Raw genomic sequence first — 72,089 nt, 5'->3', positions numbered from 1 at the left:
AGGTGAAGGAGTTAAAGAATCTGGCTAAGGAGTTGAGGACTGATATCGTGGATAAGGACACTCTTCTAGACCACTTACAAAAGTAGAATGACGAGCTCAGGTCCTCTTTGAGCAAATCCAGAGACGAAGTGATTAAGTAATTCAAGACATCTAAGGAGTTCACTGATCTCCTGGACGAAAATTATGTTGCAGGCTTCGAGGATTTCCGTATGGATGCCATTGAATCATTTCCTGGGGTGGACTTTGATTCTATCAAGCTCCGTACTGTAGCTGAGAGTTCCTTACTCCAGACGAGCTCAGAGGACATGAATATTGAGGACAATGCTTCTACCCCTCATCCAGCGAAGGACGGCTCAAAGTCTGGAGGAGATGCCCCAAGTGGTTTATCCCAGTAAATTAAGTTTTAAGCAAATATTTACTTTCCCTTATTTGCTTTCTTTTCTCTTCTCTTTTTAAGAGAGAGGGGGGGGGGGGGGTCTGTTGTTTAGGACCATTAAATTTTTTTTTCAAGTACATTATCTCGTTTATGTTTAAGGATGGGGTCTCATACAATTGCCTTTTTTAGGCTTGTTACTTTAAAGGGTTTTTGGACGATGGTCATCTACCCTTAGATCATCTATAAATATATTGCCGTCCATGTTTGAAAGCTTGTTTTTGTTTCTATTGCCAATTTTAATATCCAAGTATTTTCTCGTCCATAGTTAGGTCTTTACTTTAGGGTGACTAAATATTTCCTGCTCCTTATCTGGCTGAGTATTTTCTGGAATTCTTAATTGGCTGAGTATTTTCTCATCCATAGTTTGGACTACTCAATTGCTTGGACATTTGTCATCCTTAGAAATTTCCTATTTATTGCATGCACACTTTTTCTCATCTTTCATTATTGGACGAGTGTACTAAGAGGTGTCTTTTCCTTCCCTTTGCACTTATGTTTTTACCTTAAGGTTTTATATATGATAATTTGCCTTTTTCTTTTGTCTAAGGATGGCTCATGACGATACATCTCTGCGTCCAGAGATTTTAGATGTCTTTAACTTTTTATGGACTTTAGTTTCATAGAGAATTGTCAACACTTAAGTTAGAAAATTCAAACTGCTTTATATACAATAGAGAACTTTGTACATAACATTGTCCATAGACATCATTCATGTTAGTACCTAGTTCTTTTTTAGGGAATTTAAATTGCTTTATATACAAAAGGACTTTGCTCATGACATCGTCCTTAAACATAGCACATGCTAGTAGCTAGTGCTTTTTAGGGAATTCAAATGCTAAAAACATTAAATACCACTAGAAAACATAAAGTGCTGAAAGCTAACATAAATAGACTGCTACAAAGAACCAGTAGTCTCTAGACTTGTCCATGTTGACCTTCTCGATAGATCTTTACTGCTAGTACTTCTTCAAGTGCTCCACATTCCACAGATGCTCTAGCCATCGTCCATCCAAGGCTTCTAGATAGTACAACCCTCATCTCTTGTAATTGATTACTCTGTATGGTCCTTTCTAATTAGGTCCTAACTTTCCATGAGTGGGGTCCTTAGTAGCCAGGGACACCATTTTCAGGATGAGATCCCTAATTTTGAACTGCCTTGGTTCAACCAATGCATCATGGTGCTTAGTCATTAGGTTCTTGTAACACGCCACCCTTTGTTCCGCGTCCATCCTTACCTCATCAATGAGATCAAGGCTTAGATGGAGTTGTTTATCATTTTCCTCATCCTTATAGTGGGCCAAATTGTAGCTAGCCAGACTAACCTCCGTGGGTATCACTACATCACTTCCATATGCTAGCTTAAAAGGAGTCTTTCTAGTAGGAGTCCTTACTGTCATCCTGTATGCACAAAGGATGTTGGGCAATTCATCTTACCATATCCCTTTTGCCCCCTCAAGCCGAGTCTTGATGATCTTTAGCAAGGATCGGTTCGCAACTTTTGCTTGTCCATTAGCCTGTGGGTAGGAGGGTGAGGAGTAGTGATTCCTGATTCCCAACTACTCGCAAAACTCTCCGAAGGGTGTCTGAGACGAGCACCTTAGGGATTCCAAAACGGCAGATAATGTTCTTCCAAATGAAGCTTCTGATGTTCTACTCAGTGATCTTTTCCAATGGCTCTGCTTCTACCCATTTAGTAAAATAATCAATCTCTACCACCAAGAATTTCATTTGCCTCGTCCCCATGGGAAAAGGATTGAGGATGTCAAGTCCCCACTAGGTAAATGGTTAAGGGGCCACCATTGGAGTGAGGTATTCTAATGGTCATCTAGGTATATTGTTGTAGTGTTGACACTTATCACACACTTTAACATAAGCTTTGGCATTTGCCTACATGGACGGACAGTAATATCCTGCGCGAACTATCTTGTAGACGAGGGATCTAGCCCTTGAATGGTTTCCACAAGCTCCTTCGTGGACGTCTCTTAGGATGTAGTGGTATTCATCTGGAGTCAAACACCTTAGGTAGGGTTGAGAGAAACCCCTTTTATACATTACTTCGTCCATGGGGAGTAATTTTGCCGCTTTTACTCTTAGCTTCCTTGCCTCTTATCTATCTTCGGCGAGGAGTCCGTCCTTGAGATAAAACATGATGGGAGTGGTCTAGTTAGCTAATCCATCTATCTTATGTATTTATGGAACGTTTATACATGGGATGTACTAGACTTTAATCTGATCATTGACCAACTCGTTCGTAGATGCTGCTTTGGCTAAGACATCAGCTTTCATGTTTTCCTCCCTTGGGATTTGCAGAAACTAGGCCATTGTGAAGCCCTTGATGCATTGCTTTACTTTGCCCAAATACTTCTTCATTCGTTATTCTTTGGCTTCACACGTTCCATTCACTTGGCCTATCACCAGCTGCGAGTCTCCCTGGATGAGAATTGAATCTGCTCCAAGTGATTTACCTAACTCCAATCCCTAAAGTAAGGTTTCATATTTAGCTTCATTGTTGGTTGTTTGAAACTATATGATATGCCAAGAATGTATTGACCCCTTTTGGTAAATTAATCAATTAATTAGCCAAGTGAATTAATTAGATTCAATTACATGCAATAAGTGTGGTAGCACAAAAAAATTACCAACTAAGTTAAATGCAGCGGAAAATAATTTTAACACAGGTGATTAGTTTACAAATGGGGAAAACCACCGAGGCAAAACCCCATTTGGTGAATTTAAGGTCATCACTCCCTAGAATCCACTATTATCAAAATAAGCGGTTACAAGTAAAAGGAATCCTAGTACCTAATACCAACCTACAGTTGAACCCTTACCCTAATACCCAATTGGACTTGTAATGTAGTGATAATCTCTCATTTCAATGCACGACTTCCCGTACGTGACTAACCAATTGATGCGCGGATCAAAGTACGTGACTAACACACCAGCTTAAGGAAGATGTTTGCTACAAAGTTCTTCAATTCATCTAATGATGAAGATCAATAAGCTCTTTGGTTACAAAAGCCTTGTTGCAAAGACGTAGCAGCTTCTACAAGGAATATGATAAACTAGGGCAAATTCTGTCTCTGGCCACAATTTGCATGCCCAATCAATTTGCATTGAGTTGCATCACTTTGCATCACCTTTGACAACCCTTAAAATAATCCTTATATATGTCTAGGGTTGTGAGAAAAGAAACACTACACAAATATACATGGATATGTGTAAAATCAGATTTGGAAATCTGAATTTCGTAATTCTCGACAGATACAGCTTCTGTTGAGCTGCTGTCGAGCATCAGCATAAAACCTCGATGGATATGGATCTGTCAGGCTATCTGTCGAGCTTTAATGAACAACACTTCTTCACTTGTTTCTTGGATAGATTTGCATGGCTTCAATTCTAAACTTGAACTCTTGTTCCTTGAAGTACTAAAATCATCCTAGATCTACCCAATTACAAGTAAAGTGTGTTTTGTCAAAGGATTAGCCAATTTACATAACAAATGTCTCTAACAATATCCACATATGTCCTAACACTGTAGATGGACAGCATACTCCAAATGATCCCCCTCTGGTGATTGCAATACTATTTCAATTCCTCTTGCATGTTGTGTGGACAAACTATCCACACGGACAACCCATAGTTATGTCCCCTCGTCTTCACTCTGCTGATCGTGGGCAGGAGTAAATTCGGCAATGAAGTCTGCAAGGGCTTGGGCTTTTATTTCTTCCCTTGGTCGATATCTCACGTCAAATTCACTAAGTTCCACTGCCCACTGGATCAATCGTCCAGCGGCTTCCAGCTTATTCATAGCCTTCTTCAGCGGGTGATCTGTCAGGACGTTAATGACATGAGCCTGGAAATAAGGCTTGAGCTTTCTTACTGTTGTTACCAAGGAGAAGGCTAAATTTTCCATTGGCGGGTACCATCCTTTAGCTCGTCTTAAAGCTTTGCTGGTATAATAGACAAGCTTCTGTACCTTTTCTTCTTCCCTAATTAAGGCTGAACTCACTGCATGAAAGGACATCGCTAGGTAGAGATATAACTCCCCACTTGGTTTGGACGGGCTCACCAACGGAGTTGAAGTAAGATAAGCCTTAAAGTCTTCAAATGCTTGTTGGCACTCGTTCGTCCATTCAAATGCCCTCCTTAACACTCTGAAAAATGGTAAACACTTGTCAGTAGCCTTTGAGACGAACCTGTTAAAGGCTACTACTTGTCTAGTGAGGCTCTGGACGTCTTTAACATTTTTTAGGGGCTCCATGTTCAAAATCGCTTGGATTTTATCAAGATTTGCTTTAATTCCACTTTGTGAAACCATAAAACCAAGGAACTTCCCTGATGCAACTCCAAAGGCACATTTGCTTGGATTCAACTTCATCTTGTATCGTCTAAGCGTGTTGAAAGTCTCCTGGAGGTCCTCTAGATGTTGCGTCTCCTACACGCTTTTGACCAACATGTCGTCCATGTATACTTTAACATTTCGCCCAATTTGTGAACGAAACATGTAGTTGACTAGACTTTAATAGGTAGCTTCTGCATTTTTCAGTCCAAACGGTATTACTTTGTAACAAAACAAACATTGGCTTGTGATAAAGGATGTTTTCTCCTAATCTACTTAGTCCATCTTAATCCGGTTGTACCCTAAGAATGCGTCCATGAAACTCAGTAGTTGGTGTCTAGTTGTTGAGTCCACCAGCTGGTCAATGCGTGGAAGCGGATAACTATCCTTGGGATACGCCTTGTTCAAATCTGTAAAGTCTACACACATCCTCCATTTGCCATTAGCTTTTTTGACCATCACTACGTTAGCTAGCCAATCAGGGTAGTAGACTTTGTAGATGAACTCCGTTGTTACCAACTTCTAGACTTCTTCTTTGATGGCATTGTCTAGTTCTGGGGAGAAAACTCTCCTTTTCTGATGTATGGACTTATAAGATGGGGGCACATTTAAACGATGAGTAATCACACTTGGGTCAATCCTAGGCATGTCTTCGTGGCTCCAAGCAAAAACATTCGTGCTCTTCTTGAGAAATTGGACGAGGTCTTGCTTCATCTTCTCTTCCTTGCTTGTCCTAATCCTAGTAAACTTCTCTGGGTTGGACTCATCTAATGGAACATCTTCCAATACTTCAATTAGTTCAGCCACTATCCTTTTTTCTTCAACATTCATCATCTACATCTACTCGTCCATTGCCAACATTGCTAAGTAACACTCTCTAGTAGCTAGTTGGTCTCATTGTACTTCTCCAATGCCATACTCCGTTGGAAATTTGACAGACAAGTGATGGGTGGACGTTACGGCCTTCCAACTGTTCAAGGTTGGTCGTCCTATGATGGCTTTGTATGAGGACGAACAATCCACAACAAGGAAGTTTACTTCCTTATTGATTTGCAGTGTGTAAGATCCAACCACAACTGGCAAAGAGATAATGCCTATTGGCAGAACCTTCATTCCTCCGAATCCAATTAAAGGCACATTCACTAGACGAAGTAACTTCTTGTTGATTCTCATTTGCTAGAAGGCCGGATAGTAGAGGATGTTTGCTGAACTCTCATTGTCTATTAACACCAACCTAGTTGTATAATTTGTAATCGTCAAAGTAATAACAATTGCGTCATCATGAGGATGATGTAGTTGCCTTGCATCTTTGTCTGTGAAAATAATAGTAGGATCGTCCTTTCCAGACGTCCTTGGTGGGCGGCCAATGAGTTGAACATTCTGAACTACCCGCAAAAGTCTTCTTGGCTTTGGATGAGCTTTCAGTTGACATTCCTCCTACAATGACCCTTATCTCTCCAAGTGGCTGACGCGCTAGCTCTTCCACTTTGCCTTTTAATGGTTGTCTTTCATCTTTATGGTCTCGTCCAAGGAAATTTTTTAACTTTCCCTACTTAATAAGGACTTCAATTTGTTGCTTCGAATCGTAACACTAGTCCGTATCATGTTTGTGGTCTTAGTGGAAACGACAGTACTTGCTTTTGTTCCATTTGCTAGGATCTCCTTCCATCTTCTCTAGCCATCTCAAGGAAGGGTCATCTTTAATTAGCATCAGCACTTGGTCAAGTGAGGTATTTAGGGGAGTGTAGTTGGAGTGTCGTCTTGAGGACGGCTCTGCCTTCCTGCCTTTTTAATCCATTTTCTCTCCTGTTTTGGCCTTCTTTGGATGAGGGCCTTGCTTTGGATGATGTACATAACTAGTTTCCACTCGTTCAACCTTCTTTTTCTTCTTAGCAATAATGGCATCCTCAGCGTTCATGAAACTTGGAGCTGAGTGTATTAACTCAGCCATCGTCTGTGGCTTTTAGTCATACAACTTGTGGATGAACAAATTTAAAGTAACCCCATGGTAGAAGGTTGCCAAGAGAATTTTATCGTCCATCTCGTCTACGAACAGGGCTTCCCTGCTAAAGTGACTAATGAAAGTACGCAAACTCTTGTTTTCTCCTTGTTCTATGTTCAACAAACTAGACGAGGAATGCTTATGCTTTTAGCCCTCAACACAGTTGTTGACAAACAAATTACTTAACTCCTAGAATGAAGTTATGGTGTTTGGTGGTAGCTTACCAAACCATACTTTGGTTGGGCCTTTCAACATAGTAGGAAAAGCTCTGCACATGATTTCATCTGGAACACCTTGGAGATGCATGGTCATCTTGAATGTGGTAATGTGATCACAAGGATCTCGCGTTCCAACATATGAGTCTAAGATAGGCATTTTGAATTTAGAGGGTAGGGGGTGACTTATGATGAACACGATGAAGGGAGAATTAGTCCTGTGGACAAGGTTATCCACATAATTTTCCTTCCTCATGGAGTCCTTCATCTCCTTTATGACTCTTTTTATCTAATCCATCTCTCTCTCCAAGTGTGGTACCCTACGAGTGATGCTACCTCTGGACTGATCTCCTCCCTCAGCACCAATCTCTACTACTCCATTCTCTGAATTTTGCCCATGTTCCTTGCCGCATCACTGTCGACAATGTCCATTAACTTCTGTAGTTAACTCCTAGTTTTGTTGTGCCAAGTTCGCCATCCCAGTTGCCCTAGATTGCAACTGTTGCTAGACGGTCAGTGGTGGTGCAGGTGCTCAATTTGGGTGACTGGAGGCGTTTTTGCTCTCCTAGTGTTCTAGATTAGTGACCATTGACCTAGTCCAAACCATGCATCCTTTTTGTCTTAGAAAGCAAGGCGGTTATCATTTAGAAATAGGCCAAACTTTCCCACAGATGGCGCCAATTGATGATGTTCGAAAATCAGTAGGTTGAAATGCTCCAAGCTATGGTGATGGCTTAATGACTTGAAAGGAAAGAAAGGATTATCAAGGGTGACCAGTGTAACCCGGCCAAGGACCTTCTGGTGGTTAAGTGAGTTTTCTCTCTAAAACACTAGGATGGGAAACTGTGAATAGTAGAACTTACTTTGGTTGAATGTGACTTGATCCTTTTATAGAGAGTTAGGAGTGAGTCTGCTTGTTCGGATCCACTCTCATCATGGGAGATGTGTGGAGTTAATGGAGAAAATGGAGAACGTTGAGCGGATTATGGGGAATCCTCTCCATGTTTTAGGAATGCAAATCGTTGTCTAATTATATTGAGCCTTTGAAAAGTTCTTTTAAAATTCACTAAGTGTTGTCTGGTCGTCCATGCCCTTGGATCATGAACGACTATCCTAAAATTGGATGATCTCGTTACCCATGGGCGGATCCTATTCATGCTTGTGATGCTTCTATTGGGTTTCTTTCCTCGTAAAACCTTCGGGACGTGGTCTTGTCATGGACAACCACTATGGACAAACTTAACTTAATTTGGACCCCATCAATAATAATAACACTATTAGCAATGAATCTGTGTAAAAGTAATATTATTCCCATCGCAATTTATTATTTTAATAATTTGTGATATTTTTTGTTTCTATTGTTATTGTTGCAAGGCAATAATTGTTAACAAGAGCCCTAATGGGATAAATCAAATATTAATGAATACTTAATTATAAGTTATAATGCATGCTTTTAAAAAAATGTAATATAAATATTAATGATTTATTGGTTTAAATACACAAATTTAACGATTTTTTGGATATTATTTTTGGATATATCATATATGTGTACTATTTAACTTTATTTTAATTTTTGAAAGATGTTTAAAAAAATTGTTTAATAAATGCATATTAAATGCATCTAAACTGCTACTCTCAAAGCATTAGTTAAAAAAAATCTTTCTTTTTATTTACTCTAAAATTTGTGCTTAACAATTGCAAAAATTGACACTAATTGCTAGCATGCAGTTTTGGTGTTGGCGTGTGAGTGTATTCCCTTATCTCATCCACTTCCCCTATATATGTGTATGTGTGTGTGTGTGTGCGCGTATTTCTCAAAAAAAAAAAAAAAACAGCAGAAATTGACGAATGTAAAGAGATCAATAATTGCATGGACAAACACAAATTTGTGTTAATAAACCCGAAAGTTATGAATGTTTGTGCATCAATGGATACCATTTGGAGAGCACGGCATGTGTCTCTGATCAATCATCAGTAGCTATTCACCTTGCGGTTGGTAAGTATCTTTACTATTTGGATTCTTCAATTTTGATGCCTAAAATACCCTTATCATACCCACTTACAAGTTTTTAACTAACAGGGATACATATGTAAATTAAAACTCCTACATCTTAAGACCCACAAACTCATGTAAGCTTTGCCAGTTTCTATTTCACTTTTTATCTCTCATTCTTCTTCAAATTGAAGACATTTAGTTTAGCTCTACATCCTCCTTTCTTTTTCTTCTACTTTTAGATTTGGTTTCTAAACATTCAAAAAGATACTATCAGAGACTCCAACAACTTTTCAGGTTCTATCTTTTGCAAGTTCCTTTTTATTTTATTTTCTTTTCTTTTGTTTATCATTGACTTTATTTGAGTTCTTACCTGCCATGGCTGCCAAGTATTCATAGTTTGAGGAGTATTTACATGTGGGTGAATGTGATTAGGGATTCAAGGGTGTTTGACGGTGGCTTATTACCTATGGTTGACTTTGAATTTCAAATAGGAGGTTTTGTGCTTGAATTGGCTACTTGAAAAAGTATCTTGGTAAGGGCTCATTCTTTTTTAGTTTTGGCTAGAATTAAACGCAAACTATTTTTTGAGTTTTTTTTTTGGAATTTACGGTATATTTTTTAAGGGAATTACGCTACTTGGTTTATTTATTTACATATAGGAGTTTACATTTTTTATTTATTTATAGGAATTACGCTTCTGTGATAACAAACTGATGATGCTGAAAAATCACCAATAAGCTGCACGCACTCCCAAATCGAAACAATACCTACAAAACGAAAAGAGAAGACCTAACAGAGAGCACCGGTGTGGTGCCGACCAAAAACCCTCCGAAGGTCAAGTTAGAATCTTTCGTAACCCTAGAGTGCCAAAGTTGAGTCAATAATGCGTACCTTGATTTATGAGGTTTTTAGGGTATTTATAGTAGTGTAAGGTTAACATCCGTGCCTTGACCATGAAGTCCTTTCCTTATAAAATTGGAACTCTTTCCTTTTACATACCTTCTAGAGTTCTTTTCCTTATAGGAATCCTTTGATCAAGGCTAAACGTGTGATGCAAGAATTCTTCTCATACACGCTTGCATAGAGATCAAGCAAAGCCATATCAGACGTAATCATAAAGTGTAAATCCTATTTAGGGGTTCTTGGAACCAATGGCTACCGCGTTGTATCTGTCCATCCACTGTGGATCCGACCCCCTTGGCTGTCATTATCAATCCATCACCTTTGTACCGTCACATCAACCACCTAGATCTGTCATGTTCATTTTTATTCACCTTCAGTTGCCCCCTCATTCCATGAGGCCGTCAACTTTCCTCTGCGGTCTTATGGAATGATGGTTAGTTTTGACTTATGATAGGATTGTTTTGATGGACACGTTGGAACAATCATAAATGTACTAGGGACACGTGGTGGTATTCCACTGGTAGTTTGTTGGAATCGATATCCCCTTCGTTTACCACACCGTTCCCTCTATATATACTGTCCATCCTTTTCACTTTTACACTTTGGAAAATTTTTTGCTGATCAAAGCGCAACCATCTACTTTGTGTGATTTGTCGCCTCAAGAACTTGAAATTCGCCATCCTTTCAGCTTGTCCGTCGCCTTTTGACATCGTCCATCTGTGAGTATCTTCTTCGCTTGTTAATTCTTGTTCTTTATTTCGCATGTTGGTCCGTCGTCAGTATAGATCTAGAGTCTTAGGTTTCCTTTACCCATCATATGTAGGTGTCAGATGTCTAGTGAGGTGTCAATTGGTCAGTCTTATGTCCGCGAGGGAGTGGGCTACAAAGAGGTGTTCCCGTCAGGTCAAGCAGACCAAGACACCTCTAGCAAGGAGAGAGAACCATCAGCCAGCTCTCCTTCCATTGTGGAAGATGAAGGGCAGGATGAGGACAAGTCAGAGTATGACTCGAATGATGACTTAGACGGTATAGATCCACCGATTCAGTCCGTCATAGGCCCTGATAGTTTTAGGGAATTTGTCATGCTTCCTCTGTGGACGGTGATTGATTTCATCTCCAGCATCAAGTAGCCACACTTCACTACACTTAGGCAGAAATATCAGATACTTGATAACATTCCCATTTGTCTACCTTTTAAGTCGGAGAAGTGCTATTACAAGGGTCTTGAAGACGTTGGTGTGTATGAGCAGATGCTTAAAGTGGGCCTTTGATTCCCATTAAGTGGTTTGCACCGTCGTCTTCTTCAGTACTTAGGTTTGGCCGTTAGTCAAATCTCACCAAATGCTTGGAGAGTTTTCCTAAGCGTTGAGGTCTTGTATGGTGTAATGTCTGACGGGGTGAGACGGTTGACAGTGGAAGAGTTCTTTCATTGTTATCGTCCGTCTGAGATTACCAAGTCGAAGGGTATGTATAACTTTATGTCGAGGAGTCCGGTGCTTAAGCTAGTGTCCAAGACCCCAAACTCCAATCGTAACTAGAAGGGTCGATACTTCTTCCTTTAGGGAGATGATTGGATGTGTCATCTTGATGATCACGAATACATGCCGGTGGATAAAACTTGGGGGATAATGCCTCCGTCCGGTATGAGCCTCGTCTTACTTTACAAGTTTTTATGAGGTATTGAAGTTATTCTAACCGTTCAGTTTTGCAGCTAGGGATCGTCCACCTATTACCATAGAACAATTTGGCTTTTTAGAAAAAATCTTCCAGACCACCAAGTTGTCGGAGAGGACTTGGATAAAGCTCGTCACCTTGGACACCCTGCATTGGTATTGTGACGGTCTAGAACCTACAGCTGCTGCCCGTCAATACGACTCAAGAATACGTAAGCGTAAGTCTTTTAACCCTCAACCGTTGCTTTGTCGCGTAACATTGTTTTCACCCATCTACTTTTTGTAGAAATGGATGATGCTAGGAGAAGAGCTCTTATCAAGCAACAAGCTCTTAAGAGAAAACAAGGTGTTGACCTTCCTACCAAGCCGGGTTCTTTTCATCCGTCTGCAAAAAGGCTACTAGCTGAAAAGGTTGACCGTCACAGCAAGAAACAAAAGCTGGTGATGAGATTGCCTTTTAGTCAAGGCTCCGGTGTGACGAAGTTGCCCCCTAAGCTAGGGATAGGTAAGGGTAAGGGTCTGATGGTAAATCCTGACCCTGTCAAAGAGAAGTCCCCCCGTCTTGCTTCGCGAGGATTCACAGTACGCCCTTAGTCAATTAACTTCTATCATCAAAGAGGAGGATTACGAAGACCTAGGCAATCATGCGACGGAGGCAATGGGGGAGACCTGCTTATTTAGTCTTACTTAGGTCAGTACCCGTCGCTTTACTTGTTTCGTCATGTTTTTAATTTTTTGCTTATATATTGTTGGTTCAGGCCTTCGTGACGGCTAAGGGACTAATGGACCCGGTACCTTGCTCACGAGAGGACGTTGGAACGTGTCCGCAAAAAGTCTAAGGCAACGGCGGAGGAGCTTGATGAGTTGAAGCTCTAGAAGCTTCGTCATGAACAGAAGCTAAAGCTGTCCGAGCAGGCTCGTGAAAATCTGGAAAAAGAGGTGGAGTTACTGAGGGAGACGATGATAGCTAATGAAGACAACATCCGTCAAGCCAAGATTGATGTTGTAAAGGAATACCGAGATTCTGACGCCCTCTTGGCCGAATGGGTTCCTCCTTTGGTGACAGATTTCAAGATTGTCTTCGTCAGGTGAAGGCTTCGTTTCCTGATTTGAACCTTTCTCATATCAATATAGACACCGAGGGTCAGACCCCTGCCCACCTCGTCGACTCTGAAGGGACACATGAGCTTTTTGGCGAAGGTCCTGGTGATGACGAGGCCCCAAAGGTTGGTGAAAAAGGACCCGTTGAGGATGACGCCTGTCAACCTTTACCCAAAGGCTCTGATGTTAACGAGGATACCGTTATGGTTCAGGAATAACATGTATTTATTTTTATTTTAAATATCAGAATTGTATGGGAGAACAGCTAATTCCAACCGTTGTCATTTGCTTGTTATATTTTGTTAGAGCTTTGACTAATTTTCAATGAATCTGTCTTCTTTTGGCCGTCCATGTTGATTCTTATCCTTCAACCAGAAATTCTTATCTTGTTTTTAATGACCCGTTCACTATATCATTTTAATGAACGTGGTCCTGAGATGGTCCGTCTGCTGTGTGGCCTTGATAAATTTTCATCCTTCTTGGATGATCCGTCTACTGTGTGGACTTGATAAATTTTCATGCTAGCTGGATGATCCGTCCACTGTGTGGACTTGGTAAATTTTCATCCTTCTTGGATGATTCGTCCACTGTGTGGACTTGATAAATTTTCATCCTTCCACTGTGTGGACTTGATAAATTTTCATCCTTCTTGGATGATTCGTCCACTGCGTGGACTTGATGAAAATATGATCCGTCTACTGTGTGAACTTGATAAATTTTCATCCTTGTTGGACGATCCGTCCACTGTGTGGACTCGGTAAATTTTCATCCTTCTCGGATGATCCGTCCACTGTGTGGACTCAATAAATTTTTATTCTTCTCGGATGATCCGTCCACTGTGTGGACTCGGTAAATTTTCATCCTTCTTGGATGATCTGTCTACTGTGTGGACTCGATAAATTTTCATCCTTCTTGGATGATCCATCCACTGTGTGGACTTGATAAATTTTCATCCTTGTTGGATGATCCGTCCACTGTGTGGACTTGGTAGATTTTGAGTAAAATATATTTCATATGCTCTTAATAAACTCCTCTTATTATAATGGATGGGTAGACTATTGTTCATAGAAAATAAGAAAAACGCCTTTTGGCTCTAAAAGTACTTGTTGGGAATAAAAACTATAACTTACTACTAGAAAAAATAAACTGGAAATGAGGAGGTAAATGTTGCTGTTGTCTTTGTCATTCGTCTACTAGTAGTACTTCTTCAGGTGCTCCGTGTTCCATGGATGACTCAGCTTTTTTCCGTCTACTGTCTCTAAGTAGTACGTTCCCTTCCTATGCCATGAAATGATCCTGTATGGTCCTTCCCAGTTAGGTCCTACCTTCCCTTGGGAGGCATCTTTTGTAGCTCCGAGTACTCTTCTTAAAACCAGATCTTCCACCTGGATGTCCCTGTGCCTGACCTTGGAGTTGTAATGCTTTGCCATCAGGTCCTGGTATCGCATTAGCCTCTGCTCTGCTGCAGCCCTGACTTCGTCCACAAGATCGAGCTGTAAGCGCATCTGTTCGTCATTTTTGCTTTTGTTGTAATTCTCCACCGGGTAGCTTGTTAGACCTACTTCTACCAATATGACGGCCTCACTACCATACACCAATCGAAACGGCATTTCCCCTGTTGATGTTCTCGCCGTTGTCCTGTATGCCCATAAAACACTTGGTAATTCTTCCGACCATATGCCCTTTGCCCCCTCGAGCCGGGTCTTGATAATCTTAAGTAAGACCGGTTCGTGACTTCAACCTGTCCATTAGCCTGCGGGTGGGCGGGTGACGAGTAGTGATTCTTGATCCCAAGCTGGGAACAAAAGTCTCTGAATGTGTCGTTGTCGAATTGTTTTCCGTTGTCCAAAACCAGCACCCTCGGAATTCCATACCTGCAAATAATACTTCTCCATACAAAACTACGGATATTCTTCTTCGTGATAGTGGCTAGAGCTTCTGCTTCCACCCATTTGGTGAAGTAGTCAATGCCAACTACTAAGAACTTTAGCTGCCTTACCGCTGTTGGGAACGGACCCATGATGTCTAATCCCCATTGTGCGAATGGCCATGGGGCCATCATAGGGGTGAGTTCTTCCTTTGGTTGCCTTATGAAATTGCCAAATCGTTGGCACTTGTCGCAAGCTCTGACGTATGTGTGGGTATCCTTCTGCATTGTTGGCCAGTAGTATCCTGCACGGAGTAGCTTGTGCACCAAAGACCTTGATCCAGAATGGTTTTTGTAAACTCCTTCATGGACCTCCCTCATCACGTAGTCCACTTCTTCGTGGCTGAGGCATCTTAGGTATGGTCGGGAGAATCCTCTTTTGTATAGGATGTCTTTAATCAAAACAAACCGGGCAGCTTTAACCTTCAACTTCCTTGCGTCCTCTTTGTTGTCTGGTAGCTTGCCATCCTTGAGATACGCCGCTATTGGAGCCGTCCAACAATGCTCATTGCTTACCTCCTGCATGCTAGTGCCATCTAATAATGATGAGAGCTGGACGAAGGATAATACCTGGTTGGGGATGATCATAGGTTCGGCTGAAGCTGCTTTTGCGAGTCGGTCAGCATCTCAATTCTCCTCCCTTGGGATTTGAACCACCTTGATTTGGAGGTTATTCGTTTGACCCTTCACTTCTTCAAGATACCTTTTCATCCTTTCATTCTTGCACTCATAGCTTCCGTTAACCTGGCTAGTCATGACTTGAGAATCGAAGTATACGACCATACTCTTAGCTCCTGCAGCTATTGCCAAGTCCAGTCTTGCTATCAAGGCCTCGTATTCCTCCTCGTTGTTGGTGGTAGCGGTCCAGATGGATCATGCATTAGATCTTATCTCCCTCCAGGGTGTGGAGTACAACTCCGGCACCTCCAGCATGTTTATTGGAAGATCCGTCTGTATGGACTCTCCACATGGGCGTCTCCTCTGCCCCCTGGTCTTTTATGATAGTGAATTTAGCGATGAAGTCTGCCAATATCTGTCCTTTCACGGCTACCCGTGGTTGATATCGAATATCGAACTCACTCAGCTCGATCGCCTATAACGCCATACGTCCAGCAGCTTCGGGGCTACTCATTGTTTTTCGTAAGGGTTTATCTATCAAGACATTTATGGTATGCACTTGAAAGTATGGTTTGAGTTTCCGTGCTACGGTCACTAGTGCGAATGCGAGTTTTTCCATCTGAGGGTACCTTTCTTCTGCTCCTCTTAGTGCCTGGCTTATAAAATACACGGGCCTTTGTACCTTATCTTCTTCTCTAATAAGAGCTGCACTGACCGCCGCTGAGGAGATGACAAGGTACAAGAACAATTTTTCCCCCTGCATAGATGGGCTGAGCAACGGCGGAGCGGAGAGATACACCTTTAAATCTTCAAATGCCTTTTGGCACTCGTCTGTCCATTCAAATGATCTTTTCAGTGTGCAAAAGAAGGGGAGGCATTTTTCCGTCGCCCTTGATACGAATCTGTTCAAGGCTGCTATCTTGCCGTTCAAACTTTGTACTTCCTTTACTGTCCTTGGAGGAGATAGTTCCATGATCGCCTTCACCTTCTCTAGGTTGACTTCAATGCCCCTCTGGGATACCATAAATCCCAAGAATTTTCCTGCAGTTACCCCGAACGCACACTTGCTCGGATTCAGCTTCATTTTGTATGATCGAAGAGTATTGAAAGTCTCCTGGAGGTCGCTCATGTGATCGGACTCCCGAATGTTTTTCACCAACATATCATCTACGTAAACCTGCACGTTTCTGCCAATTTGGTACGTGAACATCTTGTTCATCAATCTCTGATATGTGGGTCTGGCATTTTTAAGCCCAAAAGGCATTACTTTGTAGCAAAAAAGCCCCTGACTCGTTACGAACGAGGTTTTTTCTTGATCAACCTCATCCAATTTAATTTGGTTGTAGTCGGAGAAGGCATCCATGAAGCTCAAGAGTTCGTGTCTTACGGTGGAATCTACTAAGGTGTGAATACGCGGGAGTGGGTAACTATCCTTAGGGCAAACCCTATTCAGATCCGTGACGTCGACACATATTCTCCACTTTCCATTGGCCTTCTTGACCATTACTACATTTACCAACCAATCCGGGTAGTACACTTCGCGTATGAAGTTTGCTTCTTGTAACTTCTGTACTTCCTCAACTATGGCTCAATCTCGTTTTGGGGCGAATACTCGCTTCTTCTGTCGGACAGGAGAGAATAAGGGTGATATGTTCAACTTGTGGACCATGACCGACGGGTCAATCCCTGGCATGTCCTCATGACTCCATGCAAAAACATCTTGGTTTTCCTTGAGGAATACTGTAAGCACTTGTTGGACTGTTTGGTTGGCCAAGGTGCCAATTCTTGTGGTCCGTTTGGGCCTAGAATCGTCGAGGTGTACTTCTTCTAACTCTTTCACCGGTTCTGCTACCGTTCACTATTCCTGATGTTCATTGCTTGTAGGTGTTCGTCCATTTCCATCATGGCGACGTAGAATTCTCGTGCGGCCACCTGATTTCCGTGCAACTCTCCAACTCTGTATTTGATAGGGAATTTGACCATTAAATGGTAGGTTAAGGTTACAGCCTTCCATGCATTGAGTGTAGGCCATCCGAGGATGGCGTTATAGGCAGAAGAGCAGTCGACCACAAGAAAAACTACATCCTTGGTTATTTGCTAAGGGTAGTCTCTGACTGTCACAAACAACGTGACGATGCCCAAAGGGTAGACCCTTGTTCCTTCGAAACAAACGAGTGGTGCATTTGTTGGGATCCGTCGTTCTCTACCAATCCCCATTTGCTAGAATGCAGGGAAGTAGAGGATATCCGCTGAGCTTCCGTTATTAACCAAAACTCGATGCATGTTGTAGTCCCCTGCCCGTATGCTGAGGACAAGCGCGTCATCATATGGGTGGTGAAGGCGTCGCGCATTTTCTTCTGAAAATCCGATGCTGAGGTTATCAATTTGCGCCATTCGGGCCTTTTTAGATGACCCTGCAAAAGTAGTGCCCCCTACAATCATCCATATGTCTCCTACAGGTGGTCTGGGACGCTCGTTTTCCCGTCGGGGGTTTTGTTCCTGGAGTTGATCCATTCTTTCCTTCCTTACAAACCTCTGCAACCTTCCTTTCCTAATGAAGGCTTCAATTTGCTATTTTAAGTCATAACAATCCATTGTGTCGTGGCCATGATCGCCATGAAAATGGCAGTATCTGTCCTTTGGCCTCTTGTTCTAATCTCCCTTCAGCTTGCCAGGAAACATCAGGGTTCCTTCATCTTTGATGTGCATTAATACTTGGTCGATTGGGGCTGTGAGAGGGGTGAAGTTCATGAATCTTCCCCCGGGTGGTTTAGGTTGCCGATCTTCCCGTCGCTCTCCAATTCTAGCCATCTTCCGTCCCTTATTTGATCGTGTGTCTTAATGCCTTTCTCGTTTTCTAGGCTTTTCCTCTCGGGCCAGCAATGCATCTTCTACGTTCATGTACTTCGTTGCCCTGTAGAGCACATCTGACATTGTCTTCGGGTCATTCTTATATATGGAAAATAAGAACTTACCCTTTTGCAGCCCGTTTGTGAAAGCTGCTACCAGTATCTTGTCATCCGCTTCGTCTATCGAGAGAGCCTCTTTGTAGAAGCGGAATATGTATGACCTTAGCGTCTCGTCTTCCATTTGCTTAATACTCATCAAACAGGCTGTGGACTTCTTGTATCGGTGGCCTCCAATAAAGTGCGAAACGAATTGAGCGCCTAACTCCTTGAAAGTGCTGATCGAATTCGGCGTCAGTCTGCTGTACCATATCCTTGCAGGTCCTTTCAACATAGTGGGGAAGGGCCTGCACATGATCTCATCTGGCACACCTTGAAGGTGCATCATCGTCTTGAAAGATTCCAGGTGATCTTACGGGTCCTTGGACCCATCATAACTCTCCACCTAAGGCATGCAAAACTGTGGGGAAAGGGGGCATGAACTAACAAGTACTGTGAAAGGCGAATCGGTTCACTAGACCAAGTCATTGAGGTCGCTGGACACTCGACCCTTGAGGGCATTCATCATCACATCAATCTATTCCCTCATCATCTACACCTCAACGGCTTTGTGAGGAGGGAGAGTGTCCGAGAAAGATGGTCGGTTGGTGCCCTGCATCTCCGGTCTGCTCGGAGCGTGGCTACCTTCGAGTACTTCCTGATTTCTCCTATCAGCACTTGTTCCTTCCTGGTCCTCCTCCTATGTGCCGAGATGCGCATTCCTTTGTCGCAACTGCTCCTTCAAATCATGATTTTGCTTGGTTAGGCATTCGACTATTGCCGCGAGCGTTTGGACTTGCTTTTCCAAAGCCATAGTGTGCAGTTCATCGCCTTGATTGTTGGTTGTTACCATCGATCGAGTGAGTACCATGCAACTTTTTGTCTCAGGGATAAAGCAAAGGCTGATCACTTGCTATTTCCCACAGACGGTGCCAACTGATGATGCCGAAGAATCACCAATAAGCTGCACGCACTTTCAAATCGAAACAATACCTACAAAATGAAAAGAGAAGACCTAACAGAGAGGACTGATGTGGTGCTGGCCAAAAACCCTTCGAATGTCAAATTAGAATCTTTCGCAACCCTAGAGTGCCAGAGTTGAGTCAATAATGCGTACCTTGATTTATGAGATTTTTAGGGTATTTATAGTAGTGTAGGGTTAACATCCGTGCCTTGACCATGAAGTCCTTTCCTTATAAAATTGGAACTCTTTCCTTTTACATACCTTCTAGAGTTCTTTCCTTATAGGAATCCTTTAATCAAGGCTAAATGTGTGATGCAAGAATTCTTCTCATACACGCTTGCATGGAGATCAAGCAAAGCCATATCAGACGTAATCATAAAGTGTAAATCCTATTTAGGGGTTCTTGAAACCAATGGCTACCGCGTTGTATCTATCCATCCACTGTGGATCCGACCCCCTTGGCTGTCATTATTAATCCGTCACCCTTGTACCGTCACATCAACCACCTAGATCCGTCATGTTCATTTTTATTCACCTTCACAAACTATTACCTTTAATGACACGCTTGCTACTCTCTTTTTTTTAGAATGAACATGCCTGCTACCTGGTTTGGTGTTTTTACACTACTCTCATTTCTTATAACAATTCTTTTTATTCCACTAAAAACTTCGACATTTATGTTTTTGGAGTCTATGTTTTATCACGGGGGTGACAAACCATTACTAGTATCGATAGAGGCAGACGAAATCAGGGGTGAACTTTACCAAAATCTGAAAAAAAAAAAAAAAAAAAAAAAAAAAAAAAAAAAAAGAAAAGTGTAATAGGATATGAGATTCTATGTTTCTTTCAGCTTTTGTTACTATTATTATAAAAAAATTATTATATATTTGATGTAACATGTTAATGGTTATCCAATTTAAAACAAACACAAACTCTCCTTTTGGGTTTTTTTTTTTTTTTTTTAATTTTTTTTAATGTAATTTACACTACTTTTTTTTAGAGGATATTACATGCTACTTTGTTTTCCAATATAAAAAATAATAAAAGTTAACTTCTCATTCAAAATGTATCAGTAATTGGTTTTCCTATTTAACCCAATAACCTCATCTCTCATCTACTTTCCCATCATTGTTGATTAATTCAAATTTAATTTATAATGCTTGGTTTATTCAAAATAATGAATATCTTATATTTAACCCTAACTTTTTTATCTCTCTCAGGTTGACATATGCACAAATTTATTGAATTACATTGAGGAGGCATTGGAATGGAATATTATTAGATAAGTTCGGATGAGATCCTTTACAAGAATTATTGTATAATTCAAACCTCACATGAAATGGTTGTTATCTAAGAAATTTTTGTAAAAAAAATTTTTTTTGTAACAGAAACTATATTTATCATTTATATAATTATATGTGGAATTCAATTAACATTTTTTTATAATTAAGAATTTACTACTCTATAAAAAAATGTTATGTACCTTTTTCTCAATTTTAAAGGTAGTTGAAATATTTGAAATTTAAAATCTTTTTTAACTTTTGTTATGCATGGGTAGTAAGTGGCTAACTTTTAGGAATAAAACACTACATTTTAGGATTAAAATTGAGAATTGAACCGTAAAAGAAAAAAACATGGTAGTTGCTAAATTTTAAATATAAGTTGTTTTAACTTTTTGTTATGGATGTGTAGTACATGGCTAAATTTTAGGATTAAAAAACATTTTAGGATTAAATGGAAATTTTTTAATTTAGGGAGTGTTATTTCAACCCACATGTATAAATCATACATTAAAAAAACGTGGGAGACTAGTAGTTTTATCCAAAATTTTTAAACGTACGTGTAATTATCCACAAATGTGTGCTATTTTTTAACTTTGAATTTGAAAAAAAAAGGGTGGCCGGATAGTGTTTTTTGGATAGGATTAAAAAAAAAAAAGTTTAATCCGAAATTTTTAAACGTGTAGTTTTTTTTTTTTTTTTTATAAACTTTTAAATGTGTAGTTATCCACAAATTTGTACTATTTTTGTACTTTGAATTTGAAAACAAAAAGGGTGGCCGTGTAGGTTTCTTTTGGATAGAACGTGGGATAGTTTTATGTTTTTTTTTTTCAAAATAGTGGTAGTTTTTTTTTTTGGGGGGGGGGGGGGGGATAAAACGTATGACTTGATAACTATCATAAATAAAAGAACAACAACACCACTAAAAAAAAAAAGAGTGAATGTACGTCTAGGGCCTTTCCTTAACAAAACAAAAAAACTAAAAATTAAAACAACAAAAATTTGAGTCTTTTACCGTAAAAGAAAAAATTGGTAGTTGCTAAATTGTAAATATAAGCCCTTTTTAACCTTTTGTTATGGATGTGTAGTACATGGCTAAATTTTAGGATTAAATACAACTTGATGACTGTCATAAATAAAATAACAAAAACAACACCACTAAAAAAAAAGTCTTTTACCATAAAAGAAAAAAATGTTAGTTTCTAAATAAATTTTAGTTATAAGCTCTTTTTAACTTTTTGTTATCGATGTGTAGTACATGGCTAAATTTTTTCATTAAAACACTACATTTTAGGATTAAATACAGATAAAACAGATCTCCATCTTTTCTAGATGTAAATCTGAATTTTTCTCAAAAAAAAAGAGATCTGCATCTTTATGAGATACAGATCTAAATTTTTCTCAAGTCAAAACTGATTTGTATCTTTCTTAAGATACAAATCTGACTTTTTAATACATGCAAATTGTTGAAATAAAGAAAGAGATCATGTACTACTATGTTTGTGTTTGTTTTAATCCATGATTGCATGAATTCATATTATGAGTGAAACTCTCTTCTAAAAAACCTTTTCCATTCTTAAAAAAAAAAAAAACATATAAAAAACAGATCTGATTTTTTCTATCATTAAAAACTTTTTTTTAAGTTCTCAAAAACAGATCTAATCTTTTACAAATCCAAAAAACCATTTTTTTTTTAGTTCTCAAAAACAAAACTGATTTTTCTGTCATTAAAAACAATTTTATTTTTTATCATCACAAAACTAATCTGAATTTTCATCTCCGAAAACCACTTTTTTATATTCTACAAAACAGATCTGATATTTTTCAAATAAAAATCCATTTTTTTCACCAACTAAAATAGATCTGATTCTTTTCAAAAGAAGAGACTTCATTCATAAATAAATTTTTGATTTTATGTTTATCTTTCACATGTTCAACATATCATTCATGTCGTGTATAAAATGGTACATTGGTCACAAGAGTCTAGAAGATCAGACTTTGTCTGGGTGAAATGGGTGCCATACACCTTCTCATTCCATAACCTAGCCTCCGGATTTAGATTTTTGGTTAAGTAGATCTAGCTTTATCTTTGTTTTTGTTTTGGGTAGATTGTAACTAGGACAAAAGGCCATATATATTTGGTAGATTGTAACTAGGATCCAAAGCCATGTAAAGTTCAAATTCTCAAATTTGTATCTTTTATTTAATCAATGAAACGAAGCAATTCAGTCATGTATTTTGTATTTAGTTTTTCTTATTTTTTGTACATAAAAAATAAGTGGCGACTCCACACTACTTACCCAAAAAGAGAGGTGCCCTAAAAAACACTCCAAAAATCTCTCTATTTTTAGAGGCAATTTTCCCTGTCTCTCACAGTGACGACTCCACTGGGGATGTCGAGGGCTAAGTTTCGTATTAGACTTAAGTGACCAAATATGTACCATTATTTTGCATGGTCTTGCATGATATAGTTGTCATTTGTTTATTTATGTTTGATGGGATGTTGTATAATATTTTGTTGTATGTATTGTTTGTTAAAATCTTTCCCTAACTATCATAGTGTATGGCATCCAAACAATATGTATGCACTCCTTTTCAACAATTTTGTGGTAGTAGTAACCATGGATCGCTGGTCTTCATTAGATTTGGGTACCCAGTGGCAAATTCACCAACTCATAGCCCAAAGTCACTGGATCATTTCATGTTGATTGTAAAGGACAAACCATGCTGTTTGAACCAATGCAATTTTCATTACATTACAAGTTGGGAGGTGTAGCGTCCTACCTATGGAAAACAATGAAACAACAACCTAGGTCGATCCCGGTTAAAATTGCATTGCATGTTGTGTGTGTTTCTTTTGGTTGATTGATGGATGTGGATGGGGTCTTAGCTTTGATTAGCCCGACCAAGCCTATCATTTGGGGATAATTTGGTTAAGATCTGAAGGAAGACTACAAAGAGAACCTAAGTCTAACACTCAAGCCAGTAGCTCCAGTTCCAAGCCTATCACTCCCATCACCATAATGAGGCCGTCAAGCATAGAAGAAGCTCCACCGCTGCAACATCACAACCCCATCTTTGACCTCCAAGGTAGTTCAAGCCACCAGAAGTTTGAAGCTCCCCACACTATGGCCAAGGAAGGAGAACACCCAAACACAGAGGAACCCATGAACGCTCAAGAGCTACTCAACACTATAATAGCTAGTCAGATCCAGTTAAAGGAAGACATAAACTGTATGATGCAACAGTTCCAGAATTTGAAGAATAGTTAAGAGGAGGACAAGACTGATCATGATCCACTAGTCGTTGAAAGCAAGAAGAAGATCAACGAGAGAATGAATAAGATGGAGGAGATGATTAGAAGAGCCCGTAAGATGAAGGACCTTATGGAATACGATTCTCTCTCACTGTTCCCTAATGCAAGATTGCCACCCAAGTTCAAGATGCTAACCCTTGACAAGTTTGATGGGACCGGTTGCCCAAAGTCTCATCTGAAGATGTACATGAGGGCTATGCAGCCCTTAGGCGCGACCGAGAAAGTGCTTGCTCAAATGTTCCAAAGCACACTGATTGGAGCCACTCTTAGGTGGTTCCTCAATCTAGATGATGCAAAAGCAAGAAGTTGGGAAGACATCTACTGAGAGTTCCATAAGCAATACAAATACAATACAGAAGTTGACATCACAAGAAGAGACCTTACGACTACCAAGCAAGCGCCAAAGGAGTCCTTCTCCACTTTCATCACCAAGTAGAGCTAAGGCCGCATAGATGATGATTAGGCCTAGTGAGGACGAATAATTAGCCATGGTTGTAAAGAATTTATTACCTGTATACCACAAGTATTTGTTTGCATAGTATTTTCCCAATTTTAAAGCATTAATTGCTACCGGAACCCAAATTGAGGATGCAATAAACAATGGCACTATAAAGACTGATTACCTTCCAAGGTTTAGAAAAAGTATACGATCTAATTCCAAAGCTGCAGAAATTTCTAATATTCATAAAAATGATCCATATCAATTGTTTGCACCTGTTGCACCTGTGCAAGTACCACAAGGGCCTAGGCCTAAAAGGGAATTTCATGAGTTATACATGCCCATGAGCCAAGTGTTTGATAAGCTAAAAGCAAAAGGGTTACTGAAGCCCTTAGACCTAAGACCAATTCCAAACCCCTTTCCCTCAAGGTTTGATGTAAATAAAAGATGTGCCTACCACTAAGTCCCTATTCATGACACTAACCATTGTTTCACCATTCGTCATGCAATTCAAGACCTAATAGACAACAAAGTGATTACGCCGCCTACAAGGCCTAGCATCGCTAATAATCCCTTACCCAATCACAATTTTGGGAAAGGACCAAGGATTAATTGCTTGATGATTGAAGAGGAGAATAAGGAGGATCCATCCAACCTGATCTGTGACCTACCCAAATGCTTCATGATGACATAGGAAGAATTAATGGATAAGACATCTACCACCACCACCACCACCACAGGATATGACATATGGAATGATGAATCAAAACTCGAGGATTACCAAACACCAACAAATAGGGGGAGACACTTCAAACCCCAAATAAATAACCAAACACCTACAAATAGGGGGAGACACTTCAAACTCCAAGAAAACAACCAAACACCTACAAATGAGGGGAGACACTTTAAACCCCAAGACACTGACCTCATGAATTTGACAAAAATTGCCCATATCATAAGTGGGGAGACACTTCAAACCCCACATTTGGAGACTGAAAACCCTGTGGAAGCCTTGAATAGATCAACCCAACAGACGCCTGCCGAGGAAGATGAATTCCTCAAGTAAAAACAAAAGACATAAGCCAACATATCCCTATGGGGCTTACTCATGGCCTCATACAAACACTGTCAAAACCTAGTAGACTTGCTCAACCAAATCCAAGTCCATACAACCACAACCTCTCAAGATCTAAATGCTATGATTGGGTCCGTAAATAGGGAACTCACCATCTCTTATTCCAACAAGGATTTGACCAAGAAGGGGAAACACCACAATGACCCGTTGCATATCACTGTAGATTCCATGGGGAAGAGGATATTGATGGTTTTGATAGATGATGGAAGCATTTTGAATGTGTGTCCTTTAAAGACTGCAAGCTGCTTGGGCCTTAATATTGAAGACTTTGTGCCTAGTGACCAACATGTGAGGGAATATGACAATAGTAGAATAGAGGTCCGGAGAACCATAACCTTGGAGCTTACCATAGGCCTAATGATCAAGAAGGTGGATTTTTAGGTCCTTAACATAGCCTCATGCTTCAAAATGCTCCTTGGGCGACCTTGGATTCATGATACAGAAATCGTACCTTTTTCCCTACATCAAAAGATTCAGTTTCCACATGAAGGAGCTATTGTGACCAACTACGGGGATACTTTGACTATGCCAAAACCAGTTTATGGTATTGATTCCGAGAAAGAGCCGTTGACCTTGGATGGCTTTATGATTGAAAGACCTATTTCTGAAAAGAGAGAGGGAGAAGTTGAGAAGATCCCAATGGACTTTGCACCTTATGGTAACAACAATGTGATAGCAAAGATGAGGAGAATGAACTACTTTCCAGGGATGAATTTGGGGAGAACTGTGAAAAAAGCAACTGTTTAGGATTCGACAATCCCTATTGCCACACCACCTTTCAGGCTAGGCTACAAGCCCACTGATGATGATTTGCTAGAGATGGAAGTAAGAAAAATGGTCTGAGCCAAAGCCAAAGCAAAAGGACTCCCTTGTCCTCTAGAACCACTAAAACCTTACACTCCTACATTGAATGGGAAGTTTGTAAAAGTCGGAGAGAGCCAACATTATTGGGGATTCCCCAAACCGAGATTTGATCCTATGACAAAGAAAATGGTACCTGGGTTCGAGATGCTATTTGATTGCTACAACAAGGTTCCGGAATTGAAGAAAGAAGACACAACGTGAGTTCCTGCTGATTGGGCCAATTACATGGATCCTGATGCCATGACTACGCTTCTTGGAGATCCTATTTGTAACATCAAAGATGATGAGTATTGGAAGGCTAGTCAACATGCATTAAAGAGCCCGTATGAATTAAGACCCCATAACGAAGATGAGGAAGGGGGAGTAGCCTCGAGTGATGATGAAGATGAAAACGATGACAAGAGTGATAATAGTAGTGACAACAGCAACAATGATAGTGGACATGATGATGATGATGACAACAACACCAATAGTGATGACAACAACAACAGAAGTTATGATAGCCCGTACAATGGTGATGATTAGGGTGAACCCCCTAGTGATAGAGAAGATGAAGATGCAAACCAATTCTATGAAGAATATGATAGTGATGTGGATTATTATGATCAAGACATTGATGATGACGCCGATGCTAACAGGTGGAGCGATACTGATAGTGATCAATATAAACTGTGAATATGTTAGAGAATATAAGAGAAGAGAATGCACAAGCTAATTGAATGTACCACCAAGAATATCTCTGGGCACCTTCAGATTGGAGTGATATCACTAATGTTAACTCAAAGTTCGGCCCTAGGTATGACAAGCATGGAAGAGAAGTGCCAGAATTGGGATCGTATTATGATTCAAAACCAAATTCACCCACTACTGAAGAGGCGGGTGACATAGATGCTAGATTGGCCACACTAGACCATAAGCTAATGGTCCATAGTCTCAGAATCATAACACTTGAGAATGCTGAATGTAGTGATGAGAGGGAAGAAAGAGGTGAGCCAGAGCATCTCCCTCAACCCACTGACTTGGGCAACAGGGGCAAGCACAACTTGTTTGATGAATGGATGGATAGCATAGTGCATTTGGATGCTTTTGTGATCGACAAGTCTACAGACATGGGGATTGAAGAAGAAGCTACAGATTATATGGATGTAGATCCCGTAGTACTGATGCTGAGGGAAGAAGAAGAAGCTTATTGGGAGCCATCTGTCATCGTGGAAGCCACGACTGAGTTGAAGAGCTGGGCATGGGAGGGAGCCGTCCACCCCATGGAGGATTTCGTGAGGAAGATCAAGACCGTCAAGTCAGTCACCTTTGCCAAGAAGATCAAGACCGCTGAGCCAGTTGCCCCTACCAAGAACATTGTTTCTATCCCTATTGAGTCTATTTCTGATAGTGTTTCTCTTCCTGTTAAGTCTTTTTGTGATAATTTTCCAGTTAAGTCTGCTTTAGTTGAGTCTGTCAAGTTTCTTGAATCTGTTGAGAACTCTTTTCCTTTTAATATGATTTCTAATCTTGCTTATTTGTTGGCTTTAAATGTTTTTATTTCTGAAATCGGTAAAGAAACTCTTAATAATAAGAAATTAAAACATGGATACCTAGAACCTATAAAAGAATTGGGATCTGAGGATGACCCTAAAATAATCCAAATGGGCAATACCCTAACCACTTCAAAGAAAGATGCACTAGTGGCACAATTGATAGAGTTCAAGGAGGTCTTTGGTTAGTCATATGAAGACATGCTTGAGATTGATACAGATATAGTACAACACTACATTCCCACAGGTCCAACCATGAAGTCGATCAAGCAGAAGTTGAGAAGAATGAAGCCAGAGTGGACTCTCAAGATCAAGGAAGAATTGGAGAAGCAGTATAATGCTGGATTCCTAAGAGTGGTCAACTATCCAAAGTGGTTAGCTAATGTGGTTCTGATACCAAAGAAAATGGGAAGGTCAGGATGTGTATAGATTTTCAAGATCTAAATAAGGCCAGCCCAAAAGATGACTTCCCTTTGCCTCACATTGACGTCTTGGTTGACAACACCGCAGGTCATGCTCTGCTATCATTTATGGATGGATTTTCAAGTTACAACCAGATCAAGATGGCTCCGTAAGATATGGAGAAAACCTTCTTCATTACACCATGGGGGACATACTACTACAAGGTCATGCTATTTGCCCTTAAAAATACTGGTGCTACTTACCAACTTGCGGCCACCACTTTGTTGCATGATTTGACCCACAAGGAAGTAGAAGTTTATGTTGATGACATGATAGTGAAGTCCAAAGACCGTGAAGGGCATATACCAGCTTTGAGGAAGTTCTTTGAAAGGATCTGGCTCTACAAGTTATGATTGAATCCTAAGAAATGCACTTTTGGAGTTACATTCGGAAAACTGTTATGGTTTGTGGTAAGCCAAAGAGGAATAGAAGTTGATCCGAAAAAAATCAAGGCAATAGTAGAGATGAAGCCTCCAAGAATTGTAAAGGAGATCCGAGGATTTCTAAGGAGGATATAGTACATCAGCAGGTTCATAGCCCAGCTCACCATGACATGAGAACCAATCTTCAGACTGCTTAAGAAGGAAGTCCCTATAGTATGGAATGAACAATGTCAAGAAACCTTTGAGAAGATCAAGAGTTATCTGACAAAGCCACCAATACTTGTCCCCCCAGTACTTGAAAAGCCATTGTTGTTGTATCTCACCTCTACAGATGCAGCAATGGGGGCTCTACTTGCTCAATACCTCAAAAAGACTAGGAAGGAGAATGCAATCTACTACATTAGCAAGAAGATGTTGCCTTTTGAAGAAAAGTGTTCACCATTAGAGAAGACATGTGTAGCACTTGTTTGGGCAACTCGCAAACTTAGACATTATATGCTTGCTTACAAGATTCTATTGATTGCAAGAATGAATCCTTTGAAGTAATTAATGGAAAAACCTATGCAAGATGGGAAGACTGCCAAATGGGTCTTGCTTTTGTCAGAATTTGATATTAAGTATGTGACTCAGAAATCTGTGAAAAGGAGAGCAATTACCAATCATATAGCCCATTATTCACCGGAAAAAGCTGAAGAGATCCAAGGAGACTTTCCGGATGAAGATATCATAGGGATGGAGGTAGAATCATGGAAGATGTATTTTGATGGAGCAAAAAATCAAAATGGAAGTGGAATTGTAGTTCTCTTAATTTCACCAAAAAGGACACACATTCCATTTTCTGGCAGACTTAACTTCTCTGCCACCAACAATACCACAGAATATGAAACTTGCATTATGGGACTACAAGCAGCCTTGGGCCTAGGAGTGAAGGAGTTGGAGGTATACAGAGATTCAGCTCTAAAAATCTCTCAGATTCAGAATAAATGGAGGATAAAAGAAGGAAAGCTTATGCCTTATCATGAATGTCTTTAGAAATGGACATCAAAATTCAGAAAGATCCAATACCAGTATGTGCCCAGGATGCAGAACCAAATTGTAGATGCTTTAGCAACCATGGCATCCATGATGGATGGGCCAAAAGAAGATAAAGTCAGGCTGATAGTGTTGGAACAAAAAGAACTAGCCTACTACATGATAATAAATGAAGACGAGGAAAAGAATGAGGAAGGTTAATGGTATTCAGACATCCTACAATACCTTAAGGATGGGACATACCAACCATCTGCAAACAAGAATGATCAATTGACCATCCAAAGGTTGTCCACTAATTACATTATTTATGGTGAAAGACTTTACAAAAGATTATATGATGGAATTCATCTCCTTTGTCTAATCGCTAAGGAGGCATAGCAGATAATTGAAGAGGTTTATGAATCAAGTTATGGGCTATATATGAATGCACACATTCTATCAAGGAAGATAATGAGACAAGGCTATTACTGGACCACTATGGAAGCTGACTGTGTAGCTCATGTTCAAAAATGCCACCAATGCCATGTCCATGGAGATCTGAAGCACATGTTGCCCATGCCACTACATACTATGACATTACCCTGGCCGTTCTCTACATAGGGGATAGACATTATAGGGAAGATTCATCCAACTGCATCCAATGGCCATGAATTTATACTTGTTGCTATAGACTATTTCACCAAATGGGTAAAGGCTGCCTCATACAGAGTTCTAAATTCAAAGAAAGTTGCTCAGTTCATTCAAACCAACATCATTTGCAGATATGGGGTACCATATGAGATCGTCTCTAACAATGGGTTACATTTTAAAGGAGAAACAAAAAAGCTACTAAGATAGTTCAATATTCAACACCACAAGTCTTCACCTTACTGTCCTCAGACTAATGGAGCAGTTGAGGCTGCTAATAAAAATATAGGGCGAATCTTGAAGAAGAACACAAAGAATTACAAGGATTGGCACCTATAGTTGCCCTATGCACTCTAGGGGTACTGAACATCAATCCAGTCTTCCCTAAGAGCCATTCCTTATTCGTTGGTGTATGGGATGAAAGCAATCCTTCCCATTGAAATGGGTATCTGATCACTGAGGATAGTATTGGAAAGTGAAATCCCCAAAGCAGATTGGTTGCAAAGCATATATGACCAATTAGGCATGCTGGATGAGAAAAGACTCAAAGCCTTATATCACATTCAAGAATACCAAAGAAGGCTGAGGAAAGCTTTTAATAAGAGAGTAAGAACCAGAGATTTGAAGTTAGGAGATCTAGTGTTGAAAGAAATCCAAGCCCCAATTCAAGATGCAAACAGGAAGTTCAAGCAGAATTGGGTAGGCCCATACATTATCAAGCAGATATACTTTGGAGGAGTAGTAAGGTTAATGGACTTAGATGCACATCCTTTCATTGAACCAACTAACATGGATCAATTGAAGAAGTACCACGTTTGAAGTGGTAGTTGCAAACCAAGCAACAACAAAAAAAAAAAAAAAAAAAAAAAAAAAAAAAACTCGCTAGGTTGAAAACCCAAAAGGGCAGTCTAGGAAAAAATTAGAGTAACAAAAAACAAAAAAAAAATAGAAAAAGGTAGGTCGAAAACCCGAAAGGGCAACCTACGCAAAAGGAGAGTAAGAAAAAAAAGAGTGAGAGAGCTTGCTAGGTTGAAAACCCGAAAGGGTGGCCTAGACAAAAATTAAGGCGAATAAAAAAAATGAATGAACTACGTGATGATGTGATCCTTCTATCCAAGGCGGTACATAGGCAACCATGCATTGGTTCAGTCACAATTTCCCAAAACCCACCATTTGCCCATTAACCAAATTTACCAAAAATTTCAACCGTTTCATTAAACCATGTCATTACACAAAAACCTAAACCCTAAGCCAAACCATAACAATAAATAAATAAATAAATAAAACTCCAAAAGCCTACACCATAAACAAAACCCCTAACCTGCAAACCCTAAATAATCCCTAAAAAAAGAGTTTTTACATCAATTTCTAAATAAACATGCTCAAAGCCAAAAGAATAAGAAGGTCACTTTGGCTTCAATCTTTTCTTTTTCTGATCATTAATTCCTTTTGTGTTAGGTGTTTCAACATCCCTATCTCTTCTTTTGAACTCATAGTTGTCTTTGTTAAGTCTTTCCCGGTTGTCTCTGAGAAATTGTTCTCTCATAGCAACCCTCTCAGCTTCCTTGTAAACAATCTTGTCTATCAGCCAGTTAGAAGATTCTGTAGTCATCCTGTGAAAGTGAACCTTGACAAAAGATTGGTCCACCCAATCAACCATCTCTAAACCCAATAGCATGTTCTTTATAGTAGTAGGATTTGTGTCCACAGGAGAGAAGGGTCTTCTTCTTTTGCCACTTGGCATTCCTTGATCATATTTAAATTGCCTCAAGAGTCTATCTCCCTTGTAGATAGTTGCCCTCCGCAACCCAACAAGGAAGATGTGATCTGATCTTAGAGACTGCAGTAGAGGGGGTGGGCACTTCCACCAATAACAGTCCCATTGAATTGAAGTACTAGATTTCTTGTCCAAGAACTTCACCCAATCACTCTCAGTTTGACACTTAATTTTGATTACAACCCTGCTAAGAAAACTACTAGGTCCATAATTACCAGTTGTAGGCTTGGCAATCATGTCCAGTCGCTCCATCAGCCATATCTGCAAAGTCAAAGGACTCCCTAAGAAGTTCTGAGTTTCTCCACCATGAAATACAGCATCCAGTCCAAGAAGGGTTTCTGCTAAGATCAAAGAAGCAGGATTGTCACCATCCTTAATTTGGTTCACAACACTTATGGCTCAAGCATCCATAAAAAGGTGCCTCCCAAAGCAAAGTAAAAATTCTCCCACAAAGCATAAGGCCAAACCGAAGTTTTTCTACATATTGTTAGCCACCCCATAAGTGCCTTTGTAAATCAGCTGAGAGATAATTGCACAAAGATTCACCATATGGCCTTCAATCATACTATCAGTAATGGAAGTAGGAAGACCGATAGCATCAGACAAAGATTCCTTATGCTGGGGATCACAAGAAACTACAACAGATTTCCTGCTTGGATCATAGCCCAGAATAGCGAAAAACTCTTCAATTTTCGGACAAAGTTCAGCAGTGTTAAACTGAAACACATGGTCTTCCAGATCCCAGAATTCATAGCAGCACGAAGAAACCCCCAATTGATCTTGACATTCCTCAAACCCTTAATTCCTTCTAGTTTAAAGGCTGTAAAATTGGTTTTAGTGCTGAAATCAAAGCTACGAACTCATCTATTGATATCATGAATTGTTGGATGAGAAAAATTTTGATTGCTAGCCATGGATGACTTTTGCTTGTGATTATTGTATTTTGCTAACCTTTATGCAGAGAATTGTCAAGGAGGATTTATTTATATGAGCCACATCAATTCCCAATCAAGTTTGAAATAGGTTTCATAGAGTTTGTAGCTGACTAGGAGAGTGTTTCATGATCACAAACAAAGTAAACATTTTTCAAAAAACGCGAAAACGCGAAATACGCATTGAAAAAGCGTGAGGAGTTGGCCCACCATGGCGTGAGCATCATGATGTGGCTCAATGCAATTTGGCACTCTAAAAGTGCCGAATAGCACTCCTTATTTGCCAAGTGGTGCGCAGCCCCTCAGTCCTACACTCATGCAATTCCATGCAGTTTTACGTTTTCGGGTAATTTTTAAAGACAATGTGACACTCAAAAAGATTTTTTTTTTTTTTAAATCAAACTGGGACATTCTGACATATCTAACACACTTGTTTTCAAAAATCGTCACCTGCATCATTGTTTTCAAAATTTATCAAATCAAGTTTTTTTTAGACTCATGGATTTATGTTCCAAACTAGGGACATTCACCCATGCCTCATGTATTTTCAAAAAACAAAGAGGAAAAAAAGAGACCATCATCATTTTTCTCAAGGAAAAAATCATCATCATCAAGATTTCCAAAAATCATGCATTCCTTTTAAACTAGGGGCATTTGGCTCCACCTCATTTAAGTGCAAATTCTAGCAGACCCAAGCAAGACAAGTTTAAATTGGTACTACAAGATCTCACCAGGTGAATTCTAAACCTGTCTTAGTTAAAGTCTTTACATGATCCAAAGGGCAAAGAGCTAAAACATGGAAACTAATACAAGATTTTCTAAGGACCACTTCCTTTTGTTTTGCAAGAAAAATAAAAACACAAGTCATACATCATTGGGACTCCATGTACGGTTGCGTGAGGATCTTCTTGATCCACCTCTAAAGGAGCCGCATTCAGTATTGACGATTTTCAAGTTCAAGGCTCCTGATTCTTTCCTCCATAGTTCTTCTGGTACCATCAGCCGCTTCCATTCTATGTGCCTAAAAAGTTAGCAGAATCAAGTGTTAATTTCACCATCAAGCACAGTTCAAGCAAGAGATATTCAGAGAGTAACAAGGTATACCCAGCTCGAATCATTGAGCACATATTGGGAAGTTTGAGTGCGAGCCAGTGACTGTAAGCCTCCAATCATCTGCATGCTTTCTTCCACAAGATCCACATAAACCTGAAGCACAAATCCACTAGATCATGAACCATTCAATAAGCCAAGAAGAAGTAAGGACAAAGAACTGAAAATTCAAGAACATACCAGATCGGGCTGAGGAACATTCAGCACATGCTCTGGCCTATTCAAGGGCATGGAACTATATGTTCCATCAGGATTCATCACATCGTATTGTCGTATCAGAAAATGAGGATAAGTCTCCGCAAAGGAACTAGAAGAACTACCAACATGATAAGGAGAAGGAATTTCTTCATCTTCATCTTCCTCTTCCTCTCCTTTAGAAGGTGGAGGCTGAAAATCCAACATGCAAATTTTAGTCACCAAGTAGAAAAATGGAAAGAATTTGTAAAATGAAGATTTGTCTTTAAAAATTTAAAGAAGTACCATTTGGCCAACCAAGCAACCTTGCAGATGAGTTTCAATAAACTTAGGATAAGATCTTGCTGTTCCTGGAACAACAAAGCCTACATGGGCCTGAGCAATCTCTTCATCAGTCCAAAAGTCAGCTAACTGGATGGAGGGACAGGAATTGTTGTAGGAGGATAGACATGTTCAACTTGGGGCAACACCCGATCACCAAGATACCAATACTTTCCAAACCCACATTCAAACAATACTTGGCAGCTATTCAATTCTAGAGCCCGCTCACACTCAGTATACCCCTCACATCTAGCCCAAGGATTTAAGTTCATCTGAAAAATCACAAAAATGAGCTCATAAAGAGAAGAGACTGAATCATAACCAAGTGCCGAATATTTAAAAGGAGAAGGAGGGAAGAACTCACATCATCAATGGTCAGATTGTCAATCACCAAGCGCCAAATCTTCAAAGAACGTCTGGAGAGTATAGACAAACAATGTTTGGGCAACCAACAGAGAAATCTAGGAAAAACACCAATAACCTCCTCCTGAATTTCTTGACAAACCCCAAAATACTCGTACATCCAGACTTGAAAACTCCACAACACCATTACCACAAAACCAAAATAATTTCCCAAAACTTACACATAGCCAAAAAACAATTTTCCAAACCTCACTTGCCATACAAATGGAGCCCAACCAAAGCTTGAAAGACTCCACCTAGAGAGTTGGGTCATGAAGTGCATTAGAGTGGCATCAGCCATGTCGCCCCAGTCATAATTCTAGATTTGTCCAACTCTTTTCAAGCTTTCTAGGTAGTGCAGATTCACAGTACTGCCTAAATCCAAACATAAGAAAGTTCCAACAAAAAGAAGCATGAACATGCGAGCACCTTTTGCTGCAGTCTCACAATGAGGAATACTTTCACATAGCCAAGACAAGGGGATATTGTTACTCCTTATTCTAGAAGGCACTTCACCTAGAATTTTTTTGAGTTTGGCTGAAGTAAAGGAATCATTGACAAGAATTCTTTCACCACCCAACTTCAAACCAATGATAACAGAGAAATCATAAGGTGTCAACATTACCTCCCCAATACAAGGAAAGTGGAAGGTACATGCAATATCCCAAAAGCGTTCTACCAAGGCAAGAAGTAACTGAAGATCTTTGTACTTATGAGTCTCATGATTCAACAAGGTTTCGAAGAAAGTGCCAAAGCCCGCTTCATTGATGATGTTTTTTATGCAAGGAGACAACGATTCCCATGTACTTTTCAACATTTGGAGACTGCCTCGACTCTTGAGGCTCTGTAACACACAAATTCAGCTCATTAATTCCCATAGCCAAAATCACATGCAAAAAAAAAAAAAAAAAAAAGTTCACATGTCCAAAAATTTCTGATGAAGAAAATTTTTCATGACCAAAATCACATGTCCAAAAAATTCTCATGTGCCCAAAAAAGTCAATGTCCCACAACAAAAAACCCAATGCCCCACCAAAATTTCACTACAATCAAAATTTTTCACATGTCCATACACAACTACCATTTTTTTTTCCATAGCCATGCAAAAAAAAAACTCCCACATGACCAAGAAAAAAATCCACCAACTCGTACACGAATAAATTCTCATATAGCCAAAATCATAATCACACAAATTTTCCAAGAACCAACATCACATGCCCAACGAAATTCTTTCAAAATTTCATGCCCATAAAATTTTTCCATGTCCAAAAAAAAAATTTCCATACCCACAAAATTTTGCCATGTTCATAAAAAAAAGTTTACACATACCAATAAACTTTATCCATATCTATCATGAACACATTCACATAAACATACCATCAATTTTTTACAATGCTAATACTCCCAAAATCCAAACCAAAATTCATCCAACAACTTCAATATCTACCTACATTGTCAAAATTCCATAAGCCACCCACATTATCCAAATTGCACCATGATCACAAAAATAATACTTCAAGAATGCTTCAAAGCCAACATTTTCAAACATAACAAATTAAGCAATGCCCCAAATTTCAAACAACCAAATGACAATATCTCACCATGAAACTTTCAATAAAACATGCAACAACATTTTTTACAAGCAAAGAAACCAAAGAAAAACTCACCTTGGTGTCTACATGACAATATGGAGCATAGGTCCTAGGATCTTGAAGAAGTCCATATTCCTCATGCCAATCAAACGTTGGATCATATTTCTTACCATGAAAAGTAAGAAAAGAAGGTCCTTTGGAAGAAGAAGCCATCTTGATGCAAAGAAAAATGAATTTGGAAGATGGGTTTTCACCAAAATGGGTGTGTAATGAAAATGCTCAAAATACAAGGATCTAGAGAAATATTGATGGAGATGGATGAGAGAAACTTGAGAAGCTTAGAAAAGTGTTTTTTGTGAGAAGAAATGATGAGATGAAGAAGAAAATCCAAGGCGAATAAGAGAGTGAATAGTAACAATGGAGGAAGAGAGGTAGAGAAAGATGAAACAAAAAAGAAAAAAAGAGACAAAGGGAAGGGGGGGGGGGGGGCAAAATTTCAGCCCCCACACACTTAAGCTCAGCCAAAGTTGAGTCAACTTAGTCAACACAAAAAAAAAAAAAAAAAAAAAAAACTTTTCCAAAGTTTTCAACCATCTTTTAAAAATCCAAGTTTTCAATTCAAAATTTTCATTCCCAAATTTTCAAGTTTCCATTCTCAATGCCCAAATGTTAAACTCAAATCTTCCGTTTTCCAAAAAAAAAAAATAATAAATAAAATTCAAACCTCAAATTTCATGAGGAAAGTCCCAAGCCTCAATTTTCAAAGTTCTAAGACTCAAAATGTCATATTTTATGTTCCGGATTTCTAGAAAAAATTTCTAGGTCCCAATGGTCTCAAAATTTGAAATAAAAATTTCAAAACTTCCAAGTTTCAAAAAAAAAGTCAAATGTTTCTCAAAATAAAAATCTTTTGTCAATTAAACTTTTTTTGGTAAAGTTCAAATCAAGAGTGAGCAAATGACACATTTCAGAAGCAATGGGACCACGAAGCACCCATTAGTTAAAGTCTAACTCTAAATTTTGACTTTTTTGCAGAAAGCAAATCCAAGATCGAAGTAAAAGAGGACCTTCGATCGACATTACAATTCCAGATCGAAGTAGAGGAGGACCTTTGATTGAGAAGAGGACCTTTGATCGACATTACAATCCCATATTGAAGAAGAGGAGGACCTTTGATCGACATTTCAACAATTCTAGATCAAAGTAGAAGAGGACCTTTGATCGTCATTCAATTCCAAATCAAAGTAGGAGAGGACCTTTGATCGTCATTCAATTCCAGATCAAAGTAGAGGAGGACCTTTGATTAACATTTAAACAATTCCAGATCAAAGTAGAAGAGGACCTTTGATTAACATTTAAACAATTCCAGATCAAAGTAGAAGAGGACCTTTGATCAACATTACAATCCCAGATCAAAGTAAAGGAGGATCTTTGATCGACATTTCAACAATTCCAGATCAAAGTAGAAGAGGATCTTTGATCGTCATTCAATTCCAAATCAAAGTAGAAGAGGACCTTTGATCGACATAACAATTCTAGATCAAAGTAGAAGAGGACCTTTAATCGTCATTCAATTCTAGATCAAAGTAGAGGAGGACCTTTGATCGACATTTCAACAATGCCAGATCAAATTAGAAGAGGACCTTTGATCATCATTCAATTCCAGATCGAAGTAGAAGAGGACCTTTAATCAGATCAAAGTAGAAGAGGACCTTTGATCATCATTCAATTCTAGATCAAAGTAGAAGAGGACCTTTGGTCGTCATTTCATTCCAAATTGAAGTAGAGGAGGACCTTTGATTGACATGTCAACAATTCCAGATCAAAGTAGAAGAGGACCTTTGATCGCCATCCCACTCCAGATCAAAGTAAAAGAAGACCTTTGATCGTCATCCCAAACAATTCCATTTTCAAGATCAAGATAGGAAAGTCCTTTGATCAACTACCAGCTAAGTCCGGTATTTTCCTTTTGTTGTTAAAAGATAAGGCACTAGTTCTATGTTCCAAGGTTTTAGGTTCGAGGGCTAGGTAATCTTTGAAAATTCAACCCCAATTAAATCATGGTTGTTGAAATTAGTGTCTTTATTTTACATTGACATTTACTTTTCAAGCTCTGTCAATGAAGGGCATTTTGTAGACACTCAATTTTGCACCCATAATTTAATCAATGAGAATGACTTGAATGACCATCCATGTACCTCAAAAATCATAATTGTATCACATGCATCAATTTGCTCTTGCATTACATACATCATTTTTTCTTTGCATCAGATGTATCATGTCATTCATTACATATTATGAAAATGATCTTGAGATTCTAACGGTCCCAACGGTGTTTCCGGTTTTCAAATCAGACATTTTCACGATCTTTACGTCCATTGAATTTCACGATTTTGTACATTCAACGAATGAATTCAAACAATGATTCCAAATTTGTACTCAGGACTTGTTGCAAATATTTGTTTTAGTTGAAAGTACAAACAATGAATTTGAATTCTTTTACTAATCCGAACGATCTGTATATCTAATGCACAAAATTTTCCAATGAATTTTCACGATTTGGTATGTTCGTCAATTTTCCATTGAATTTTCACGATTTTACGCATTCAATGAATTCGAATTTTTCAACAAATTTTGATTATCTGTACATCTAATGTACAATTGTCGCTTGAATTTTCACGATATGTACGTCCGTTGAATTTTCACGATTTTGTACATTCAACGAATTCAAATTTTTAAACAAATTCATGCGATTTGTACATCTAACGTACATACTTTTCCATTGAATTTTCATTATTTTGTACTTTCAACGAAATCAAATTTCTCAACAAGTCTAATATTCTGCATAAAATTATTTTCTGTTCAGCATTATTTAAAAAACTGTTCACTCTCTTTTCTGCATAAATTATTCTCTGTTCAGTGCCTCAATTGTTCATTGTTTTCTCATAAAACACCTAGTGAATTTCATTTACCTGTTCGCGCATAAGGTGTTCTTGTCGTGTGCTTAACCCAATGAAAGGAAAACCGAGTTTAGTAATGAATACTCGCAATGGTGGACAACTTATCCACAAAATTGATGCCTAAACTTTTCGTGGATGCTCTGCGTCCTTGAAAACGGTGCATTGCAAAGGGTTGCATATCTGTGTATTCACATGAGTGTGGATGGGTACTTCTGGTCAGGACTCAACAATGCCGAGTTGTTTATTATCTTTGGTCATTTTCAAGGATGCTAGTCAAAACACTTTTCCTATAATCCGTGACTACTGGTTAGAAGTAATAGCACATGGTAAAGCCATCTTGAACCCTAAAACTGAGCTGTCAAACAATCACATCTCATAAATATGTACATTAAAAGCATCACTTGTAATCAGCCCCACAGCCTGAAACACTGAAATATCTCTTGTAATCGTAGCCAATTACTTTTACGCTACAGATTTTGAATACATATTTACTCGACTGCTCGATCAAACATTGTGGTCATATACGCTTGATTATGGGAGCTAAATCAAAGACTCGCCAGTCTGAAGTGAAGCCCAACTGGAACTGACTTTTAAATTTGATATAACTTTGTTATTGGTGGCTTGAGCTCCCTGTTATATATGTTTAATCTACTTTTATGATCTCTGTTTTTTTGGTATAGCCATTGTGAACGATCACTTTTATGATCTCTTTTCACATGAATAAAGATGATATGACTCAGCAGTGTGTGAAACAGTGGCGAGCTTTTTAGTTATTAGGGCTTGTCATGTCAATATAGGTTGGAAAAACACTATATGAACAGGATTTTAAATGTTCCCAATGATACAATGAGATTTGAAGATGTGGGCAATAGTTGCAGTGTTCTTGAACAAAGCATCATATTTAATTGACACAGTGCTATGTTCCTGGTACCAGGGTACAATTATTCATATTTAAGAATTCATGTGAATGTGGATGATATGATTGGACAGCGTGTGAAACAATGCCGAGCTGTTGAGCAGCACGTATGAAACGGTGGCGTCTATTGGCGCATGTGATTCGTATGACTATAGTTGGTGCTATAGCAATGGGCTGGTGACGAGTCTTCACAAAACTACTCATGCCACAGTTGGTGCTACATCATGTTTACTGTATATTAAAATCTGTATACTATATTCATAAAATCCGTTTTTTGCATTAATTAAAACTGTTCATTGTTTTCTCATGAAAATTGTTTACTGTTTTCTGCATAAACTATTTTTAGCGTTCTGCATCAAGTTATTTTCTGTTCAGCATTATTTAAAAATTGTTCATTGTTTTTTCTGCATAAATTATTCATTGTTAACTGCATGTTTACATACAGCAAACATGTTTACATACAACCTTAGGACTATATGATTCGTCCAAAAAGGCATAATAACTACTTTTGTCTGTATAGTAGGATTATTAGTTAGTCTTTGGATTTATTCGAGGCATTTACCATTAGGTGATTTATATGAATTATTCATTTTTCTTTCATGGAGTATGTCCATTATTCATATGGTTACATATTTAAAAAAACACAAAAACCATTTAAGCTAACTACGCCAATGCTAAAAACAGTTTATGCAGAAAACAATGAACAATTTTTATGAGAAAATAGTGAATAGTTTTAATTAATGAAAAAAATAGATTTTATTAATGTAGAAATAGATTTTATCAATGCAGAAAACTAGATTCGATTATTGTGAAATTTAAAAATGAAAAAGCATTTAGATTTGGCTTTTAAATTTAGAAAACATGATTTCTCTAGGTGTTTTATGAGAAAACAGTGAAAAATTTATGCAGTGAATAGAAAATAATTTATGTAGAAAAGAGAGTGAACAATTTTTTAATAATGCAGAACAGAAAATAATTTTATGTAGAATGCTAGAAATAGTTTATGTAGAAAATAATGAACATTTTTTATGAGAAAACAATGAACAGTTTTAATTAATGCAGAAAACAAATTTTATGAATGCAGTAACAGATTTGAATATACAGTAAATATGATGTGCAGAGAGCAAATTTTATCAATGTAGAAATAGATTTTATCAATGCAGAAAAAAAGATTCGATTATTGTGAAATTTAAACATGAAAAAGCCTACACATTTGGCTTTTAAATTTAAAGAACACAATTTCGGGAGGTTTTTTTTTTATTATGAGAAAACAGTGAACAATTTTTTAAATAGTGAACGGAGAATAATTTATGTAGAGAAGAAGTGAACAATTTTTTAAATAATGCTGAACAGAAAATAATTTTAGGCAGAATGCTAGAAATAGTTTATACAGAAAACAGTGAACAATTTTTTTGAGAAAACAATGAACAATTTTAATTAATGCAGAAAATAGATTTTATGAATGCAATAAGCAGATTTGAATATACAGTAAACATGATGTATAGAGAACAAATGTTATTAATGTAGAAACAGATTTTATCAATGCAAAAAAATAGATTCGCTTATTGTGAAATTCAAACATGAAAAATAGATTCGATTATTTTGAAATTCAAACAAGAAATAGATTCATATTTTGAAATAAAAATCTCTATATTTTACAATGCGTCTATTTAAATAAATAAAACCATAAAAAACTACTTATTTTTATGTTTATGCTTATTTGTTGATTATCCACAAAAAAAAGTTATAAGGAACTTGAGCTTAGCAAACTCGAGTTCCATATTACAAGGAACTCGAGCTCACCAAGCTCAAGTACTGTAGAAAAAAAAAAAAAAAACTTAAACATAAAAATAAACATACTTGAGCCCGGTATGCTCGAGTATTGTGTTGCCTGGAACTCGAGTTTACCAAGCTCGAGTACTACATTATTTTTTTAATTGCACAAATTCCAAGTCAGCAATACCACAGTGGCTGAACTTCTAGAAACTTGAGTTTCTTAAACTCGAGTACCATTTAAAACTCGAGTTTCTGAAACTCAAATACTAGAAAAGTGGTAGATCCCTAATAAGTTTTGGAACAGTGTTTTCTTGTTACAAATTTTGTAAAATGGTGGTATTTGGCCATTTTCACCCCATTTTCATAAGCTTTTCTAATTCTTAACAGGCAAAAGGCATCAAAGGAGTGACACGCAAGCAAATGTGATCCATGGAAAAACAAATTAATTTGGTTCCAGGGACGATCCAAGGGCTTTCTATTAAAGAAAAGCCCTCAAAATATGTGTAGGCAAAAAGTGATATATATATATATATATATATATATATATATATATATATATATATATATATATAGCACAAGGCAGGTGTCGTACAGGATCATAGCACAGTACACCGAACATATATATATATATATAGCACAAGGCAGGTGTCGTACAGGATCATAGCACAGTACACCGAAACTAATAACAACATATACACTCCAACTAGATAAACCCACACAATTGTGCTACGCATCAGCCTCCTCAAACTAGAACAGAAAAGTAGCGAATGAAGAGTACCTCGTTACTATTGACGAGGGTACTGTTCATTGCTATTAATTATTCAACTTTTATTCAATTCATTCTCTCTCTCACAAACCAATCCACATAGATCGGTGGTGTTAGATTTGTTCTGTGGTGTTGGTGATCTGGCGCAAAGTGGTGGAGCTATTCTCCCGGTCTGATCGACTCTGTCTTTCTTCTCCCTCAAGAATCGTCCCTCCAGATCGACATGCTTGGTGGCAGTGTAGGTTGATTTGTTTGGTTTGGATTAATTTTTGTACGATTGGTATTGTGTTTGTTCTGGGTTGGTGATTGTTTATGGGAATTTTGGATAATCTGGGTTTGAGTTCTCTTTTGCCAACATCTGGGTTATTATATGGTGTTTGTTTATGAGATTTTTGAAAGAGAAAATATAATATTTAAATGAAATTGAAATAGAGCATTGAATAGTGCATTAGCTAAAGTAATAAAACTAGATTTTATTGGGTTAAATACTTTGATGTAATCATTTTGTATGATATTGTTAGACTAGAGCATTGAATTATTTGCAGTGGACCGGTGGCGTCTATTCCATTGATTAAAGCATTACAACTCACCTTATCTTTTCTCTTTTGGTAAGTTCTCACTATTGTCAAAATGTGAATTTTAGCTTAATTGTATTGCGAGAATAATAAATAAACACGAAGATGCAATTCAATTTTTGGTCTTCGAACAAGTTTCTGGTTTATTGCATTCATGTATCACTTATTTCTACCTCATTAATGGTGCTGCATTGCTACAAGATGCTACATTATGTCAAAGAAGATATTTCAGTAATTAGGAGCAAGCTACTCAGATATACCTTTTTAAATTGAATCCTTGATTTTATTCACATCTTTAATTCTAATTACGAAATTTTGGTTTTTGATTTTAGGTTTCTCCAACTCATGATATTATGCAAGTTTTAGCGGACTTGGGAACTCCAAGTGCACCTCACATAGATTTTGATGTCAATTGAGTAGACAGAAGCATTGATGTTGAGATTGACTGTCAACAGTGGGGGGATCTTCCAATTCCAAGTTTCCAACAATTTTTCATAACAATTCAGAGTTCATTTTTCTTGCTAATTTTAATTATTCTTGCATACCTCTCTATTTGTGGTTTGTAGCCTTTTGATTATGTGGTTTACAAGTATTGAGTTCTAAATTGTAAGACACATTTGGTTGTTAATTTTCATTGTGGTTGTGGGGAGTTAATGCGGAATTTTTTTCCCCTACTTTTAGGTTTTAAAGCAAAATTGGGTTTTCAAAGGTTAACGTTGTTGTCTTTGACCAATTTTTTTCTTGGTGAAGGGAAAATTTATGTCTAGAGCTTTGAGTTTTTCATTAGTTATGGGATTTTTGGGGAGCTTCTGATGTGAATCCCATTTGGCTGTTAAGTCGCCAAGTAGGTGTTGATTGTAATGAAAGCTTGAAGATTTGAGGTAAAATTATGTGCTTTGGAATTTGGTTCAGGATCAAAGGTTTGGAATCTGTTACTCTTTATTTCTATTTTGAACTTTAAAATATGCAATGAGGCTTCTTTTTTGTTGATTATGTGTTAAAGTGTTATCAAAATTACTAATTCTTTTGAGCAAAAGGATTGATGGATCATAAAGAAGTGGATGATTCGTGGAAATTGATGGATTGTGAAGAAGATCACACTACGTCAAAATCTTTTGTTCTTATTAATAAAGATGCAGAAAATTCATTCAAGTGAATGCTATAGAGCTTTCTTCAAAAGTATCTAAATTCTTAGCCACTTTTAATTTGATACTCATGTCTAACATTTTTATTAAACTGACGGACTTTAATTTTTTTCATCTTGCTTGGACTTAAACATTCCAAATGAAAGTTGATGATTACAATGTCAAAGAAGGATGGGATGTTTACGCAGTACAAGTGTCTTTAAATTTGGGCCTAACAAATGGTCAGAAGATGTTGCTTTTGATAGCATTCATATTCAACATTTAGAAACACTAGTCCACAGTGATAAAAGTATTGCAAACTAGCTATCCTAACAGTGATTAAGATATTTAGGACTCGTTTGGTAATGTTATTCTAGTAACATTGTTTGTATTTTTTAGAAATAAGTGCATGTGAAAAAGTATGTAAAAATACATGTAATATTATTTAAATACTAAAAACTGTTGTTTAAAATATACTACTAAACTTGAAGGATGCAGCTGTTGACAACTATTGTACAAGATTGAAGGATGCAGCTGATGGCGACTATTGTACAAAGACACATTATATTTTCATTTTGGTAACATTTTGGTTCTGTCTGTGTACTTAAAAGATGAAACTTCATGGAAACAACATCGGTAGAAATATCCATTTTAATACTTTTGAATGCCCTTCTTCTTCTTCTTTAACCCCAAGATATTTTTTGGTGCAAAAAAAAAAGAAAAAAAAGGATAAACAATGTTCATTTACATATTGTCTTAGCCATCGTGCCAGTCAACCATGGCTAAATGGATTAAAAGATCGAAGAAATATGCTAAATATTTTTCCTTTTGTATTATACTGGCCTGATTATAGCAATCCTAATTATTATTATTATTATTATTATATAAAAAATTGAAACCTTTGAAACTCCCACAATTTTTCACGTCAAAACAATATTTATAAAAAAAAACTAATTAAAAAACCTCCCTTCCATCCCCAAAAGTAAATCCAATATTTTATAATTAAAAAAGAAAAGAAAAGCAAACCGTATAAAACTCTTAAACAAAGGATACGTTTAACCACTTCAAATAGTTGAAGTTTTTAGCTAGGCATTTCAATACCAATTTAATCGGCTTTGACTTAGTCAATTTGTTTTCAACTCCAATTCCTTCTATGCAAAGAATACGTTGCTGAACCAACTTTGATATTTATAATCTTCCAAAATAAAGTATAGTACAAGATTGGAATATTGATAAAATAAAGTATAGTTATTTCTTTTTTACTCCAAATTAACAAGATGTGAAATTATATCTCTTTAACAAGTCCAACTTAAACTTAAACTCAAACTCAATTATTGATAATTTATCTCTAAAATTGCAAGGTTAATCATGAACACTATAAAAGTAGTGATATTTTTTTTTAAAAGCCAAATTGATATGTTGTGGATTTCGATTGCCCCCTTTTTTCAAGCCCCATCCGAGCACAAAGGAAATCTGTGATGGAGAAAGATTTCCTTGATGCGGTGGACAAGGTCATCAAGGGATACAAAAAATTCAGGGCAACCACGTACATGGTTTACCACCGATTAAGCTGTTATGAACCATAAGGTTCTGCAATTTCATTCATCATTAGGCTGCATAGCTTGGAAAAATTGTACTTATTAGGGAGCTTTCTCAATGTGAAGTTGTGAAAGTGTATCAAACCATGATTTGCTACAAATTAAAGTCGTGACTTCTGGAATACCCATTAAAATTTAAAACTTATTGCTTTATGGGTTTGTATACTTTTTTCTTTTTCTTATATTTCTCTTTTGAATAGTTATATATTTTTTGAATTGTTTCAATAACTTATTCTTTAATTATATATCTTTTTTGACATTTGAAAATTTTAACATCTGAATTTGTGTTAGTTTTTGCAATATTTGGATATGTTTAGCAGATTTCAATGACTATACTATGTATTATTCTTTGAAGGTAATCAATTTCATTTATATTTCTCTATTGTGTGATCATATACATTTTTTTTTTTCAAAAATTTATCGGAAGTAAATCTTATGATTTTTTAATATTTTTTGGCCTTTCAAAAGTTTTAACATCTGAACTATTATTCTTTTGATTTCTTTTAATAGTTATAGCCATGGATTATTATTTTGAATGTAACTCATCTTTCTCTTATATTTCTCTATTGTTTGGTTTTTTTTTTTCAATAATTTTTAAGCTGTGGATCATTTGATTTTTTAATATTTTTATTTTATCTTTCAGAAGTTCAAGTAATGGTTTCTTCATCAAATTGTAACACAAATTGTAGGTATAAAAGAGCAAATCATGCAATGGTATAGTTTTTTAATCAATTTAGATTTTATACAATTAATTTTAGTCTACCTCACGAATAGGTAGGTTCCCGTGCATAACACGGGTTAGCGACTAATATATATATATATATATATATATATATATAAAATCAAAAATCTGAAGCACCCACAATTTTCCACGTCAGCATAATATTAAAAAAAAAAAAATCACGTAACATAAAACTTTTCTAAAACCCATAAACGCAAAACCCACTCAATCAATACCCACCATACCCACAAACCCTATTTCTCCTTCCTCAGACCCTATTTCTCCTAATCCCCTTCTCCTTTGCCATTTCACCCACAACCACCACAACGTAGCAGGCACCACCACCACCACTCACAAAAACCGCAAACTCTCTGGATCAAAGAAGAGCCTTTCTCTTTCTCACAGTGTATCTGAGTTCCTTCCTTCCTCGCCTATTTAAGTTCCTTCCTTCCTATCTTCCTCTCCTCACAGAACGTGGCTGCTTCGGTTGAGGTATCTCTCCATTCTTTTGCTTGATGATTTTTGTTTCCCTTATTACATTTTGTTATATGGATTGGTAGTAATGGCTTGCTGCTCGGTTTTGAACACATAACTCAGTTTCTGAGATTATAAGGAAGACAAACACACATTCAAAATTGAATCTTTATTATTGGTCTGAGAGTTTGGGTCTTTGACAATGATATAATTGATTAATTAAGAAACAGAGAGTCTTTTACAAAGCCATAGTACTTTCCTAGGTTCTTTTATTTTTATACTTTCCTTCCTACTGTTTTTCTTTTCTGTGTCTTATTTTTATGCTTAAGGGAGGTTTTAATTTATGAAATAAGCTTTAGGTGGGATTAATAACCAATTAGTTTTGGTGAAATTTTCCTTCTGGCTTAGGCAACCATGCCCATTGACCGATTGGAAATAAGTTGGAATGTAAATGTTCAAAGCCCTGTTGTTTTGGAACTTATGTTTTGGAATCCAGGTAGGACAGGCTTAGCAGAGGTGCAGGCATTATAATTGTTTGTTCAATTAGAAATAACAATGAATTGCTTTGCTGTGGTGTGGATGATTGTTTTGATTCCTGTGGTTTTTAATTGGAGCTCTGTCCTTTGGTTCAATTCTGATAGACGCTACAAAAAAACCGCCAATACTGTCACATGCTGTATTTTAAAACTAAAACCATAGTGTCATGTTTTTTCACCAGTTATTTTTTTAGCACATTCATTTCTTATTATGCTTTGTGTTTTTGTTTCTTCAATTAGAAATAAAAATGAATTGCTTTGCTGGGAAATTCCAAATAGTTGTCTGCAAACCATTTTTAAGGTTGCTTTGAATGTTGTGTAAAGAAGAAAATATAGATCGGTCTACTTATTGTGTTTTTTGGTTTGTGAGAAATTAAAAGTTATGCATAAGTAAGCAGAAATAATGTGTGAACCAAATAACTTGAATATTTGTTTTAAAAACTTTAAAATATAAAGAAGCAAAAGCAAAAGCAAAGAGAAAAAGAAAAAGAAAAAGAAAAAGAAAAAAAGGCATATAGAGCATGTAGGAGAGAATTCGGGGCAGAGCTCAAATTCAATAAGAAATAAAAATGAACAAAAGCAACAGTTGATTGCATTGCCGAAGCTATTTTTAAAAAAAAAAAAAATAGATGCAAATGATATGGGAATTTAATATTTTTTTGCCTTTATGATCAACAAATGATGAGTGTATCAAATAAATTAAGCCACAACCTTGCTTTTTTTTTTCTTTAAAGTAATGTAGATCTCAAGTTTATTCATTTTCTTGACTTTAGTTTTATTTCTCAATCTATCAGTAAAATATATAACTCTTAATTGTATAGAATATATAACTTTTAACTTTATACAATGAACTTTTGAACAGTTCTAGAGTCTTTATATTAAAAAAAAAAAAAAAAAAACTTAGACTTCTTGGCTTCTGCAGCAATTTCCTCAGCTGGCAGACCGCCTATGATAGCTGCTATCAATCAATTATTCTTCATCTTTAATAGAAATGATTATAGACTTATTTAAATTTGATAAAGATTTAAATTTTAGGTTCAAATATATAGTTAAATCTGCCCCCAAACACACTGTATTCTTTACTATGTTGTTAATTTAATATGCAGTAACATATTTGGTGATCAGCTTCTTCAATTATATCATTACAGTCCAATATTCCTGGTGCTCAATGCACTTTGTGGTCACATGCTGTATTTTAAATCCACAACCATAGTGTCATGTTTTGTCACCAGTTGCTTTTTTTTTTTTTTTTAGCACATTCATTTCTAATTATGGTTTGCGTTTTTGTCTCTTCAATTAGAAATAAAAATGAATTGCTTTGGTGGGAAATTCCATTGTTGTGAATCTATACCGCTTTACTTGGAAATAGCATAACAATTGATGAGATCCTTTGCTATGTAATTTTAATCTCTAAGAGTATGTGAAAGGAGTTTTAGGGGATTTTTTTCAAATAGTTGTCTGCAAACCATTTTTAAGGTTGCTTTGAATGTCGTGTAAAAAAGAAAATACAGATCTTACTTTATTTACTTATTGTGTTTTTGGTTTGTGAGAAATTAAAAGTTATGCTTAAGTAAGCTGAAATAATGTGTGAGATTTTGTAAATCTTGATGATATTTTGTAATTGAAACCCACAGTACAAAATGTTATTCATGCTGTTTTTTTTTTTTTTTTTTTTCTTTTCTTTTTAAGGAAGAGGGATGCAAATAAGGTATTTTTTGTCTAACATTTGTTTGATTTGGCAAAAGCTTTTATATCACCATAGCTATGAAGCTCAAGCTACAATTCTTCCAACTACTGATGGCACTTGGAGAGCTTAAGCATTCAAGGAAAAAAAAAACTAGGAAGAATCATATTAAAAGTAGTATGAGATTTTAGTTGTAAAATAGTGTTCAATACATAATAGTAAGTTTGTTGATTTTCATTTGTTCATCTTTTCTTGAAGGAACACCATCACTACAAATATATATAAAGGGCATTTTGTAAATTTAGTTATTGTTTTAATACTTTGAACCAAATTCTCATGTTGTAGTTGCTTTATGGTTAGAATCGTTAGATAAATATGTTTGATCGTTAGATACTCCTCTTTTTTTTGGTAAACAATTTCCACACCATGCTGTTGTTGATTAGTCATAAATTTAATTAAGCTATTTGTATCTTAGTGAGCATATATTTTCATGTTCTATGGTTCCATTAGACACTTTATACTTTGGATTATATTTTTGACACTTTATACTTTGGATGATATTTTTGCATATGAAAGAAAGCATTACTTTACAATTCTACCAAATTACTCTCTATTCTTGGTCTGCAAAAGTTTGTGTCTTCCTCACTCATTTTAAAGGCTTTAATCATTTAATATAATGCTGTGAAACAAATGTCTTTGATCTTTAAATTTAATGTAGTTGTGAATTTAATGTCATTGGTATCATTTTCATTGTCCTCACATATGTACGATTCTATTTTTAGGTTCAATTTCAAAGAAAGTAAAAACTAATTGTATTTTTTACCAATTTTTTAGTTAAACATGTATTTTGAACTAAATTATTTATTTTCCTTCATTTTTAACTCAATTTTATTTAACTATCCTGTGTATTGCACGGGTTAGTGACTAGTTATTATAAAACCGAAACCTTTAAAGCTCTTACAATTTTCCACGTCAGTGCAATATTTAAAAAATAAAAATTAAAAACTCTATTTCACTCAAAACAAAACCCTATCTCTCTAAAACTAACGTGACAGACTCTCTAAAACTAACCATTCTCTCTACCTCTCTAAGCTCTTCTTCTCTCTATGTCCCTGATAGTTTCTGAAAATACATTTCAAACGTAAAAGTCTACTCAAAGGCACAGAGAGAGGACAAACACCCATAACGGAGCCATAGCTGCCATTACCCATCAAAGCCATCACAAGATCTCCATTGTCACAACAAGTAGCAGTTACCAATGCTTCAAACTCTAGCCCCAGTTTACACAGGTGAGATGCTTTGTATCCAATTTCTGTCAATTCTTTTTCTGGTGTTGTTGGCATATAATTGATATTGGTAGTGCTACTGTTGTTAAGTGTTTTTATTTTTTATTTTTTGGCCTTTTAGGAAGTTATTTATTGGAAATTTGGGATTTATAGGTAGTGCTACTGTTGTTAGTGTTTTAGAATGTATATTGAAGAGAATTGTGAACACGTGAATATGGGGTCATATGTAGTCAAGCAAGGCACCACAAAATTATGGTGGAGTGACTCAACATCTAAGAGAATATTAATAAAATAAACCAACCAAATTTGGGCTGGTAGTGGCGGAGATGATTTGTACTCCTGTTTACTTTCAAAGAATAGTTGGTTGAATCAAAATCCAAATAATTGGTGTTGGCTAAATTACCAACCCATGAGTTGTATACAAATTATATATAAACAAACAAAAGAAAACTATTAGATTATTAGATAGAAGCTAAGGATAAAACATAATGATGAGACATTTGAATTTAAATAAAATACAATAGTTGGAACCAAATCCACTCAAGTTTATCTGAAAGTTGTAGATGCATTTGAATTGGAATTTTGATTTGCAACATGATCTGTAGAGGCAACGTGAGCTGTAGATCAATTATCAAAGGCATTTATCTTAACAAAATCTAGAGCTTACAAGTAAATAAGTAATCAAATTCAAATAGCACATTATGCATTTCTGTATAAACAGAGAAATTGTATCCTTGAATCATGTACCCGTGTAAAATTAGTACACTGATCACACTCCACACAGATTGAGTAATGAATTTTTGATTTTGGTGAGTGAGTGATTCTACTCTAGGTTCTGATTTTTAGTTTTCTAAAATTTAGCCGCTGTTAATTATTAAACAAAGAGTTAGAGATGAAATTTGCGAAGTTTCTTAGTTAATGCTTTGTTAGTGCTCTTTGATTCATCTTTTCTTTTTCTGCTCACAATTTGTATATGGTTTTTTTCCTTAATGAATTTGTATAGCTATTTAATTGATTGGTTTAGAATTGTTATGGTTTCAATGATGTCCAGTGGTTATTTGACTTATTTCTAACTATGATGTCGCTAACTAATTTATATATATATATAACCGAAGCCTCTAAAACTTTCACAATGTTGTACGTCAACACAATATTTAAATAAAATTATCATTTTATTCAAATAAAATAATTTTTGTTTAGTCCAAACTTAACAAGGAGTAAAACTCTATCTCTCTAACAAGTCCATCTTAAACTCAAACTTATCATTATCAATTTTTTAAATAAAATTATTTTTTTTTCCACGTCAACACAATATTTAAATAAAATTATCATTTCAAAATAAAATTATTTTTGTTTAGTCCAAACTTAACAAGGAGTAAAATTCTATCTCTCTAACAAGTCCTCCTTAAACTCAAACTCTTCATTATCATTTTTTTTTAAAAACAAAATTATTTTTGTTTAATCTAAATTTAACAAGGAGTAAAACTGTACCAAAGCCTCTAAGGCTCTCACAATTTTTCACGTCAGCACAATATTTAAATAAAATTATTTATGTTTAATCTAAAGTTAACAAGGATTAAGGTTCCGTCCGTTTTGGTGGAAAATAGAGGAAGGAAAATAGGGTGGAAAATACTGTTTTCCACTGTTTATTTGGGAAAGGAAAATAAGAAGGAGAGAAAACCGGAGAGAAAGTTTTCTCTCTGGGCTCACATTTTTTTTCCTTCCAAATCAGAAGGAAAATCTGAAGAAAAAAGTGTTATGGTAGAACTTTTACAAAAATACTCTTTTCCCACCTATTTATTTTCAACGTTCTCTTCTCTCTCTCTCTCTCTTTTTTTTTTTTTTTTTCCTTCCAACATGACCTGATCTTCAACGTTCTTTTTTTTTTTTTTCAACATTACTTGAATGTTCTTTTTTTTTTTTTTTAATGTTACTTGAACGTTCTTTTTTTTTTTAACGTGACCTAATCTAATTTTTATATTATGATAATAAAAATAAAAATATAAACTTATATATATGATGTGATAAATTTTATATTATGTAGTGAGTACAAATAAATCTATTTCTTACATATTATGTAACAAGTGTATAATAGTCAATTTATCTAAATTAAATTTTCCATCCTTCCATTTTTTTCTACAACCAAATAAAACAGTTTTCCACGCTCCCACTTTTCCATCCCTTCAACCGAACACACAAGATAGAAAACTAAATATTTTTTATCCTCCCACAATTTTTCATCCTCCCACTTTTCCACTCCTTTAACTGAACGGACCTTGAAACCTATCTTTCTAACAAGTCCATCTTAAACTCAAACTTATCATTATCAATTTTTTAAATAAAATTATTTTTGTTTAGTCCAAACTTAACAAGGAGTAAAATTCTATCTCTCTAACAAGTTAATCTTAAACTCAAACTTATCATTATCATTTAAAAAAAAAATATTTTTGTTTAATCTAAACTTAACAAAGAGTGAAACTTTGTCTTTCAAACAAGTTCAATTTAAACTCAATTTAAGTTATTTTTTTTGCAGTATCTAAAACTGTCTAACAAATTTTTTGTAAGCAATTGCACGTTCAAGCAATGGCTTCTTCATCAAATTGTAACACAAATTGAAGTCATACAAGAGCAAATCATCTAATGGTGCAGTTTCTTAATCAATTTAAAATTTTATAAAATTATTTTTAGTCAATCTCACAAATAGGTAAGTTCCTGTGCATAGTGTGTACACGAGTTAGCGACTAGTATATATATATATATATATATATATATATATATATATATATATATATATATATATATATATATAACTGACGCTTTTGAACCTCCCACAATTTTTCACGTTAGCACAATACTAAAAAGAAAAAGAAAAAAAAAAGTAAAAGAAAACGTAATTGAACTTTTCTAAAACCCTATTCTGCCTTTCTCTTTCACGAAGACTCTGCGTTTACCTTACACGATTTGGTGCCTTCTCTTCCCTGCCTTCCATCTACCAGCTCCTCCTTTACTAGCTCTTCCTCGAGCAGACCCATGGCAATGTTGGTAAATCACGTGTTTGTATCGCATACAAAACATGCGCAGCGGAAAAATTAACGGATCTACTTCATTCGCAATTGATAACATGTACTATGTAAGTTTCAAAATTAGAGAACAAGAAAGTGTATCTTGGTGCGGTGAAATTCAAAACTGAAGATCAGAAGTACTTGGGAAGACTTTTAATCTTCACTCCAATTCTACTTAATGCCCAAGATGTGTGGTTTCTCAATCAGTTTCCAAGGAGAGAATAAGAGAGTGTCCAACACTCAAACACAACCATTTCATTCTTAGTCTGATCTTAATGAAAACTCTCATGAAAAAAACTTATCAAATCCTATATGTTTCTCTCCTTATATATATAACTGATTATCTGATTGGGCTAGCCTTTTGGGCCTTTCCAATTGGGCTCTTATGTGTGACTTGGAGTGGAACCAAAATGGACCAATAAGATACTAACTCCAATAGGCCTTGGGCTTTTGTGTCAACTCTTGACAAGTTTCAAGTTTCCATTAATTATACTCAATACCACTATATGAATATAATTGCACTCTAGGTCTTATTAATGATTATATCTCAAGACTTTATTATACATGCAACCCCTTCATTAAAATATTCGTAGTAATACAAAGTCATGAATATAGACTACCACTTCGAAGATTACTACATCTTAATCCTTGGGTACCCGGTTTAATCCTTTATGTTATTCATTATATATTTATGAAATTCAATTCCATAAATATATACTTTGGTTAACTTCTTACTAAAGTGGTTGGACCCAACTCTCTGAATAATCAAACCCATTAAACTTATCTCAAGGGAATATTTTGTATCTTCGTTAAGAGACTATGAATTCCATCTTGAGAATATATGTTCCATCAACACTAAATGCGGCTGCCCAACATACTAAGGTTTTGACCGTGACTAATAGATTTCACTTCTGATATATCAAAGTAACCTACATCTCATGATCAGATCCATTATTCTCTTAGGATTTAGAGTTGATGTAAAAAGAAGTTGTGAGATTTATTATTCATTTGAAAGTCGTTAGGAGAATAATAAATCTCACAGCGGTCCTATTCAATATGTCTTAAATCTTAAAATATATCAACATACCAACTAGAAATCTCCATTTCTATGATCAAGACAAATCATCTTAGTTGATATGTTATAGTATTCGCAAATGAAACGTTCAATTTCATTACCAACTACGAACTACATTTTGAGTTTACAAGGAACTTGTGATGTACATCTGTTGTGACTAAATCACATACAATGCATCTCATGGACTAAGATAATGTCCCATTAGTTCATATATAGATAGTCTCATATAATTAAACAATTTAATTATTTATAACATGCCAATAAATTGGATTTTAGGGCATAACCCCCAACAGGCAAGCCAACAAAAAAGCATCGCATCTGAAAACCCATCATACCCACCAACAGACATCTTCCTCAGAATCGATCTCCTTCCTCAGACCACCCATTTGTCACAAACCACACCCACATCCAACCTCTACAACCCAGAAACACACTTTTAACAAACTGGCGAGCGTGGGGCTTATGAGAAACGGCCAAATGGGAACGTAGTCTTTTACCCTTTGTTCTATTTTGGGGTTAGGGAAAGTAGATAGGTGGTGATAGTTTCACTTTCAAGGATGGGATCAGATCCTCTTTAGTTGGTGACTGAAGCAAATTGTAATCTCAAAACTGTTAAAAAAAAAAAAATCTTGCCTCGGGACTTGGATAGTGGACTTCAAATCTTGCATATTGGAACGGTGGGATGAAGAGTAAAGTAGGAAAAAAATATAATAGCAAACCAGACCAAAGAATTGAGAGAGGATAGAGAAAGAGAGTCAAAAACTCATCTATGAGAATGTGATGTGGACCATGTGGTTGGCGCCAGCATGTTGCCTATTTGCCAAGGTGCAAATTTGTTGGAGATTCATCTGCAAAGTGGTGATGTAATTTATTGAGGATGAAGAAGACTTTTCCACCGTAAACTCCAAAGTAAGTAAGAGAGGTTTTCCAACGAGGATGGAGCAAAAATTAGAATTTTTTTCTTCTTTTCTTTCACAGTTTATTACTATTATTTTTTTTTATAGCCACTAATACGATTGTAATCCTATTTATGAATGTAAACACTTTCTTATAAAATCAAATTAATAATATTTATAAATGCTTATAAACAATTGAACAGTTGTGACTTTTCATTTTTAATAGGCACCTTTTAGGTTTATAGATACATTTTCATTCAATAGACAATTTTTAATTCAATAGATACTTTTTTATTCAATAGATACCTTTTCGATTAATAGACACATTTTCATTTAATATGCACATTTTCGGCCAATAAAAACTTTGTGTTATTTTTTTCAATATTTTTTTAAAAAAATTATGCATTTTTGCTTACTACTCCAATTTTTTTTCCTAAAACTTATTTCAAACTCAACACAATATTAAAAGAATAAAGATTAAAATTAAAAATACTTTTCACTAAAAAAAAACGGATACGTATCTTTAAAAAAAAAAAAAAAAAACAAAAAACAAAACAAAACCTAGCTTAACTTGACTCCTCTCTTTCAAACCTCACGCATTCAAATTTCAGATGCTCTCTATTCCTTTTCGATTATGCTTTTCCTTCTCCTTTGACAAGTTCAGTCGTTCTCTCTTTCTTTCTTAAAACAAAAAACCGTTCAGTTGTTTTTCCGTCAATGGCAGAGAGAGAAAGAGATCTGAGGGCTACCACCATGTCAAACCATCACCCCACCTTTAGCCTAGCTTTCACCCATATACCGTTGGAACTACTACATTGCAGGTATTTTTAGACAAGAAAAATTGGTGTTAAATATGATTCAAGTTTTGTTATTTTGGGTTGAGTGTCTTTGATTTAGGTATATGGGTTATTGGGTTGACGGTCTTTAATTTAGGCATTTGGGTTATTGGTTTTAATTACAAATGAAAAGAAGGCGAGAATGGGTTTTTTCAGTATTGGTTTCTTTTGAATTGTATGTACCAATTGATTTTTCTGATTGATTTTGTTGAATTTTGGTCTGTGTATGTGATTCAAATTTGAGAAAATTTTTAGTTGAAATTTCAGATACAGTAGGTTTGGATAGATTAATGGTTTATTAGAGTTTAAATTTCGTGTTTTTGATGACCAAGTTTATGGATACCCAGATTTGTTTTTATTTTTTATGGATGATCAAGTTTGTGATTTTTTAGGGATATTTTTGGGTTTTGCATGTTGGATTATATTCTCAAAATTTTAATTAAGCTTTTATTTAGATGTTGAGGAAGAAAAACCACTGTACTTCACTGCATTCAAAACTGAATCAATATATTTCAAAAAACTTGCAGATACAAAGGCATCATGTCTACGTTCGAGTCAGTTGGAAGCAACACTCAGAAAAAGCTTATAAAAATAGATATCAGTTCAGACACTATGTGCCCATGGTGCCTTGTGGACAAAAAAAATCTTGACAAAGCTATAGCTGCATCTAAGGATTACTATGACTTTGAGGTTTGCTCTGTGTGTGTGTGCGCGCGCGCGCGCGCGCGCACGCATGTTTGTGTTCCCACTCTTATCTTTTATCAACTACATTTGCAGATTAGATGGCATCTATTTCAACTTAATCCCTTTGCCCCAAAAGAAGGCAGTAATAAGAAAGAGTATTACAGGAACAAGTTTGGATCTCAAACTAAGAGGATAGAAGCTCAGATGTCAGAGGTTTTCCAAAATTCTTTGAATCACTTATATACATATCATTGATTTGTTTGCATTAAGTTTGATTTGGCTGGTCATTGTATGCAATAAATAATTATGACTGCTTTGCAAATTTTTCAGGTTTTTAGGGGCCATGGATTGGCATATAACCTTTCAGGACTCACGTAAGCATAAAAACAATTTTAAATATATGGATAACTTTAAATAGGTGAGGAAGCTATGAAGCAACCTTAATCTATTAGAGATTCCACTAACATTGTCTTAAATGCACACAGGGGAAATACTCTAGACAGCCACAGGCTTATGCATTTCGCTAGGCAACAGGGTCTATGAAGGTGCTCTCTCTTGGCTACTTCACTCAAGCAAAATTTATTGGTGATAAGTAAGTTGGGCTATAACGTTTGATCTTTATATTTTCTAAATGTTTAGGCTGTTTGCATAAATTTTATTTTCCTGTAAACAATTCTTAAAATTATTTTTCTTATAGATTGATGTTTTGTTTAACATGAATACCATGTAGAATGCACCCCTCCTCCTCCAAAAAATAAGAATAAATTCTTTCAAAGATCTTGAGTTATTAGAGACTAAACAACTAGACAGATTTTCATTTTGACTTTAGCTCCACATGTTCACCTCACTTATCAAAATAAAATTGTAGAAAATTTATTGCTTTCTAGAACCAAAATTTTTGCAATTATTGACCATTTTACTTTAGTTTGACATGGCACTGGTAGTCAACTAAAACTGCTAGTCCCCAGCGGTTTGTGTAGAAAGTCACTTTTTTGCATAAAATATAGATTAAAGCTTCTCAGATTGTGGAAGAATCTATTGCAGAGAGATAATTAGAGTCAAAGCAATTATGTTGCTGCAGCAATTCTTATAATTCTTTTGAATAAAAGTATGAAATTGAAACTTTGAAATTTTTTTGCCTGTTTGTTATTGGTGCTTCTAACTACCGGAAAATTTCATTTATTGTTGTTTTGGTTATCATTAGTTGTCTCATGAAAGAAAAGCTTTAATCAATTTGAATATTTTTAGTGGAAATTGAGCTATGGGTTTGAATTTTTAATGATTCCTATGTTAGAAATTGAGATTGGTATTGATGGTGAGATACGTTTATATAGTAGAAAGGAGATTAATTGAATCATAATGGTCTCTAAGGTTATCAATTTAAAAGTTCAAGGGATATTGATAAGTAGGTTTGATTTTTTAATGATTAGAGTTTTGAACATAATGGTTTCTTCTATTAATGTTTCTTGAATGTTGGCTGAAAAAATTGGATTCCTATGGCTAGATTACTGAATAAATATATTGCTTGAAATTCATGCAGATTGTCAAATTGATCGTTGCTCATTCTTTCTCAATTGCGTGCTATAGTCCGCCCTCTCAATCTTTGCCTTTTATCAATGCCACCACCAAGGTTTGCTACTTTCCTCTAATTATTTTTTATTTTTTAATTTTTCTAGCCTACTTATGTATAAAATATATGATATTTGGCCATCACGAAACCTTCTTGAAGGTTGTCCAAAAAGGGTTTCACTATTGGGTCTATGATTGTCAAAACTATTGAAAAAAGATGGAATTTTTCAATCAAATATTATTGTCCTTCTCTTTAAATATTGTTGCAGCAATGGATTGAGCACACATGTTGTTGATACAGTCAACTTCCAAGGAATGATTTATAATTTATTGGTGAATTTGTCAAATATCTGCGAAATTTTCACAATCACTAAATCAGTTTTGCTTCCGACCATTATGTATAACATTTTATCCTTCAAAATAGTCAGCATTCATCATTAAGTTTACTTCCAATCAACAAAAAAGTTCGTTTATACCTCATTATGAGACATTCATAGGAAACATGGATAAGAAGAACTCCTGTTTATTGCTATGAACAAATTTTTTTTTCAGTAGAACATCTTTGTCCAAGTTTTACTTGAGTGTAAAATTTTAAAAATATTACTTTTGTTAGGTGCCTGAAGAAGTCGTCCTTCCAGTGCAAATAGAAAATCTGAATGGAATAGAATTTGTTTTCCAAATACAACTAAATGACTATAATCTTAAGTATGGATGGGAATTCTACGCTATCAAGAAAGTTTTGAATCTTTTGAAAATATTGACAAAGTAATTTAGCTTGATAAAATGTCAGAAGTACGTATTTTTTAATATAGCAAAATTACAAATTGGATATTTAGTAATTTGTTTATGTTGTAATAAATTTATCAACCTATTTTATTGTCAGGCTTACGTCAATGATACTTCAAATGAATGTAGTAGCAACTTATCAAGTGAACAAGGTGGTGATTCTACAAAGTTTCTAAAAGTTAAGGTTTAAAGCAATGTGCAACTCACCAACTTCGGTACTCAAGGAAAACAAAAGAACATATTTAGTGACTATTACAAAGCAACAAAGGAAGAAGATACAAAAAACACTTTTAATTTTTTTTTTTCAATTTATTTGAAATATTGATTAAGTAGTTCTTTAAATTTGTGTTTCATACATTTTATGGATAATTGAGGATGTTAAAGATTTACTTCTTCATTTTATTTTAAACTTAAGTTTGATTACTATTTTTCGTTACGTAAATTAATGTTTAATATCAAAGATAGGAAACTATAAGACTGGAATTCTAATGTACAATCAAAGAGGAAGAGAAAAAGAATAGTTTATATCTTAATACACAATAGCTTTCTAGTGCATCGCACAGGTTAGCGACTAGTTATTATTATTATTATTATTATCTATACTACTATTTAAGGAACTTCTCCCACTAAAAAATTGCCTGAAAAATAGAGTTACTTCTCTGTTTATTTTCAAATTTCTTTATTCACTTATAAATTAGATTCTCAAAATAAAAATTATATATATAAAATAAAAAAACATAGATTTTTTTTTGGCTATTACCACTAAAAAAAAAGCCTCATTGCCCATGTGAAGTGCATGTGATGAGGCTAGTTACTATTTAAGGGTCTTTTCCTATTTGGATCAGATTTTTTTTTTTAATTCCAAAATACTCCTACACCCATAGGTTCAAGTAAAGACAAAACTAAATGATAGTCTGGTTAAACTACATGTCTAACTTACACTAAAACATTACCTACAAAATAGGAACACTCCCCCACTAACCCACTTCTTCGAGAAATTATACAGTTCTTTGGTGGACCAAGTCACTTGTCCACTATTTCACTAAAAGACTCCCACTTGTTTAAAAAAGTTGAGATATTAATCAGTTTCCGTTTTAAAATTTTTTCTAACTCAGCAATTTCAAACAAGTGAGAGTCTTTTAGTGGAATGGTAGACCACGTCTCTTTTCCACCATGAGGACCTTATAATTTCTTAACTTCTTAAAAGCAGCTATACATTTAATTTTTTTTAAAAAATAAAAAATAGATTACGAATAATCACATCAATTAAATAGGTTTAACTATAAAAAAAATTTTAAAAATCCCCACCCGTCCACTTCTTTTTTTTTTTTTTTTTAATTCTTAAAAAAATAACACTTCCATCTTTTGTGCAAATTAAAAAAAAAAAACAAAAACAAAAACAAAACAAAACACAAAAACTGACCCACCGTATAGTTCATCCATTTTCTATGCACACACTACACACCAAAACTGCCTCCATACCAAGGAAGTTAATCTCGTACTGGAGGTTATATCGGTTTGGCCAGATGAACGATATATTTCAGTACCGGTCAATATCGGTGTACCGTTTCAGATTTACCGCTATTTTATATATTTAATATGTATATATATATATATATATATATATATATTATAAATGTGTTACTTCCACAATATTTTCTCAACACTTTTACAATAAATCATATGTGGTTATTTTTTATTGGTTCTAATTTGAACCTACCACTAAAATAACTTTTTTGTCTCACTAATAAGAACCCATAACAACTTAAAACTAAAAACTTGTTGTGAAATTGTTGTAAAAATACTATAAAGATTTATTTTTTTGGGTACACATATCTCAATTTTCCACTATCCTCTGCCAACAAATTTTTTTTAATATCTCACTTTTTTTCACCTCCACTCATTCTCTTTTACTTTTACAATTTATCTTTCTTTATTTTTTTTTCTTAATTTTATCTCCTCCAGATGTTTACCTCCACTAAGTCTTGTCTCATTTCAAATTTCAACAAGCTCCTTACCTTTGGTTAGTCATCACGTGGGCACCCAAAGCAAGACTCTCTGAGAAACACTTAAGAAATAAAAAAGTGAAGAAAAAGAAGAAGAAGAAGAAAATTAGAGGAACACAGAGGCAGAGACCACGGACAAAAATGGAAAGCTAAGCAGAAAAGAGACCGAGATACAAGAGAGATGCATTAGATTGTGAAATTTGTTAAGAAATTATCTTAGGTGAGTGAAAAACTACAAATAAATCTGGGTTTTTGTTTCGGGTCGGTATCTATTTTCCGGTCGAAATCTGATATTTCTGCCGGTATAGCTGAAATGCACCTGGTGCTGTCGATATTTAAGCTGGTATGAAATGAGGATGTTTTTGTACTGTTTCAGGCACCGGAATAGAAAATATCGGCTGTATCGGCCGGTACGGTACGAAATTGACTACCTTGCTCCATACTCTTCTTCTTCCATTCCATCTCCTTCCCAACAAGGCAAAAACTACAAACCAACCCAAACCCGACCACTACAACGTGATTGCAGTAGCCATGGCAGACAGGCAGTGTCTTTCTAAATGCACCATCCTCAACTTTCAACATTGAACCCCTTAAAGAATATTGCTAGCCAAATCAAAGTGAGTAGCATTTAAATGAATATTGCTAACAATACATTTTTGGTTTTTTTTTTTCCCTTTGTTTTTTGAAAGTGAAAATTGAAGTGTTTACAATTTTTTAAAGTAGGTTCCCAAAAATTTTGCCACTAGCAATGATGAAGTGTTTACAATTTGTTGAGATAGGTTCCCAAAAATTTTGACATGGGGAGTGTATTTGGATTTTTTATTTTTTTGTAATGGACATTCGCACTACAATTTTTTGTAATGGATATTCCCACAATAATTTAAGTATTGTGTCTCATGATTTTAAACCATCGCAAATTTTTCATCCACATTCTCACCGTTTTTTTTTTTTTTTTTTACTCTATCATTTAACCACTAGACCACAGACTTTTATTTATTTTTATTTATTTATTTTTTTACTCTTGTAGAAAAGAATGGGATACAAGGATCCTAACACTAAACTAGTTCTTTTTTTTTTTTTCTTTTTTTTTTTTGTAAAGGTTAATAATTTTCAATTATCATAATTTGGAGTTGCTACACTCTTCAATCACAAAAATATCTAGGGGTGTGATGAGAATTATATACAAAAAATTATTTCACCCACAAACGTATAAATCTCATCACACCTCTAAATATTTTTGTGATTGAAGAATGCAACAACCCTGAATAATAATAAAAACCCAACTTTTTAGGACTTTGAGCTTATTTTAGTAGTCCCTGCACCCCCGAAAAAAAAATTCCCTTTATTTTCTAAAGCGCTTTTAGCAAATAAACAATTAGCAAAGCTCATAAAAAATATTTCAAGTTTCTACATTAATCCATCAACTTCTTCATAAAAGCTTTTGTAAATATTTTCACATGTAATTTTTAAATAGTTTTATAGTTACAATTTCATTATGCATTTTCACTTTATGTAAATTTATAAAATTTGCTCAGAGAATTTTTTTTTCTCCCCCTAAAAGTTAACACTTATAGCATCATCTTCCAATCATTAAAATGTTGATTACAAAATTAACAAAATTGCAAACAATGGATGCTAAATATGGAATACTAGCCTCTAAGCACGCACTCACGCACGTACTTAGAGGCTCTTCTATTTTTTGGGGTAAATGTTAATAATTTGCATCTATTATAATTTGAGATTACTACATTTTTCAATTATAAATTTACCTACGGGTGTGACGAGTGTTATGCGTATATTCGATCATATTATGCATTTCAAAACTATTGATATAGCCATGATAGTGTGTGCTTATATAATTTGCATCTATTATAATTTTAGATTATTACATTTTCTAATCACAAAAAACCTAGGAGTGTGATGAGTATGATGCATTTGTAAGTGAAATAATTTTTCATCACATTTTTAGGTTTTTTTGTGATTGAAAAATGTAATAATCCGAAATTATAATAGATGCAAATTATTAACATTTATCATAAAAAAAAGAGAGCCTCTGAGCACACTCTTTTATGGAGATTTAAGCTACATTTTAATATGGTTTGAAACACACTCTTAATCTTTTTTCTTTTTAGATGTGATGTAGTTCATTGTTAAAATTGGAGTCATGATTATAAGTTTTAATAATTTGGGTGTGCGCGTATAGATTCCCTTGTGCAATTAACCCTAATTGCCAACTACGGGAATTATACTTTTTAAAAAAAGTTTAATTAGTGCTTTGGTGTTTTACTTAAGTAAGTACAGTATAATTTTAATTTAGACCTTGTCAAAGTCGACGTCTACCTTTATTTTTATTTTTGTATCAAGTAAAATATTAAAAAAAAAAAAGTCAAACGTTTACTTTGTCGTCTACTAATAAGGTGAAGGATCCAGTCCATAAAAATGCACATCAAGATTCAAGACTCGGAGTTAATAGGTCTTCTCTTTACGCGGTGTGGAATTTTGTGCCACCAATCATACTGTGCCATATTATGGCAGAAAATTGTGAAAAAATTTAATAGTTTTACAAATTTTCTACGCGGTGAGCGCTTTTAAAAAGTCCAGCATCTTAAAGGCTGATACGTACCAACTTCCAAGACTCTAATCTTAGACCGTCATCTGGGAAAATAGTGGGCTATGGGTTTCCATTCGATGCTTGTGCAAGTCACCTGGGTTGGTGTGATGTTAACAACAATAATGGCAGCCGCAGCAATAGCATATCCGTTAGCCTTGCCTAACTGCTCCGATAGCTGTGGGGATGTAAAAATTCCATATCCCTTTGGCACAACTGAAGGTTGTTACCGGAAAGAAAGTAGAGACTTTTTTATTGACTGTAGCAACTCGTACGGTCAACCTCAACCAATGACCGGAAACCTCAACGTTACAAACATTTCCATTGAAGGAGAGATGGATATCCTGATGTATAATGCCATTGACTGTTACAACCAGTCGGGTACGCCTCTGGAAATCAACACGAAACCACGTCTCAGCGTCCCTAGTTTCACAGTTTCCATCACCAAAAACAAGTTCGTGGCCGTTGGCTGTGACACTTACGCATACCTTAATGGTATTCTCAACGATGAACCGTTTTCCATCGGCTGCCTCTCCAAATGTAATAACACACACAATATAGTAAATGGGATTTGCTCTGGGATTGGGTGTTGCCAGATAGATATTCCTGAAGGTTTGAAAAATATCGAATTTGCAGCATATAGCTTTAAGAGCCACAAAGAGGTCTGGTATTTCAATCCATGCAGCTTTGCCTTTATTATCCAAAGAGAGAAGTTCAATTTCTCCTCAGCTTATCTAACCAGTCTACAAAACAATAGAACCCTTCCAATGGTTCTTGATTGGGCAATTGGTAACGAGACGTGTGAAGTTGCTCGGAACAAAGGGAATTGCATATGTGGAGCAAATAGCAATTGTTCTGATCACAACAACGGTTCTGGGTACCGTTGCAACTGCAAGCAAGGTTACGAAGGGAACCCATACCTCAAAGACGGTTGCCAAGGTATATATTCAATTTACTTACATATCTAGGTATAGAACAATTTTTCAGGAACAATTAAGGAAAGAAAAACAATCAAACACATTTTTAACAAATTTCTAACATATATATTATGTTACAATACATTCCACGTTTCATTTGGTTTCAATAGTCTGTCATTGCTTTTGGTTATTGTACATCTCAGTTACTTTTAATTGATTTTTTTTAATTAAAATTTTTTTTTTTTTACAATTACAGACATTAACGAATGTGTTTTTAAAGACCTCAATAACTGCAAAAGCAATCAAGATTGTATTAATGAACCCGGAAGTTATCGTTGCTCGTGCATCGGGGGATACCATCCGGACGGGGAGGCATGTGTAGCTGATCAACCTGCTCCTAAATCATCACTAGCAATTAACCTCACAGTTGGTAAGTATATTTAATTACCGTACGTATTGCACCCTCGGGTCCTTTCTAGTATTATATATGATCAAGTTGGGTCAAATATTGTGGATTTTAGCCAATAGTTTAACTGGTAATATTTTTGATAGTTGAATAAGAGATAAAATTTCTGATAGTTAAAGAAGAGATATGAGATTGAAACTCTCAAAAAAAAAAAAAAAAAATTTGGGTCAAATATTGATTATGATTTTTTTTTTTGAATAAAATGATAGATATTAATCAATTAATGTTTGCTCATAAAAAATAAAATTAATGTTTGAAATAATTTATTGCCATTGCCATGTATCTCACGAAAAAAAGGAGATTGAGTTTAATTGTAGGATGATATACAGAATGACTTTCTACCGTTTTTTTTTTGGTTGGTTGAGGAAAGACTTTCTACCGTTAATCACAGCAGAATAGGCTTTTTTTCTTCTTTTTTTTTTTTTTTTTGGGTCCTGAAAAAAATGCCATGGTTGGTATGGGGAAAAAAATTATAACTTTTTAAAACTTTTTCTAAGGTCCGCTTCTCCAGGTTCATCGGTAATTGAAATTGTTAAATTAGTTGAAAGAGATATAAAAAAATATTATAGACATAAAAGGATAAAAGATTTTGCCAATGTGTGATCTAAAGACACATAATAATTAATCACTTTTAAAAATATTTTCTCAAAAATAAAAAAAATATTAACAGTTTTTTAATTTTTAAAAAAATATTTCTAAAAATAAATAGCTTAATGCACACATTAACCGGACTCAAGCATAAAATAAAATAATATACGTAACTAAGGGAGTTACGTTTCTCAACAAAAAAAAAAAAAAAAACTCTCATTTGTACGCGTATTGCTCTATTTTACGTGGGACCTATGTTATTGGAATTAATATATCTTTAATACAGACTTTATCGATTCAACATCATAAAAGTCTGTCGACTAAATTTAGTGAATGAAAAAAATTCCAAAATTTGATGGTCTCTGTTTGGTATAAAATGTAGAAATGACTTTTTAATGTGGTCCTACAACTTAGGCCCATTTAATAATGTTATTTTAGTAATATTATTTAAATATTATGAAAAATATGTGTGGGTGAAAAGTTGTTGTAAAATATGTGTTATGTTGTTTAAACAATAAAAACTACTGTTTAAACAGCACAACTAAACAAACCCTTAATTACACTTGTTTAAACTTTGTCTTTAGTCTCCATTCTCCAAGTACTCGTGTTTTTGAGACTTTACCAACTCATTGTCACAAAAAGTCTAGTCCAAATTTTTTGAAATAAAAAAAAAATTCCACAACTGTTTTTTTTTATGAATAAAAAATTCCACAACTTGATTGTCTTTGTGGGGTATGAAAACATTGAAAAGTAGAAAATCAACCTTTCTTGTAATCCAACTTGATTTTCGTGTTTGCTCTATAAAATTAAAATAGTATGAGTTCAATAGTCAATTATTAATATTCTATTTATTTCAATTGTAGGGGCTGGCATAGGCTTGATAGTCATGTTTGTCTGCTGCTCTTGGCTGTACTTGATAATTAAGCAAAGAAATCTTATCAAACTTAAAGAAAAGTTCTTCAAGCAAAATGGTGGGTTGGTGTTACAATACCAACTTTCTAGACAAGAAAATTCAATTGAAACTGCCAAAATCTTCACCATAGAAGAGCTTAAGAAGGCAACCAATAATTATGACGAAACTCTAATCATTGGCCAGGGAGGGTTTGGTACTGTTTATAAAGGGCTTTTATCAGATAATCGTTTTGTGGCCATCAAGAAATCCAAAATGATGGATCAAAGCCAAATTGAGCAATTCATCAATGAGGTAGTTGTACTTTCCCAAATTAATCATAGGAATGTGGTTAAACTATTGGGTTGTTGTTTGGAGACATCAGTTCCTTTACTGGTCTACGAATTCGTACCTAATGGCACCCTTTTTGAGTACATACATAATGAAAGCAAGGTGTCCACTTTATCATGGGAAATTTGTCTTAGGATAGCTATAGAAACAGCGGAAGCACTATCATATTTGCACTCTGCAGCTTCTACACCTATAATCCATAGAGATGTCAAGTCTTCAAACATTTTGCTTGACACTAGTTACACAGCAAAGGTATCAGATTTTGGAGCTTCGAGATTGATCCCACTAGACCAAACAGAAGTAGCAACAATGGTGCAAGGAACTATTGGATACCTAGACCCAGAATACTTGCACACAAGTCAATTGACTGAGAAAAGTGATGTTTATAGCTTTGGAGTGGTCCTTATAGAGCTATTGACAGGGAGAAAGGCGCTTTCATTTGATAAGCCTGAGGTAGAGAGAAGTCTAGTTACGTATTTTCTCCTTTCTTTGAAAGAGAATAGATTGTTTGAAGTTCTTGGGAAACATATAGCAAAAGAAGGCAATGCCGAGCAATTGAAGGAAGTGGCAATTCTTGCAAAGAAGTGTTTAAAATTGAAAGGAGAGGATAGACCTACTATGAAGGAAGTAGCAACAGAATTGGAGGGTTTACGAAAGATGGAGAAGCATTCGTGGGTCAATTTTGATTCGAACTCTGATGAGATTGAGCACTTGCTTGCTGAGACATCAAATTCTAGCAATTATGATGTTAGGAATAAAAGTACTGGTGTATATGATAGTGTCAAAGACCATGTAATATTGGACTTTGATAATGGAAGATAATCTTAGGGGATGATGTCTTTAGTACTGGTAATTTTGTAGTGTCTTGTTTTTACACTCATCGATGATGTCCTTTTTTTTTTTTCTTTTCAGAACTTTATCCTAAACTAAGAGTGGTGAGAAGAATGAACTTGCAAATGAATATCATATTGATTTTCTTTCATAGCCTCCTTTATAATTATTACTCTTTAATATATAGTTTATACATCAATGAATGTAGAACGTATCTTGTCTATCCATTAAAATGCATTATCTTTATCACAACATGTGGGTCTTCTGACTATGTGAGAGTCATATATTATGAGAAAGATTATGCATACATTATATGCAAAGTATTATTATTAGACTAAATTGCAAATTACACCATCAAACTCTAAGAAAATTTTGATTTTTTATCCTATAAAATTTAAAATCTTTGATTCACTTTCTTAACGTTACTTATCGTTTTGATTGAGAGCCCTTCTACCCCTTATACCTATACCCATGTTAATGTGGCCATTAAATAACACCTAAAATCATCACATATACTAGTTGATCCAATTAAATTATGCCACTTGAATTTAATTATTTTATGTAACTAATAAGTAATAACAAAAGAAAATTTTAAAATTTTATTTTTAAAAATGTCTAAAATTAATTGAATTAATCTTTTTTTTTTCTCAATACCCTTATTTATTACTATTTTTCCCAAATTTACCTTTTCTCTTTCCTTCTCTTAGATCTATTGCAAGTTATCTCTTAAGGTGTGTTTGGATGGGGTGAAAATAGAGAAAATGGAAAATAGAGAGAGGAACCACTGTTTTGTTGAGGAAAGAAAATAGGAGAGACAGAAAATAGAGGAGAAAGTTTTCCCTTCGGGTCCACTTTTTTTTATCCTCCCAATTTGGGAGGAAAATGAGGAGAGAAAAGTGCTTAGAAACCATTTTATACAGACACCCTCTCACCTACCCCTCACTTTATTCATGGCCTGATGACTTTTGCCTCTTCTCAGTGATGTTGGTTTGGCTAATGTTTTTTTTTTTTTTTTTTTGGTGGCAACGTTGCCTCTTCTTTTTTTCTTTTGATTTTCTAGGCTTCCTTTTTTCTTTTTCTTTTTTCTTCTTCTGGGCAGAAACGTTGCCTTTTTTTCTTTTTTTCTAGCAGTAAAGTTGCCTTTTCTTTCCTTTTTTTCTTCTTTAGATTTTCTATGGGCTAGGCGTGAGTTTTTTTTTTTTTTTTTTTAACTAGAAATGATTTTTTTGGGGACATGATTTTTATTTTTTTTAATAAATTTGAGAGATTTTTCTTTTTTTGTGGTTATAATTGTCACTTTTTGTTTTAATTGGGCATCATTCTTTAACAAGGTTATATGAACAAATTTATTCAAACTCATTTTTTCAATTCCTCCACTTTTCCACTTTCAACCAAACAAATAGGAAAAAAAATAAAATCTTTTCTATCTTTCCACCATTTTTTATCTTTCCACTTTTCACTCTTTCAACCAAACGGACCCTTAGACAAGGTCTCACTTTCTCAACATCTCATGTTTGTTCCAATTGACCGAGCCTTAGCTTGATGAGGTCACCACATACAATGGCCTAGGTAGGTTGGGCAAGGCCCTCAAAGTATTCTATGCCAGATCTATACATAGACCAAGACTGAGACCTAGTAACCTAAAAGGAAGATGAAGATTTTGTACTGTACGGCCATCGAAAATGTCACCAGACTTCTGCCACTCGTCGTCAGGGATGTTGAGGACGTTAGCAGCAAGGTTTTGATTGTGGATCTAGTGATCGAGATCGTCCTTTAAGTTGTGTATCGTGCGGTCCTTAAGTTTATCTACCTCTTAGTCTAGCTACATAAACAAATACCCAACAATTTTTTACTATTCATTGGAATTCTTTTTTGCGTAGAAATGGTTGGCGTTTGGGTTTGGCTAAGAGATTTTGGCAAAGGTAGTGTGCGAAATTGATTTGGAAAAGGGTTTGTGAGTGGGATTGATTGGTAAAGCTTTTGCTAGGTATAATTTATTTTCTTTTTATAAATGTTTATCTTTGTCCAATTCTTAATATGAGATTTTAATTTCTGTTTTTGGATTCCAATTCTTTGCGTTAAATATCTTAGCAATACGATGTGTTATACCATGTTGTATATGCTAGAGTGGATGAAAGGGAAAACATAGAATAGGAACACCGAGAACATGAAGGTTACATGGTTCAGGCTTATCAGCCTACATCCATGGAGAAAACCCTTAAGGACTATATCTTTATTATGTAAGAGTGTAGTCCAAAACCTATATTACAATGAATCCTAACATGAGTATATATAGACGACTAAACCTTATACTACTATTACAAGTAGGAATGGGCTTAGTCCTATTACATTGGGCTAATATATCTCTAATACCCTCCCTAAAACTCAAGGCAGAAGCTCGATGAAGGCTTGAGGTTGGAAAAGCATGAGAAGATGTCTTGAAGAATGCCTTTGGAGAAACCACGATGAAGAATGTGCCAATTGATTGATTTCGAAGCTTTAAATGAAGAAACGGAGTCCAAAATCAGAATCTACGTGAAAAATTGAGCAAGATAATCCTCTTTGAATATTTTGACTTTTGGTTAAAGGTCAAAGCAAAGAGTCAAAGTCAACAATAGTCAACACGAACAACAATCAGTCAACAATCTACACGGTTTAGGTCAATTGTAGATCGGGCTGCAAATATGCCGACGTCATCTTGATGACATGTCAAATGACTGGATGATGACGTGGCGGTGACGCAGGCTAGGGATATGTGGCAAGCTTGCGTGTCTGTTGATGTAACCTAATGATGTCATTCGATGACATCGAGTGGCATCAGCATTAGTTCATCGGCACATCTAGACATATGCAGTGTCCTTCGGTACATGGAGGCAAGACCAAAAATTTGGGAGGTGCATGGGGGTGCGTGTAAGGTTGTATGAGGGCCAAATTCTCGAGTTACATAGATTGGCGAACGATAAGGCGTTCATGGTGGCGCATGTGCCCATAATCCGATTTGTAAGTCAAGAATCTTTGACGGTGCAGTAAGATCTAGAGCTAGTGATCGCACGTAGAGGCATGTGCTCCTGCTAATGGAGATTGAGTTCTTGGGTTTTTCTCACAGGTGGCCATGGGGCACATTTGTGTGGTTAGTTTCGTTAGGCGAATGCTTGATGTGCACACATCTGTGAAGGTAAGTCACGGTATGCTTGGTTGTTGGATTTTGACACAACAGTGAGCTATGATGGTTTTGAGATGCTGCAGAGTCTAGATCCAACTGACAAGCATCTGTGACTTTAGATGGTGGTGTGCACGTGTGAAACTTCTTCGCTATGTAGAGATAGTTGTTTAATGACAAGAACGAAATTTGGCTTTAATACCATATTATTTATATTATCAATGCGATGTGTTATATACCATGTTGTATATGCTAGACTTGATGCGGAAAAGGAAGCATAGAATAGGAATATCGAGAACACGAATGTTACATGGTTTAGCCTTGTCGGCCTACATCCACAAAGGAAACCCTTAAAGGTTACATCTTTATTAAGTAAGAGTGTAGTACAAAACTTATGTTACAATAAACCCTAACATGAGTATATATAG

At 35.8% G+C, this 72,089-nt stretch overlaps 3 protein-coding genes, 1 long non-coding RNA gene and 1 pseudogene across 4 annotated transcripts; 4 read left to right on the top strand and 1 right to left on the bottom strand.

The window, feature by feature from the left end:
- Positions 1 to 17,433: 17,433 nt before the first annotated feature.
- Positions 17,434 to 18,453, bottom strand: LOC142620445 (uncharacterized). Its single transcript, XM_075793807.1, has 2 exons — positions 18,059 to 18,453; positions 17,434 to 17,764 (listed from the first exon to the last, which is right to left on the bottom strand). The coding sequence occupies exons 1-2, from the start codon at positions 18,451 to 18,453 to the stop codon at positions 17,434 to 17,436; spliced, it is 726 nt and encodes a 241-aa protein (XP_075649922.1).
- Positions 18,454 to 29,082: 10,629 nt separating this feature from the next.
- LOC142620444 (uncharacterized) lies at positions 29,083 to 29,565 on the top strand. The gene has a single exon (XM_075793806.1). The coding sequence runs from the start codon at positions 29,083 to 29,085 to the stop codon at positions 29,563 to 29,565; it is 483 nt and encodes a 160-aa protein (XP_075649921.1).
- Positions 29,566 to 42,892: 13,327 nt separating this feature from the next.
- On the top strand, positions 42,893 to 44,401 carry LOC142621047 (uncharacterized). Its single transcript, XR_012841690.1, has 2 exons — positions 42,893 to 43,177; positions 43,847 to 44,401. It is a non-coding gene; the product is annotated as an uncharacterized LOC142621047 (long non-coding RNA).
- Positions 44,402 to 47,243: 2,842 nt separating this feature from the next.
- Positions 47,244 to 60,078, top strand: LOC142619860 (uncharacterized; annotated as a pseudogene).
- Positions 60,079 to 64,458: 4,380 nt separating this feature from the next.
- Positions 64,459 to 68,550, top strand: LOC142619859 (wall-associated receptor kinase 2-like). Its single transcript, XM_075793196.1, has 3 exons — positions 64,459 to 65,398; positions 65,633 to 65,806; positions 67,294 to 68,550. Exons 1-3 carry the CDS (start codon positions 64,525 to 64,527, stop codon positions 68,490 to 68,492), a joined length of 2,247 nt encoding a protein of 748 aa, XP_075649311.1. The 5' UTR covers positions 64,459 to 64,524; the 3' UTR covers positions 68,493 to 68,550.
- The last annotated feature ends 3,539 nt before the right edge of the window (positions 68,551 to 72,089 follow it).

The sequence above is a fragment of the Castanea sativa genome, chromosome 12 (genome assembly GCF_040712315.1).
Source record: "Castanea sativa cultivar Marrone di Chiusa Pesio chromosome 12, ASM4071231v1".
Lineage (NCBI taxonomy): Eukaryota > Viridiplantae > Streptophyta > Magnoliopsida > Fagales > Fagaceae > Castanea > Castanea sativa.
This window is presented reverse-complemented; position numbering and strand designations above follow the sequence as displayed.

Bases quoted from the DNA above. Each gene is read 5' to 3' on its own strand.
- LOC142620445 (XM_075793807.1), bottom strand. From the start codon at position 18,453: ATGTTGAAAGGACCTGCAAGGATATGGTACAGCAGACTGACGCCGAAT. The intron at 17,765-18,058 runs GCATTAAGACAC...AGCCTTCATTAG, and splicing joins AAGCCTAGAAAACGAGAAAG to GAAAGGAAGGTTGCAGAGGT.
- LOC142620444 (XM_075793806.1), top strand. From the start codon at position 29,083: ATGGAAAAACCTATGCAAGATGGGAAGACTGCCAAATGGGTCTTGCTT.
- LOC142619859 (XM_075793196.1), top strand. From the start codon at position 64,525: ATGGGTTTCCATTCGATGCTTGTGCAAGTCACCTGGGTTGGTGTGATG. The intron at 65,399-65,632 runs GTATATATTCAA...TTACAATTACAG, and splicing joins CCTCAAAGACGGTTGCCAAG to ACATTAACGAATGTGTTTTT. The intron at 65,807-67,293 runs GTAAGTATATTT...TTTCAATTGTAG, and splicing joins AGCAATTAACCTCACAGTTG to GGGCTGGCATAGGCTTGATA.